This window comes from Coregonus clupeaformis, chromosome 17 (genome assembly GCF_020615455.1).
Source record: "Coregonus clupeaformis isolate EN_2021a chromosome 17, ASM2061545v1, whole genome shotgun sequence".
NCBI classification, from domain to species: domain Eukaryota; kingdom Metazoa; phylum Chordata; class Actinopteri; order Salmoniformes; family Salmonidae; genus Coregonus; species Coregonus clupeaformis.
Window position 1 is genome coordinate 22,702,699 of NC_059208.1, and position 70,107 is coordinate 22,772,805.

General features: G+C 44.2%; 6 protein-coding genes and 1 non-coding gene across 10 annotated transcripts in view; 3 read left to right on the forward strand and 4 right to left on the reverse strand.

Moving 5' to 3' along the window:
• Positions 1–9,131: 9,131 nt before the first annotated feature.
• LOC121562367 (mediator of RNA polymerase II transcription subunit 18) lies at positions 9,132–11,117 on the reverse strand. The gene is made up of 3 exons (XM_041874669.2): positions 10,851–11,117; positions 10,464–10,560; positions 9,132–10,090 (listed from the first exon to the last, which is right to left on the reverse strand). Exons 2-3 carry the CDS (start codon positions 10,534–10,536, stop codon positions 9,537–9,539), a joined length of 627 nt encoding a protein of 208 aa, XP_041730603.1. The 5' UTR covers positions 10,537–10,560; positions 10,851–11,117; the 3' UTR covers positions 9,132–9,536.
• Positions 11,118–16,649: 5,532 nt separating this feature from the next.
• LOC121562361 (cytochrome P450 4B1-like) lies at positions 16,650–27,230 on the forward strand. Of its 2 annotated transcripts, none has more exons than XM_041874657.2 (12): positions 16,650–16,934; positions 17,078–17,222; positions 17,343–17,387; positions 17,675–17,802; positions 19,680–19,816; positions 20,223–20,377; positions 20,748–20,854; positions 21,269–21,459; positions 22,400–22,539; positions 25,232–25,296; positions 25,790–25,872; positions 26,478–27,230. In XM_041874657.2, the coding sequence occupies exons 1-12, from the start codon at positions 16,752–16,754 to the stop codon at positions 26,653–26,655; spliced, it is 1,557 nt and encodes a 518-aa protein (XP_041730591.1). In that variant the 5' UTR covers positions 16,650–16,751; the 3' UTR covers positions 26,656–27,230. The 2 variants fall into 2 exon arrangements, with proteins under 2 accessions (XP_041730591.1, XP_041730593.1); XM_041874659.2 differs by having other exon boundaries at positions 16,651–16,934; positions 22,400–22,533.
• Positions 27,231–29,003: 1,773 nt separating this feature from the next.
• Positions 29,004–33,847, reverse strand: LOC121562364 (nuclear inhibitor of protein phosphatase 1). Its single transcript, XM_041874664.2, has 7 exons — positions 33,762–33,847; positions 33,505–33,565; positions 32,575–32,728; positions 32,157–32,383; positions 31,735–31,879; positions 31,337–31,401; positions 29,004–31,004 (listed from the first exon to the last, which is right to left on the reverse strand). The coding sequence occupies exons 1-7, from the start codon at positions 33,812–33,814 to the stop codon at positions 30,651–30,653; spliced, it is 1,059 nt and encodes a 352-aa protein (XP_041730598.1). The 5' UTR covers positions 33,815–33,847; the 3' UTR covers positions 29,004–30,650.
• Positions 32,972–33,131, reverse strand: LOC121562369. Its single transcript, XR_005999489.2, has one exon. It is a non-coding gene; the product is annotated as a small Cajal body-specific RNA 1 (non-coding RNA).
• Positions 33,848–35,569: 1,722 nt separating the features above from the next.
• Positions 35,570–45,805, forward strand: LOC121562362 (protein THEMIS2). Of its 2 annotated transcripts, none has more exons than XM_041874660.2 (6): positions 35,570–35,720; positions 40,452–40,592; positions 40,830–41,258; positions 43,320–44,500; positions 44,849–44,966; positions 45,193–45,805. In XM_041874660.2, exons 1-6 carry the CDS (start codon positions 35,615–35,617, stop codon positions 45,294–45,296), a joined length of 2,079 nt encoding a protein of 692 aa, XP_041730594.2. In that variant the 5' UTR covers positions 35,570–35,614; the 3' UTR covers positions 45,297–45,805. The 2 variants fall into 2 exon arrangements, with proteins under 2 accessions (XP_041730594.2, XP_041730595.2); XM_041874661.2 differs by having other exon boundaries at positions 45,196–45,805.
• Positions 45,806–45,897: 92 nt separating this feature from the next.
• On the reverse strand, positions 45,898–52,960 carry LOC121562363 (replication protein A 32 kDa subunit). The gene is made up of 9 exons (XM_041874662.2): positions 52,815–52,960; positions 52,222–52,319; positions 51,880–51,981; positions 51,586–51,699; positions 51,312–51,386; positions 49,199–49,318; positions 47,979–48,110; positions 46,815–46,909; positions 45,898–46,484 (listed from the first exon to the last, which is right to left on the reverse strand). The coding sequence occupies exons 1-9, from the start codon at positions 52,825–52,827 to the stop codon at positions 46,397–46,399; spliced, it is 837 nt and encodes a 278-aa protein (XP_041730596.1). The 5' UTR covers positions 52,828–52,960; the 3' UTR covers positions 45,898–46,396.
• Positions 52,961–68,369: 15,409 nt separating this feature from the next.
• The window catches only part of LOC121562365 (acid sphingomyelinase-like phosphodiesterase 3b), a 6,065-nt gene continuing 4,327 nt past the window's right edge, over positions 68,370–70,107 (forward strand). Inside the window, exons 1-4 of one of the 2 annotated variants that reach the window (XM_041874665.2) lie at positions 68,370–68,459; positions 68,624–68,837; positions 69,030–69,127; positions 69,259–69,396. In XM_041874665.2, the coding sequence (XP_041730599.2) occupies positions 68,390–68,459; positions 68,624–68,837; positions 69,030–69,127; positions 69,259–69,396 (520 nt within the window). In that variant the 5' untranslated portion in view covers positions 68,370–68,389. Of the gene's footprint in view, positions 68,460–68,623; positions 68,838–69,029; positions 69,128–69,258; positions 69,397–69,780; positions 69,949–70,107 lie in introns of those variants that run through there. The other variant, XM_041874666.2, reaches the window with a different exon arrangement.

Below are 70,107 nucleotides of genomic sequence, written 5' to 3' on the forward strand. Positions count from 1 at the left end.
GCCTGGACATGTGCTGGCTTGAGCAGGGGGACCTTGCGTGCGCTGCAAGATTTTAATCCATGTCGGCGTAGTGTGTTACTAATGGTTTGCTTTGAGACTGTGGTCCCAGCTCTCTTCAGGTCATTGACCAGGTCCTGCCGTGTAGTTCTGGCCTGATCCCTCACCTTCCTCATGATCATTGATGCCCCACGAGGTGAGATCTTGCATGGAGCCACAGACCGAGGGTGATTGACCGTCATCTTGAACTTCTTCCATTTTCTAATAATTGCGCCAACAGTTGTTGCCTTCTCACCAAGCTGCTTGCCTATTGTCCTGTAGCCCATCCCAGCCTTGTGCAGGTCTACAATTTTATCCCTGATGTCCTTACACAGCTCTCTGGTCTTGGCCATTGTGGAGAGGTTGGAGTCTGTTTGATTGAGTGTGTGGACAGGTGTCTTTTATACAGGTAACGAGTTCAAACAGGTGCAGTTAATACAGGTAATGAGTGGAGAACAGGAGGGCTTCTTAAAGAAAAACTAACAGGTCTGTGAGAGCCGGAATTCTTACTGGTTGGTAGGTGATCAAATACTCATGTCATGCAATAAAATGCAAATTAATTACTTTAAAATCATACAATGTGATTTTCTGGATTTTTGTTTTAGATTCCGTCTCTCACAGTTGAAGTGTACCTATGATACAAATTACAGACCTCTACATGCTTTGTAAGTAGGAAAACCTGCAAAATCGGCAGTGTATCAAATACTTGTTCTCCCCACTGTAAGTACATTATCTGCAAGTACATTATCCTGACAATCCTCAATTAATACGATTAATATTTCTTAAAGGGGTAGTCTATAACTTCTGCTGGGCCTAGATCACTATACGCTTCACTACTGACTGCACATGATGAACATTACTATTGACTGTGTGCAACCCAAGAGGTCATGCTACTGCATTTATCTCATTTTCTAATCAGATTTTTAGGAGGCACTCCAATATCTACTTTCTAAGAAGCTGAGAGGCACCATCGCTTGGCCGATGCCTCCAGCAGTGAGTTAAATCACTCACTCGCACAAGAAGAAGCCATTGGTTGACTAGATCCACAATGGCTGAGAGTGCCCGATGCCAAGCAGCTGATTAGCCTGGCTGGGCTCTCCAGGCAGCGCGAAGGGGGGGGCTCATCATGACCAAAGATCAGGCTACTAAACACAAGTTTAAGTGGAATAAAGCCAGCAGAATGTTGTGTATGATGGGCTGGACATAAACAGCCCTGGGCAAGAGGCATCTGCTTCTTTAATATATAATTCACTTTACAGGCAACAAGAAACATCAGACTTCAGTCCTTAGGGCCATGAGTCTGGTTTTGGTTGTTGGTCAAAGCGGTAAGATGGGCTATGTCTCTATCTTGTACTTTCATTGATAAATCAGCCACTATGGAATACTGTGCACAGAAAAGGGCTGTATTTGAACAATTACAAACAGACAAAATGGAAGTGCAGGCCGGAAGTGAGGGCAGGTGAGCCCATATTGAAATAAAGTAGTCCTCTCTTTACCAATGAGCTCGGCCTCGCCAACCGCAGCTCTGCAGAGTGATCACTTGCTGGCACAACCACAAAGTTATAAAATCAGATTTGAAACCTAACCTTAACCACACTGCTAGTAACCCTAATGCCTAACCCTAACCTTAAATTAAGATAATTTTGTTTTTGTTTTCATGAATTTTTACAATAGACAATTTAGACTTTGCAGCTGGCCCATCTAGCCGAAATCACTCAGTTCTGATTCATGACAATCAATGTCAAACTGCTCACCAACCCTGATATGCCAATAAATCAAGGAGTAGAGACAGCCACCTGCTTCCCAGCCCCTCCTTTCAGACAGTCACCTCTTAACACACAGGGTCACTTGACATTGAACTGCCTGCTCAGTCAAAGCAGGGATACTGCGAGATTTCGCAATTCAGGGCATTATTCTACTTACCTACTTTTCCATTATCTGTCTCAATGGTACTGCCCGTGCGCTCACAGATGCCATAATGAGACAGATACAACTTTGCAATCTCTATATGACAACGGAGACTGAATAAGGAAGTGGATAGAATCTCATTTCTTATGATCAGTAAAAGTAACACATTTATAAAATATCGATGACTACAGTATGTTTGCTTTGTAAGATTATACATGACCCACCACCCAGCTTTGGAGTAGTTAGAATGTCTATTTCCCTGCTTTTGAGTGGAACTGGCTACTGTACCGGGAGAATTCCAGCAATTGCGCTAAGCTAATGATATGCAAACTGCAGTTCGTCTGACTATGGGTAAGTACAAAAACAACTTAAATCTCAAAATCTCGCAGTATCCCTTTAAGCATTGGGCAGGATGTGCACTTGCAGCTACAGTGCATTTGGAAAGTATTCATAACCCTTGACTTTTTCCACATTTTATTACATTACAGCCTTATTCTAAAATTGATTAAATTGGGGGGGTCCCTCATCAATCTACACACAATACCCCATAATGACAAAGCAAAAATAGGTTTTTACAAATGTATAAACATTTAAATGGAAATATCACATTTAGATAAGTATTCAGACCCTTTAATCAGTACTTTGTTGAAGCACCTTTGGCAGCGGTTACAGCCTCAAGTCTTCTTGGGTATGACGCTACAACCTTGGCACACCTGTATTTGGGGAGTTTCTCCCATTCTTCTCTGCAGATCCTCTCAAGCTCTGTCAGGTTGGATGGGGAGTGTCGCTGCACAGCTATTTTCAGGTCTCTCCAGAGATGTTTGGTCAGATTCAAGTCAAGGCTCTGGCTGGGCAACTCAAGGACATTCAGAGACCTGTCCCAAAGCCACTCCTGCGTTGTCTTGGCTGTGTGCTTAGGGTCATTGTCCTGTTGGAAGGTGAACCTTTGCCCCAGTCTGAGGTCCTGAGTGCTCTGGAGCAGGTTTTCATCAATGATCTCTCTGTACTTCACTCCGTTCATCTTTCCCTCGATTCTGACTAGTCTCTCAGTCCCTGCCACTGAAAAACATCCCCACAGGATAATGCTGCCACCACCATGCTTCACCGAAGGGATGGTGCCAGGTTTCCTCCAGACGTGACGCTTGGCATTCAGGCCAAAGAGCTCAATCTTGGCTTCATCAGACCAGAGAATCTTGTTTCTCATGGTCTGAGAGTCCAAGCGGGCTGTCATGTGCCTTTTACTAAGGAGTGGCTTCCGTCTGGCCACTCTACCATAAAGGCCTGATTGGTGGAGTGCTGCAGAGATGGTTGTCCTTCTGGAAGGTACTCCCATCTCTACAGAGGAACTCTGGAGCTCTGTCAGAGTGACCATCGGGTTCTTGGTCACCTCCCTGACCAAGGACCTTCTCCCCCAAATGCACAGTTTGGCCAGCTCTAGGAACAGTTTTGGTGGTTCCAAACTTCTTCCATTTAAGAATGGAGGAGGCCACTGTGTTCTTGGGGACCTTCAATGCTGCAGAAATGTTTTGGTACCCTTTCCCAGATCTGTGCCTCGACACAATCCGGTCTCGGAGCTCTACGGACAATTCCTTCGACCTCATGGCTGGGACCTTATATAGACAGGTGTGTGCCTTTCCAAATCATGTCCAATCAATTGAATTTCCCACAGGTGGACTCTAATCAAGTTGTAGAAACATCTCAAGGATGATAAATGGAAACAGGATGGACCGGAGCTCAATTTCAAGTCTCATAGCAAAGGGTCTGAAAACGTATGTAAACAAGGTATTTCTGTTTTTTATAAATTTGCGCTCTCATTATGGGGTATTGTGTGTACATTGATGAGGACATTTTTTTATTTAATCAATTTTAGAATAAGGCTGTAACGTAACAAAATGTGTAAAAAGTGAAGGGGTCTGAATACTTTCCGAATGCACTGTATATGGGAGGGCATCAGAGGAAAACTGATCTCTAGCCAAGAATGGACATGATGACACAATGGAGACAAGACCATTTTGACTGTAGATTAAACAACCTGAGGCCTCAAGTCTTATATATATATATATATACATATACATATACAAGAGCCTCCCTCCGCTCAGGTTGCCATAGAGGTACTAATGGGTTAAGAGAAATGAGAGGGGAAGGGAAATCAATGCTTTTGTGAGAGGAAGAAAGGGAAAGCTTTCACAGGTATATGTATAATTAAGCAATTCAAAAAGCTAATTAGAGTTGGGGGATGAGATGTGCAGATCTCGTGGCTAATTATTACCATGGCAACCACGGCTTATGTGTAGATGATCCGAGGTGCAGATATAACTGGCTCTAAATAGAAAGGCCGGGTTTTTACAAATAGAGTAGGAGAGCTCCCTAGTGGTAAACAATGGAAATGGCACCTGTCAACAGTGTCACATTTAGAAGACAAACATTGGGGAATGTTGCAGATAGAAATGTTATTACTAGAGCGTGACCCTGGGCAACACCCTGTCGTTCTCTGCTAACATCAAAGCGGTGACCCGATCCTGTAGGTTCATGCTCTACAACAGGGGTGTCAAACGTCCGGCCCGCGGGCCGTATCAGGCCCGCAAACGGGTTTAATCCGGCCCGCGAGATGATTTTGTAAAGTATAAAAATGAGCTGCAATTTTTCAATAAAAGAAACTGCTGTTCCAATTGTGTCCACTGGATAGCGCAATAGCAATTGTGTTAAGCAAGCAAACTGTTTATACCGGGGCAGAGCAAATAGGTCAAGCAAGTGCAGCCAGTCCGGATGAGCTACTTTGTTTTGCCCGCGATATTTATTATGGCTTCTACTTTTAACATTATGTGCTTTGGCACCCTCATTGCCCCAATATGTCTCTGTCAAAAAAGAGAAAAGTGGACGCAGAGAGCAGAGTGTTCCAAGAAAAATTGTCATCCTTCTATTTATTCACGGAATTGAATGGGAAAGCTGTATGTTTGGTGTGTTCACAGCATGTTGCAGTGCTGAAAGAATATAACCTTCGTCGCCACTATGTGAGTCTTCATGCCGACAAATATGACAACTTTCAAGGACAGCGGAGAAGAGAGAAGGTGAATGAACTGTTGGTGGGTCTGAAGAAACAGCAGTCTGTGTTTACTCACAGCCGAGACATCAGTGACGCTGCAGTGAAAGCTAGCTACCTCATTGCTAATGAAATCGCAGTGGCTTCAAAACCATTTAGTGAGGGTGAATTTGTAAAAACATGCATGATGAAGGCAGCAGAGATTGTGTGCCCTGAAAAGCACCAGGCTTTTGCAAATATCAGTCTGACAAGAAACACAGTTGCAGACAGGATTTCCGATCTTTCAGTGGATTTGGACAGCCAGTTGAAGCAAAAAGTAAAGTCATTTATTGCGTTTTCGGTTGCAATTGATGAAAGCACGGACATTACAGATGTTGCACAACTGGCCATTTTTTCATCCGCGGAGTTGATGACACATTGACCGTCACCGAGGCGTTCGTGCCGATGACAGATACAACGACAGCAGCTGATATTTTCACTACACTCGTCGGCGCGCTGGACAGGGTCGGAGTGGACTGGTCCCGCGCTGTCAGCCTGGCTACAGATGGTGCGCCTCAATTATCGGGAAAAAAGCAGGCGTTGTGACAAAGTTCAGAGAGAAAGTGTAATCTGCAAATGGAGGACGTGATTTTTGGACTTTTCACTGTATTTTGCACCAGGAGGCTTTGTGTTGCAAGTCATTAAAGATGGATAACGTCATGAATAAAACAAAGCTGCGCTCAAGGCTCACGCACAAGCACTTGAATCACATCCTGAAGTTGGCTGCCACTCAGGATGTGACGCCTGATATTGATGCGCTGGTGAAAGCTAAAAGATGCCAGGTATCAGGAGTCAAATAAACTATGCAACCCCACTTCAAGTGCTGCATGAGACACCCTGATATAGTTCTGTGATCTGTGATATACTTCTGTGAATCACTGAGGCATTGTGTGTTTGTGTGTTGTTTGTCCTCAGAATTTCAAATAACTTGAGGTGTTTTATGATTAATAGTGATGTTGTGCTTTTGGACACACTGTCCTCAGGCTCCAGCTTTATGTTTATATGTTTTTATGTTGATGTGCTATTGTTTTTAATTGATTTTATTTTATTTGTATATTTAACCTATTCTTGACTCTGTGGTTCTTGCACTTGTTTGGGGAACAGGATTTCATTATTTGTATCTACATTTCTGCCTGAGAAATGACACCCTGATATAGTTCTGTGATCTGTGAAACAGTTATGTGAATCACTGAGGCATTGTGTGTTTGTGTGTTCTTTTTCTTTAGAATTTTCAAATAAACTTCAGGTGTTTTATGATTAATAGTGATGTTGTGCTTGTACTATTTTGGACACACTGTCCTCAGGCTCCAGCTTTATGTTGATAGTATTAAAACAAAGAAAACAATCTGAAGTTGTTGTTTTTAAGTTATATATACACCATGATTTTACCGGTCCGGCCCACTTGGGAATAGATTTTCCTCCATGTGGCCCCTGAGCTAAAATGAGTTTGACACCCCTGCTCTACAACATTCGCAGAGTACGACCCTACCTTACACAGGAAGCGGCACAGGTCCTAATCCAGGCACTTGTCATCTCCCGTCAGGATTACTGCAACTCGCTGTTGGCTGGGCTCCCTGCCTGTGCCATTAAACCCCTACAACTCATCCAGAACGCTGCAGCCCGTCTGGTGTTCAACCTTCCAAAGTTCTCTCACGTCACCCCGCTCCTCCGCACACTCCACTGGCTTCCAGTTGAAGCTCGCATCTGCTACAAGACCATGGTGCTTGCCTACGGAGCAGTGAGGGGAACGGCACCTCCTTACCTTCAGGCTCTGATCAGTCCCTACACCCAAACGAGGGCATTGCGTTCTTCCACCTCTGGCCTGCTGGTCCCCCTACCTCTGCGGAAGTCAAAACTGTTCGCTGCTCTGGCACCCCAATGGTGGAACAAGCTCCCTCACGACGCCAGGACAGCGGAGTCACTGACCACCTTCCGGAGACACTTGAAACCCTACTTCTTTAAGGAATACCTGGGATAGTATAAAAGTAATCATCCTTCTACCCCCCCCCAAAAAAAAGGTGTAATTAAATAAACAAACAAAAAAATATATATATACAATGGGGAGAACAAGTATTTGATACACTGCCGATTTTGCAGGTTTTCCTACTTACAAAGCATGTAGAGGTCTGTAATAATCATAGGTACACTTCAACTGTGAGAGACGGAATCTAAAACAAAAATACAGAAAATCACATTGTATGATTTTTAAGTAATTAATTAGCATTTTATTGCATGACATAAGTATTTGATACATCAGAAAAGCAGAACTTAATATTTGGTACAGAAACCTTTGTTTGCAATTACAGAGATCATACGTTTCCTGTAGGTCTTGACCAGGTTTGCACACACTGCAGCAGGGATTTTGGCCCACTCCTCCATACAGACCTTCTCCAGATCCTTCAGGTTTCGGGGCTGTCGCTGGGCAATACGGACTTTCAGCTTCCTCCAAAGATTTTCTATTGGGTTCAGGTCTGGAGACTGGCTAGGCCACTCCAGGACCTTGAGATGCTTCTTACGGAGCCACTCCTTAGTTGCCCTGGCTGTGTGTTTCGGGTCGTTGTCATGCTGGAAGACCCAGGCACGACCCATCTTCAATGCTCTTACTGAGGGAAGGAGGTTGTTGGCCAAGATCTCGCGATACATGGCCCCATCCATCCTCCCCTCAATACAGTGCAGTCGTCCTGTCCCCTTTGCAGAAAAGCATCCCCAAAGAATGATGTTTCCACCTCCATGCTTCACGGTTGGGATGGTGTTCTTGGGGTTGTACTCATCCTTCTTCTTCCTCCAAACATGGCGAGGGGAGTTTAGACCAAAAAGCTCTATTTTTGTCTCATCAGACCACATGACCTTCTCCCATTCCTCCTCTGGATCATCCAGATCGTCATTGGCAAACTTCAGACGGGCCTGGACATGCGCTGGATGGAGCAGGGGGACCTTGCGTGCGCTGCAGGATTTTAATCCATGACGGCATAGTGTGTTACTAATGGTTTTCTTTGAGACTGTGGTCCCAGCTCTCTTCAGGTCATTGACCAGGTCCTGCCGTGTAGTTCTGGGCTGATCCCTCACCTTCCTCATGATCATTGATGCCCCACGAGGTGAGATCTTGCATGGAGCCCCAGACCGAGGGTGATTGACCGTCATCTTGAACTTCTTCCATTTTCTAATAATTGCACCAACAGTTGTTGCCTTCTCACCAAGCTGCTTGCCTATTGTCCTGTAGCCCATCCCAGCCTTGTGCAGGTCTACAATTTTATCCCTGATGTCCTTACACAGCTCTCTGGTCTTGGCCATTGTGGAGAGGTTGGAGTCTGTTTGATTGAGTGTGTGGACAGGTGTCTTTTATACAGGTAACGAGTACAAACAGGTTCTTAAAGAAAAACTAACAGGTCTGTGAGAGCTGGAATTCTTACTGGTTGGAAGGTGATCAAAAACATATGTCATGCAATAAAATGCAAATGAATTACTTAAAAATCATACAATGTGATTTTCTGGATTTTTGTTTTAGATTGTCTCTCACAGTTGAAGTGTACCTATGATAAAAATTACAGACCTCTACATGCTTTGTAAGTAGGAAAACCTGCAAAATCAGCAGTGTATCAAATACTTGTTCTCCCCACTGTGTGTGTATATATAAAACAAATGAAAATTAATAACTCTAAAAATTTACAACTTAGAAAAATATATATAAAAAAATAAATGTGTAAAGTGGTTGTCCCACTTGCTATCATAAGGTGAATGCACCAATTTGTAAGTCGCTCTGGATAAGAGCGTCTGCTAAATGACGTAAATGTAAATGTAGAGCTGGAATGACAGGGCGGCAGGTATGGGCGTTGTGCCAGTAACCGAAAGGTCACTGGTTTGATTCCCCGTGCCAGTGGAAAATCTGTCGATGTGTCCTTAAGCAAGGCATACCCAATTGCTCCTGTAAGTCGCTCTGGATAAGAGCGTCTGCTAAGTGACTTAAATGTAATGATTCATTATTCTACATGTCAGAATATGTTGTGAATATGTAGATTAGAACAAACTGGCCTGTCTGAACACTCCACAATGTTGTGTCCTGCTGCACGTGCACCTGTTGAGTGCTGAAAACCAAGAGGACACATTTGAGTTGAGAAAAATCATGTTTAATAAACACTATAGCTCTGAGCATTTATTGAAACATCAGCATCATACGAAACCAATGTTTTAAGAGTTCAGCACTGTGAATAGAAACATTGTTATTTATTGACTCATTCAAAGCCTCATTTGTCACATCATCAATGTGTCAATCTTCCTGTGAAGTCCTTTTCAAACACCACTAACATCCTAATGACAGATGGTCCTTCTCCAAATGTACGAGATACACATCAAGATTGTGAGATCTAGAGTTCATTCACAGAGACAAAGGACTGTGGGAAAGCTCTTTCTTACAGGAATCATACAAAAATAAGTAAATATGTAAAAAAAAATGTTTTAATAAAAACTCCACTTTGTCCATGACAGCCAATAGAGGCTCATCATAACACACCCCTTCTTACATGTGTCTCTTGGGGTCAATCTTCTCCAGGTGAACCAGGGGCTTGAGCTGCTCAGCGAAGCTGCGCATGTCCTCCGACATGGTATCCTGGCCCGCGGGGGCCAACACACTGAGCTCCACCAGGTAGGAGAGTGACAGCGGCTCAGTGTTCTCTGTATTCCCGGGGACCAGGATGCGTGACAATTTACTCACTACCACTTTGAGCACGCCTCTGCGGAAAATGTGGCCCTTGGCTACGAACTCGTGGTCCATGCGGAAGCCCATCTCATTGAGGAAGTCGGGCAGGCTGTGCGAGGCGGCCACATCCACACAGTTGCGAACCAGCGCGTGGCGGGACTTGTCGCCCACCTCCGGCTGGCCCAGGTAGCGCAGGTGCCAGGGCACCGTGGGGTGGGAGAGGGAGCGGCGGGCACGCAGCAGGAACGGGTTGCCCTGCTGGCCCTTCAGGAGGTAGACCAGCTCATGGTCGGCGAACGTCTCAGGTTCCATGTTGTCACAAAGGCCCCGGAGGCGGTGCAATAGGCTTTCGAGGGCCTGGTCCAAGACGCTGCCTGAGTGGCGACATGACAGAACGGTGTCAGCACTATTACATTTACAAGCGTAGCTTGAAATCAGGGTAACTTGCCATTTTGACTTTTTACAGTGAATTGAAATGCCAATTCAAAAATGTAAAAGGCCTCCATGAAAATAGACAGCACTTTTCAATTACTATATCGCAACTAACTGACACTGACTTGACTAAGCCACAGCACAGGGGCTGGTATAGGGTCTTCAGCTGAACATACTTACATTGAATATGATCAGGATATATTTTCAAGACCCCTACAAGATACCCAACCACACTTCAAACACCCAAATACAGAATACCAAATTGGTACGCCTGCCCTACTGGAGACGCTAGCATCTCGACCGAGGCAGACTCACCTTGCAGCAGGTACTCCATCATGTTGATTGTGCCCCCCGTGATGGGCAGCACTGAGACTGGTGGGGCCTCCATCACTCGTCAGTGTGAGACAGGTAGCTAGAGCAATGGGAAAAATTAAAATACCTCAATCAATTCGTGTTACATAGACTAACGTTATGACTATAAACAGAATTTCTTCATGAATGCATCTCTAACCTACCCAATTTTCCTGACTGGCTAAGCTAACAGGCTAGTTAGATCTAGTTTAAACAGACAGTGACGTTAGCTGATTTCATTCAAACAAATAGCTAGCTAGCCAGTTAGCAAAATAAGCTACAGAAAAAGGGCAACAACTCATCGATAAGAAAAGGTTACTGAGAAATAATGAAAAAATGCACTAAACTTACCTTATGTATGGCGGCTTGGACTGCCGCGTATCTGCTTCTTCCTTCCCAAACTGCCACTGCAGCAAGCTAACTTGTAATCATAGCGAAATAAGGTTAAATTGAAGCTAGGTTGCGAGGCAGCTACAAATAAACGTTTTCAACTTTCAAAAACAACAGCTACACACATGCCACTTATCAGCAGTGAGAGAATGGCTAGAGTTGAGCCCGTAGGATGGGGGAGGAATAGCTCGCTAGCTATCTAGCTTTTCCCCCTGATCCGCGCATGCGCATTGCGCAACGGTTTGGAGCATGGGGCATTCAAGAACGGAAACGTTGTAGAGTGTTCTGAAAGTAACTCAGTGGATCGATTTTGAGTTCAAAATGTCACATTTCAGCAACTTGTTTACAAGTATGTCACAAATGACATGTATAGACATCTAAATACACAGGCTTTATGCTTTTTGAGATAAAAACCAGGCTTTCTTCCTTTTCTTTTTACAGTGATTTAAAGGTTAAAAGTACAGAAGTGCTTGACACAGTGCAATACCAATTTGAAATACAAACAAAAGGTTATGCCATAATGTGATTATATTACTTTTTGACATAGAATATAAAACCAACCAATTCAAAGCCTACAAATAATTCCCAACAACAACAGTAGGCCTTTTTGGCATTATGTGTGCCTGAGCAAAATGGATTTTTTTTATTTAGGCTATTACTCCTCTCATCAGTGTCATTCTTAGTTCCTAGACCCTGATATGACTATACACACACTCATTGTCATTTCTGATGTCATCTCTCTGTTGGTGTCTCCTGATAACCAAGGATGAATAAACAAGTGTAGTTTCTTCCTCCTGTTGAAAGGAGATGCATAGATTTATGTACATAATACTATACTGCTGTGCAACTAATCATCATCATCATCATCATTATCATCGTTTTAACAAGAATAATAGTAGTACTGTAGGCTAGATAAGATAACTTACAAAGCTGGTCCCCTGGCCACCAAAGAGAAGTTGATTGGCAGAAGCTTAAACATTTGAACAAACAGACATACATTATTTTAAAAAGTATTCCCATTAAAACAGATAGGGCCTCAAACTGCATACCATCTCCAAACAATTGTATTAATCTTGTGATCTCCCCATCTTCAAAGATAACAATACGGAATATTTCTCCAACCTGCTAGTATTCTCCATTTGAAATGGCGTAATATAAACAGTGCCAGTGCAACAAGGAAAAGGCACACAGCTGCAGAGACTCCAGCTACTGTTGATGCCAGACATTGAGTTTCTTGGTTATCTGGAGGAGTAGGCTCATTGTCTGTAAAAGAGGCAACAGTGTTGTGTAGTGTTACTACAGAAAACGCTGGTAGTGAAGTATCTCACAATCCTGTTGATGTTAGAGAACATGTGGAAAGTCAGTGAGAACTACTCAACACTTTTGGGTCTCACCTATGCTTTTGTTGGTGGTGTTGTTCAGAGCGGAGTCAAGTGCGTAATATGTGCTGGTATTCACATTTTTAGTTACTTCATGCATAAAACCACTGCCTGCCACAGTCGTTATTACTGGCATGTGAGATTCTAAATAAAGAGATAGATGGTTAGGGTGAGCTGTAAACTAATTTTAGTGTAGACGATCAATCTACTTGCAAATTATCTCCAATTATAATAGGCTGACTAACCTTTTTCAAGAACCACTGAAGTGGACAATCCATATGTCGTCTTGTCATTTGTATACAATTCACATGAGTATATTCCTTGATCCTTCTCTGTAAAAGGGCTGATTACCAGTGAACGATTCCTTAAAACACTCTTTCTATGCCATAAATCTTGGGAAAGCATATGTAGGCCACTTTTATCCTCATGAAAAATCTGGGTGCGGCGCTGACCAGCATTGTTTGTACTGTAAAACCAGCTAAAAGAGTCTGGATGATTTTCATTACTCATGCAGGGTATCAACAATTTTCTCCCAAGTGGTATGCGAAGAGGACTTGAAGATTCTACAACAGATTGATAAAAACAATAAGAAAGTACAATAGCATTACATGAAAGTATTGTTTATAAAGTGTTTATAAAAGGTTAATATGTAAGGAATGGATGAATAAATTATGGATTGATGATTGAAATAGTAATCAATTTATCGTATACCTATAGAAAACAATAACAACATAATGTTAATTCAGCTTCATCAATAGCCTAAACAAATCACACAATGCATGTCCTATTTGATTAAACTGATTAGCAGGTTTTCAACGTCCAGAGAGAAGTTTGAATATTGAAATGTAATCCAATCAATGAGTAATCGAAAACATATCTTTGTACGTTTCTGTGGTACATCTGTATACTAATTGTTTGGCTGTATAACAGTGTACAATAAGGTTAAACACTGTATAGCCTTATGAATTTTCAATAAAGGCCAATACATATGTGAGAATTTTAACCCCCAGGTAGTTTCACTCAGCTAATTATTGAGCGATATTAATGTTTTTGTAAATTACAGACACTTACCTGATGTTGGAAATGAGGCCCAAACCATAAATACAATAATTATGGCAGAGGTAGTGATCATGATTACAATAAACACTGTTGAGGCAGAGATTAGTCCCTACTTTAGCATTGTATTTAAAACAGCCACAAGTAATCCGCTCTAAAATGTGTAGGCTACAGGCCTAAGCCGAAACTGCCACTTAATGTTTGTAATTTAAAGCTGTAGGAAATTAAGCAGAAGTTACCAATCACAAATCTAACAGTTGACTCAGTATGAAACAGAAATAAGAAATAATGCTTTACATAAACATTTATCAACACCTCCCACACAGATGTTTCCTCTGAACCAATGGAATAGACTGTGGTGTAGGTGTCAGTGACACAAAATGGGGTCCTTGACTAATGTGGTCTGTAGCTCCATTTTCCATCAGCGAGTTTGCATGCAGCTTCTTGCAAGGCATTAACACCAAAGGTGAAAGCTGATGTGTTAATTGAGAGCATGTCATTAGTCACTAGGCTTATCAGCCTTCATTGGAAATGTTGGTTCCCTTGCGTTGCAATTGCTGTTAGATACAGTACCGGTATGTTTCGGCCTAGATCAGGGGTGTCAAACTCATTTTAGCTCAGGGGCCACATGGAGGAAAATCTATTCCCATGTGGGCCGGACCGGAAAAAACAACAACTTCAGATTGTTTTCTTTGTTTTAATACGATCAACATACAACATAAAGCTGGAGCCTGAGGACAGTCTGTCCAAAATAGTACAACATCACTATTAATCATAAAACACCTCAAGTTATTTGAATGTTCTGAGGACAAAGAACACACAAACACACAATGCCTCAGTGATTCACAGAAGTATATCACAGATCACAGAACTATATCAGGGTGTCATTTCTCAGGCAGAAATGTAGATAAAAATAATGAAATCCTGTTCCCCAAACAAGTGCAAGAACCACAGAGTCAAGAATAGGTTAAATAGCACATCAACATAAAAACATATAAACATAAATCTGAAAGCGTTGCTCAAACTCCCGTAACAGTCCAGTTATTTTATCTTTGAACCGCTTCATGTCTGCCACATGTTGGGTCGCGCACACATTTCTCAGACAGGGGAAGTGAGCTGCATCACCACCGGCAAGTTGCGTCTCCCACAATGACAGCTTCAACTTGAAAGAACGTATGCTGTCATAATACTGCGTGACAACTTTGTTGCGCCCTTGCAGCTGTTTGTTCAAGTTATTCAGGTGCTCTGTAACATCCACCATAAATGCAAGGTCCGGCATCCATTCTGCGGAATGAAATTCTAACACTGGTTTGCCCTTTTCTTCCATGAACTGTTCAATTTCTTCTCGTAAATCAAAGAAACACCTCAGCACAGCACCTCGGCTTAACCATCTTACCTCAGTGTGGTATGGCAGGCCATAGATGTGGTCTTTCTCTCTGAGAAGGCTGTCAAACTGATGGTGATTCAGGCTTCTGGATCGGATGAAATTAACAGTTTGGATGACCACCTTCATGACGTTATCCATCTTTAATGACTTGCAACACAAAGCCTCCTGGTGCAAAATACAGTGAAAAGTCAAAAAATCACGTCCTCCATTTGCAGATTGCACTTTCTCTCTGAACTTTGTCACAACGCCTGCTTTTTTCCTGATCATTGAGGGCGCACCATCTGTAGCCAGGCTGACAGCGCGGGACCAGTCCACTCCGACCCTGTCCAGCGCGCTGACGAGTGCGGTAAAAATATCAGCTGCTGTCGTTGTATCTGTCATCGGCACCAACTCCACGAACTCCTCGGTGACGGTCAATGTGTCATCATCTCCGCGGATGAAAAAATGGCCAGTTGTGCAACATCTGTAACGTCCGTGCTTTCATCAATTGCAACCGAAAACGCAATAAATGACTTTACTTTTTGCTTCAACTGGCTGTCCAAATCCACTGAAAGATCGGAAATCCTGTCTGCAACTGTGTTTCTTGTCAGGCTGATATTTGCAAAAGCCTGCCGCTTTTCAGGGCACACAATCTCCGCTGCCTTCATCATGCATGTTTTTACAAATTCATCCTCACTAAATGGTTTTGAAGCCACTGCGATTTCATTAGCAATGAGGTAGCTAGCTTTCACTGCAGCGTCACTGATGTCTCGGCTGTGAGTAAACACAGACTGCTGTTTCTTCAGACCCGCCAACAGTTCATTCACCTTCTCTCATCTCCGCTGTCCTTGAAAGTTGTCATATTTGTCGGCATGAAGACTCACATAGTGGCGACGAAGGTTATATTCTTTCAGCACTGCAACATGCTCTGAACACACCAAACATACAGCTTTCCCATTCAATTCCGTGATTAAATAGGATGACCATTTTTCTTGGAACACTCTGCACTCTGCGTCCACTTTTCTCTTTTTTGACAGAGACATATTGGGGCAATGAGGGTGCCAAAGCACATAATGTTAAAAGTTGAAGCCGTAATAAATATCGCGGGCAAAACAAAGTAGCTCATTGGCTGCACGTGCTTGACCTACTTGCTCTGCCCCGGTATAAACAGTTTGCTTGCTTAACACAATTGCTATTGCGCCATCCAGTGGACGCAATTGGAACAGCAGTATATTTTATTGAAAAATTGCAGCGCATTTTTATACTTCCAAAAAAAAAAAAAAAAAAAAAAACTTTTTTTTTTCAAAATCATCTCGAGGGCCGGATTAAACCCGTTTGCGGGCCTGATCCGGCCCGCGGGCCGTACGTTTGACACCCCTGGCCTAGATCTTTGCCATTATGTTGTTATTCAGAGAGGGATAGCCAATCAAAGGGTTAACAGGAAGTCAACATGTGCTACCTGACTACAGTATATCATCTATAGTTAGGGCGGCAGGTAGCTTAGTGGTTAAGAGCGGTGTGCCAGTAACCGAAAGGTCGCTGGTTCAAATCCCTGAGCTGACTAGGTGAAAAATCTGTCGATGTGCCCTTGAGCAAGGCACTTAACCCTAATTGCTCCTGTAAGTCGCTCTGGATAAGAGTGTCTGCTAAATGACCATTTATTATATTATAGTAGAGGTTGATGGCCAATGACCAACATTTGGTTGTATTTTCTCTTGGGGTTCCCCAAGGTTGTGTGTTCTCCTGATAATATAGAGCTATAATCAGTCATAATGACTGTCAGGGGGAAAAACATGATTCGGATATTTGCAGAGCTGAATATTTGAAGATATCAAGGATTTAAGAATAAACATTAATTAGATACATCAAGGTAAAGAATTGGTAGGCAGTGCTGTGTCTGCTCTTGTAGGCGGGACTCCGCCCCTCACAATTTCTCCCCAAATGACCTCAAACCACCCACCCTACTCTCTTCTGGTTCTCGCAGTTATGTCACTCACCAGACCTTAACCTTTTGTTGTAAAAGTTGTCAACGGTAGCCTCGGCAGTTAGACGTCCATTGCAATGGAGTTATTTGAAACGTTGACGCTGGATTCCTATCGCATTCATCACTTGGTTGCAATATTTAGCTTGGTCTATGTTATTCTTAAAATCGCAAAACTTATTGTCAAAAGGAATGAATGGATTCGGGCGCTCGAGAAATTCCCAGGACCACCAAAACACTGGCTTTTCGGGCATGTCCAAGAGGTAGGTTAAAATAAGAATTTCTTGAACGTGCACATTGAGTGACTGCAACATTGTAGCATCAGCTTCAGAGGAAAGTTTCGGCGTTATACATGTGCATTTGCTGCTGTATAATATAATTGCATGTTTTCTATGTTGTCTTGCAGTTTAAACAAGATGGGACCGATATGGATAAGGTTGTCCAATGGGGAGAATCGTACCCCCTTGCATTTCCAATGTGGTTTGGTCCATTTGTTTCCTTCCTCAATATTCACCACCCAGATTATGTCAAAACCATCCTGGCATCAACAGGTTGGTCTCTTTGAAACGATAAGACTCATATCATTATTTAAACTAGTTGCATCTATTTAATGTCTATCTATGGAATCTCACTACATGTGATATAATACCTGTTTCACTCTTTCTTAATAGAGCCCAAAGATGACCTTTCATATAGATTTCTTATTCCATGGATAGGTAAGGTTGCATTGTCTTTGCCATAATCACATATGCTACAAATATTGAACCAACAAAATTAGATTCTATATATTTAACTGCAGATATTTTAAGAATATACATTTTCTAATATTCATCCTTTTGGATATGATGGGTGCAGTTCCGGTTTTCAATAACATTATGACCCATGCCACTTAGGCAATTATACAGTTATGGTTATAATGTATATTCTTTAGTTCTATTCTTTTGCATGAACCTACAACATATGCGTTTCTCAGGATGTGCTCTCTGTCTCTTTCTCTCTCTAGGGGATGGTTTACTGGTGTCTAAAGGTCAGAAATGGTTCCGCCACAGAAGACTCCTGACACCTGGCTTCCATTACGATGTTTTAAAGCCCTATGTCAAACTGATGGCTGATTCTGCCAAAACTATGCTGGTGCGTTTTGTTAGCTCTACCAGAATTACTGTATAGGTTGACAATCATAGCCTATTTGGGGGGAATTTCTGGATACAAAAAAGCTAATTGCATAAGAGTTAACGTTACATACAGTGGGGAAAAAAAGTATTTAGTCAGCCACCAATTGTACAAGTTCTCCCACTTAAAAAGATGAGAGAGGCCTGTAATTTTCATCATAGGTACACGTCAACTATGACAGACAAAATGAGAGAAAAAAAATCCAGAAAATCACATTGTAGGATTTTTAATGAATTTATTTGCAAATTATGGTGGAAAATAAGTATTTGGTCAATAACAAAAGTTTCTCAATACTTTGTTATATACCCTTTGTTGGCAATGACACAGGTCAAACGTTTTCTGTAAGTCTTCACAAGGTTTTCACACACTGTTGCTGGTATTTTGGCCCATTCCTCCATGCAGATCTCCTCTAGAGCAGTGATGTTTTGGGGCTGTCGCTGGGCAACACAGACTTTCAACTCCCTCCAAAGATTTTCTATGGGGTTGAGATCTGGAGACTGGCTAGGCCACTCCAGGACCTTGAAATGCTTCTTACGAAGCCACTCCTTCGTTGCCCTGGCGGTGTGTTTGGGATCATTGTCATGCTGAAAGACCCAGCCACGTTTCATCTTCAATGCCCTTGCTGATGGAAGGAGGTTTTCACTCAAAATCTCACGATACATGGCCCCATTCATTCTTTCCTTTACACGGATCAGTCGTCCTGGTCCCTTTGCAGAAAAACAACCCCAAAGCATGATGTTTCCACCCCCATGCTTCACAGTAGGTATGGTGTTCTTTGGATGCAACTCAGCATTCTTTGTCCTCCAAACACGACGAGTTGAGTTTTTACCAAAAAGTTCTATTTTGGTTTCATCTGACCATATGACATTCTCCCAATCCTCTTCTGGATCATCCAAATGCACTCTAGCAAACTTCAGACGGGCCTGGACATGTACTGGCTTAAGCAGGGGGACACGTCTGGCACTGCAGGATTTGAGTCCCTGGCGGCGTAGTGTGTTACTGATGGTAGGCTTTGTTACCCAGCTCTCTGCAGGTCATTCACTAGGTCCCCCCGTGTGGTTCTGGGATTTTTGCTCACCGTTCTTGTGATCATTTTGACCCCACGGGGTGAGATCTTGTGTGGAGCCCCAGATCGAGGGAGATTATCAGTGGTCTTGATTGTCTTCCATTTCCTAATAATTGCTCCCACAGTTGATTTCTTCAAACCAAGCTGCTTACCTATTGCAGATTCAGTCTTCCCAGCCTGGTGCAGGTCTACAATTTTGTTTCTGGTGTCCTTTGACAGCTCTTTGGTCTTGGCCATAGTGGAGTTTGGAGTGTGACTGTTTGAGGTTGTGGACAGGTGTCTTTTATACTGATAACAAGTTCAAACAGGTGCCATTAATACAGGTAACGAGTGGAGGACAGAGGAGCCTCTTAAAGAAGAAGTTACAGGTCTGTAAGAGCCAGAAATCTTGCTTGTTTGTAGGTGACCAAATACTTATTTTCCACCATAATTTGCTAATAAATTCATTAAAAATCCTACAATGTGATTTTCTGGATTTTTTTTTCTCAATTTTTTGTCTGTCATAGTTGACGTGTACCTATGATGAAAATTACAGGCCTCTCTCATCTTTTTAAGTGGGAGAACTTGCACAATTGGTGGCTGACTAAATACTTTTTTCCCCCACTGTATTCTGCCAACTGTATTAGAATGCTGTATAGGTTGCCAACTGTATTTGGAGGGAAATTCTGCATGAACAAGCTAAATGGGTAATTTAATAAGGGAGTAATGTACTATGAGTATGTCACTGTCCATCTTGTGCAAATTGACTATGTCTGTCCTCTTTCTGTTCCAGGACAAATGGGAGACTCACTCAAAATCCGACGAGTCATTTGAGTTATTTGAGCATGTGAGCCTCATGACACTGGACAGCATTATGAAGTGTGCCTTCAGCTCCAACACTAACTGCCAGACAGTGCGAGGGGGAGAGAGGTCAGTCAGTTAAAGGTTTTTAACCACTGCATCATCTGTTATTTACATCTGCCCATGTTGAATATCCTGTCTTGTCAGTGTAAATGATATATAAATTGTAAGCCCCAACCCAATACTACCGCTTTTCTTTCTTGTCCTTTAAATAGGGCCCAGGGCCCGTATTCACAAAGAGTTTCAGAGTACGACTGCTGATATTGGATCAGATTTTCCTTTTAGATCCCAATTAATATGATTATATATAGAGGGAACCTGATCCTAGATCAGCACTCCTACTCAGAGACTCTTTGTGAATATGGGCCCAGAGGTTTCCGGGCCAGATGACATGATCAGGAAAAACTCAGGGCCCTGCGAATAAGCAATGATTGAGAGTAACTTATACTTTTCTGTTGTTTTTCTCTCGTGTCAGTGGAACCAACTCGTACATCAAGGCTGTGTACGAGCTCAGTGATCTGGTGAATGTCCGCTTCCGGACCTTTCCCTACCACAGCGAGTGGATTTTCCAACTTAGCCCACATGGGTACAAATACAGGAAAGCATGCAATGTTGCACACAGTCATACAGGTGCGTTCTGTGAATGAAGGTTGACATTATTATCTTAATCCCCTTATTATCAATCAGCTCTGAAAACATTTACATGTATGAATTTGACAAAGCAAATATACCCTGAAAAAGCAGCATGTATGCATTCGCCTTGTGGAGTATGCATGTATGCATTTCCCATTGATTATACATATTGTATTCATGTACAGCTATAGGATTAACCATGTTATAACCATGTCATGAGAATGACCTATGCTGCTGCTGCTATGTCAGATGCTCTCCCATGATGTGTTTCTAGGGAGTTTTTCCTAGCCACCGTGCTTCTGCTGATGTAAAAAGAGCTTTATAAATACATTTGATTGAACATTTGATTGATGACCTCTGTTTGTAGAGGAAATCATACGAAAGCGAAAAGAAGCCTTGAAGGACGAAAAGGAACTGGGCAGGATACAGGCTAAGAGAAACCTGGACTTTCTGGATATACTGCTCTGCGCGCGAGTATGTCACACCTCCACACTATTATCCACTATTATGCCATTTATGCAATCATCTAACCAGGTCATTAGTTAAAACGGCTACATTGGCGATGATATATTATGTCATTGAATGAAGCCAAATCGAAAAGAAACTCGTATAATTTATTTTCTATTCAGTATATTCTCTCTCCATGCAACTGCTAACACTATAGCCTGAGTGCCAGTTTGTTTGTGCTATCCAAATCCTTGTCAGTCATTGTTATGCCAAACACATGGCTTGGCTTGACAATGAGCAATGGAGTTGGCAGGAGCACAAACAGATATGGGACCAGGCTAGTAACACTATAGGTGTGTAAGTTATACCTTTTCCATAAAATGAAGCCAAACAAGGAACAACATACAAGGATATGATTGTTCCTTATGGTTTTCAATCCAGGACGAGGACCAGCAGGGGCTGTCGGATGAGGCTATCCGAGCGGAGGTGGACACCTTCATGTTCGAGGGCCACGACACTACTGCCAGTGGGATCTCCTGGACCCTGTACAGCCTGGCCTGCAACCCGGAGCACCAGCAGATCTGCAGGGACGAGGTCATCAGCGCCCTGGAGGGGAGGAACACCATGGAATGGTAGGTTCTACTGTCCAGGGCCCGTATATATAAAGCGCCTCAGAGTAGGAATGCTGATCTAGGATCAGCCCCCTCCTCCTCCCCTTCTTATTCATGAGGATTTAAAAGGCAAAACTGATCCTAGATCAGCACTCCTACTCTAAGATGCTTTATTAATACGAGCCCTGATTTACTGTCCCGAACATGTTGTATGTTAGATATGCATTCATTTGGCTAGAGGAGAGTGACATGGAGTGGAAGGCTGCACTGTCCAAATGTATTGTTCAGCGATCATGCTGTGGGGTGTATGTTAGATATGCATTTAAGTTTCAAGTTTTTATTTGGTTGTTTTACGGTCCGCAGTTTACCTGGTATTCAGCTATTACATGGTAATAATAGTTATATGTAAATTACTATTTTGTTACTTTGGGGATCATTTAACCTTTTACTGCAGTGGGCTAAATCAGGGTCACCCAGAATGATTATTGGTAGTCTTAAACAAATCTACTTTGAAACAAAAGTATACACCTCACACACATGGTTATGGGTTTAAGGAAAATAAGACACCTGTACCATGTCATATACAGAATTGAAATGTTTTCAATTTTGAGTTTACATCTCAATATTACACTTTATATACGTCACAGAAGACTGAAATATAACAAAATAGTTTGACATAGAAACACCAGATTTTCGTCATAAAAAAAAAAGTATTAATAGCATTCCACCCATGAGGCCAAAGAGGGCGCTTTTGGTCATTGATTGCAGCTAAGGGTTACACAACCACCAATAGGCTCCATGTTTGGAACTAGTTAACAAAGCCGTTCCTTTATTTTAGATATAGTTAGAGTAAATGAGGGGAAATCAGCCTGTATTTGCTCTTAGATTGGAGCCACACAATACATTGCAACGTGTTTACTAAAAGAGAATTGATATAAAGAAAATGTTCTGTATTCTTTAGGGAAGATCTCAGTCAAATACCGTACACAACCATGTGTATAAAGGAATCCCTCCGCCTCTACCCTCCCGTACCCGGGATGTCCAGGAAGATAACCAAACCCATGACGTTCTTCGATGGGAGGACTGTGCCTGAAGGTAAAGGTACAGTGGGGAAAAAATGTATTTAGTCAGCCACCAATTGTGCAAGTTCTCCCACTTAAAAAGATGAGAGAGGCCTGTAATTTTCATCATAGGTACACGTCAACTATGACAGACAAATTAAGGGGGAAAAATCCAGAAAATCACATTGTAGGATTTTTTATGATTTTATTTGCAAATTATGGTGGAAAATAAGTATTTGGTCACCTACAAACAAGCAAGATTTCTGGCTCTCACAGACCTGTAACTTCTTCTTTAAGAGGCTCCTCTGTCCTCCACTCGTTACCTGTATTAATGGCACCTGTTTGAACTTGTTATCAGTATAAAAGACACCTGTCCACAACCTCAAACAGTCACACTCCAAACTCCACTATGGCCAAGACCAAAGAGCTGTCAAAGGACACCAGAAACAAAATTGTAGACCTGCACCAGGCTGGGAAGACTGAATCTGCAATAGGTAAGCAGCTTGGTTTGAAGAAATCAACTGTGGGAGCAATTATTAGGAAATGGAAGACATACAAGACCACTGATAATCTCCCTCGATCTGGGGCTCCACGCAAGATCTCACCCTGTGGGGTCAAAATGATCACAAGAACGGTGAGCAAAAATCCCAGAACCACACGGGGGGACCTAGTGAATGACCTGCAGAGAGCTGGGACCAAAGTAACAAAGCCTACCATCAGTAACACACTATGCCGCCAGGGACTCAAATCCTGCAGTGCCAGACGTGTCCCCCTGCTTAAGCCAGTACATGTCCAGGCCCGTCTGAAGTTTGCTAGAGTGCATTTGGATGATCCAGAAGAGGATTGGGAGAATGTCATATGGTCAGATGAAACCAAAATATAACTTTTTGGTAAAAACTCAACTCGTCGTGTTTGGAGGACAAAGAATGCTGAGTTGCATCCAAAGAACACCATACCTACTGTGAAGCATGGGGGTGGAAACATCATGCTTTGGGGCTGTTTTTCTGCAAAGGGACCAGGACGACTGATCCGTGTAAAGGAAAGAATGAATGGGGCCATGTATCGTGAGATTTTGAGTGAAAACCTCCTTCCATCAGCAAGGGCATTGAAGATGAAACGTGGCTGGGTCTTTCAGCATGACAATGATCCCAAACACACCGCCCGGGCAACGAAGGAGTGCCTTCGTAAGATGCATTTCAAGGTCCTGGAGTGGCCTAGCCAGTCTCCAGATCTCAACCCCATAGAAAATCTTTGGAGGGAGTTGAAAGTCCGTGTTGCCCAGCGACAGCCCCAAAACATCACTGCTCTAGAGGAGATCTGCATGGAGGAATGGGCCAAAATACCAGCAACACTGTGTGAAAACCTTGTGAAGACTTACAGAAAACGTTTGACCTGTGTCATTGCCAACAAAGGGTATATAACAAAGTATTGAGAAACTTTTGTTAATGACCAAATACTTATTTTCCACCATAATTTGCAAATAAATTCATAGAAAATCCTACAATGTGATTTTCTGGATTTTCTTTTCTCATTTTGTCTGTCATAGTTGACGTGTACCTATGATGAAAATTACAGGCCTCTCTCATCTTTTTAAGTGGGAGAACTTGCACAATTGGTGTCTGACTAAATACTTTTTTTCCCCACTGTATACATTTAAAAAATGTTGCGTTGTGATGTACTGAAGGGGTAGTGGGTCAGAATCAAACCCGACACTGATAGGTATATTTGCTGTAGGCAGTGGAACTAATGCAACAGATAGGCAGAGTTAGCTAGCATCCCTGCACTGTGGTTCACACTGTTGTTTAATTACTTATTTATTGGGTAACACTTTACTTGACACCCCCCCCCTATCTCGGACTCTACTGATAGCTACATTATTGAGGATTTTTTAAAAACTTTCTGTGCCTGTGATGTGGTTGTCCCACCTAGCTATCTTAAGATGAATGCACTAACTGCAAGTTGCTCTGGATAAGAGCGTCTGCTAAATGATAAAAATTAAATTAAATTAGAATAAAACAATTAATTAATCAAAATTAAACATTAATTAATTACAATTAAACTAACCACTACACCAACCACTCCAGGCCATGCGGGGGACTTTTTTATTAATATTTTTAAAGGCACAATGGCATCTCTGTGCCTTAAGATGAGGGCGTAACGGGTTGCAATGGAGTCCTCCGTAACCTTTGCCTCAGTCACCGGCTATACCAAATTAAATATTAACTCATGTTTGTTTGTCTCCAGAGCCAGTTCTCCTTATTACATTGTGATCATGTCATCAACTAGCTAGTATGTCGAGACTAACTGGAACTTCTTATAATCAATCAGTGTGTTTATTCATCTTTTTCATAAACAATGACATATTTTCTAGTGCCAGTTTCTTGGACACACATTAAGCCTAGGTAAAGTAAAATGTTCATTGGAGGTCCTCCATTTAAAGTGCTTTTTAGTCCAGGACTAGGCTTAATCTGTGTCCTGGAAACTGGCCACTAGTATTATTTATATCAAATGAATTGGTGCTGTTGGAGCATTCTCACCATGTTCTTCTCATCGTGTTTATTACTGCCAAAAACAAACAAAAGTCTGTCCAGATAGTGTCTCTTTCTGCCTCAACAGATGGATCCTTTTGCAGCATGGACAATATTAGCACTGTCCATAGGGAAAAAACAGATGTCAAGCACTAACACTGTGTAACACTGTGGAAATATAATTGATCAATTTTCCCCCTCTAGGTTGTCTTGTTGGAACCAGCATTTTTGGCATTCATAGGAACGCAACCGTTTGGGAGAACCCTAACGTAAGCACACCATCTTTATAAACACAATTTTCTCATGAACATTTCACTGGGTTAATATAATTCATGATTAGTAGTAGAAGAAATGCTAGCTTGAACAGCTGAACATGCGTCATAAAATCATGTGTTTGTGATCACAGAGGACAAGGGCTGGAGGAAACAACAAGAGGCTGTTGCTGACTTAGTTTGTAATGAAATCCTTGTGACCTAGCAGTAAGCCCATGGGTCTGATTTTGACTATTCTATCGCTATATGATTCAGGGTATACACAATAGGGAACTGAAACCAGTTTCAAGGACCCTTTATACAAGCCTGGTGGCAGTTTGTCTCACCAGCCGGGTTTGTTTGTGCTGTCTTACCAACTCATATGGTCATGTTTGCAGTGACAATGAACAAGACAACACAAACAGATTTGGGACCAGCTGTCTACCTATATACAGTCTTTTCCACTGTTTCTATTTACTATTTGTCTCTCTTCTGTTTTGTATTCTCGTAGGCATTCGACCCACTCCGATTTCTGCCTGAGAACTCTGCAAAAAGATCACCCCATGCCTTTGTCCCCTTCTCTGCTGGCCCGAGGTTCGTTACCACTCCAGCACCATGTAACTCAGACACTATTTAAGAGAGCAGCATTGGCAGCAGGGTTTGGTTCTCACATTACTAGTCTGGGACTAGGATGGAAGCATAGAGCTATTCATTTACCTGACTGGATTTTGGAGCCCTTGATGCCTGTGACCTAGATCCAACCTAACTATAATAACTCCCATTGTTGTGTCAGAGGGGGGTTGGACCTAGCATGGTCCCAGATCTGTTTGCGCTGTCTTGTTTGGCTTGACAATGACAGTAGGAGTTGGCAAAATAGCACAAACAAATCTGGGATCAGGCTAGATCCCATCCCCCTCTGACACAACAGTAGTTATTATAGGTCTGTAGAAAAGGCACAGGCTGAACTCACTTCAAAGAGCTGTAGGTTGTCTGTCTGATGATATGGTAATGTTTTATTATGTAAAAGAGCTATAAACCTTTAATCATCTAACTGCATAACTTATTTATTACACAGGGTGAATGTATAGTAGTTCTACAACTAAATGTATAGCCTACTGTGCAGGACTGGCATTGGTGATATGTACAAATAACACTTCATTTATTCATTATGTCGTCCATGTCCTCTTCTCCCTCTATAGAAACTGCATTGGGCAGAACTTTGCCATGAATGAGATGAAGGTGGTGGTGGCACAGACACTGAGGCGATATCAGCTGACCGAGGACCCAATGAAGAAACCAAAAATGATTCCAAGACTGGTGCTCCGCTCACTCAATGGGATCCATCTGAAAATCAAACCTGTCGATCTTGAACCATAAGGAATGTTATAGTTGCAATTTTATTATCAGACATAGGCTACTGTTTACGGATTGTTCATATAAATGTGTTTTTAACATGCTAATACGCCAGGAAATGGGAAATTTACATTTTACATTTTAGCAGACGCTCTTATCCAGAGCGACTTACAGTTAGTGAGTGCATACATTTTCATACTGGCCCCCCGTGGGAAATGAACCCACAACCCTGGCGTTGCAAGCGCCATGCTCTACCAACTGAGCTACAGGGGACTAATGTTAGATTTAAGGAATATTTTTCAAATATTAACTTATCTCAAAGCTGTATTCAGAATTTTAATTTAAATATCCATGTAAAGGGAATTTTATAGAATGTCGTATACAAAGATGAATTTAACACTAATTTGTAAAATACACTATGTTACTAATATTTTGCCAGTAACTAACTTCCTAAATGTTGTTAGTTTGTCCTTTTGACATATAGCCTATGGTAAGTCAATGTCCCTTGTCAGTGATGTGACATTTTGAAAAGGAATAGACATAGGATTGAATTTTTAATGTTATTCTCAGTATTTCAAATAAACGTGGCTTGCAAATCACTCAGGAAATTGTTGGTGTAATCCATTCATTTGCGTTCTCTCAAATCAGTGTATTTTCAAGACAGGTCGGTTGAGAGTGTACCTCTGTACCTGTAAGAATAATAAGAGGCCTTATAACATGATTTCTCTTTGTTGGCATATTTGTTACCCATAACATATCCAAGCCTATATGGTTTACCTAGCAACAGTTTGTATTTTGTATGGTGTTTCCAGCACGCTACCCCACGTAACTTAAAACACTTCTTCCCTTGCTGCCACTTGACTCTACATAGCACTTAAAGGGATAGTTCACCCAGATTACAAAATTAAATATTTGTTTCCTTACCCTGTAAGCAGTCTATGGACAAGGTATGACAGCAATCCATGCTCTGGATTAGTTTCCCTGGCACTGTTTCCACACGCTATCCCATTCAAGTCATGGGACCGATATTAGCATGTTTCACACATCATGTTTAAATCATCTATAAGTGAGCTTGAGCTTCACAATCAATTTGAGATACTTTTGGACGACTTGGACATGATGCACAAGGAATACTAATATCAGTCCCATGACTTGAATGGGATTTGTGCCACAAATGCTAATACTGTGCCAGGGAAACTCAACCAAAGCATGAATTGATGTCATACCTTGTCCATAGACTGCTTACAGGGTAAGGAAACCAATGTGTCATTTTGTAATTTGAGTAAACTATCCCTTTTACAATGCTTATCATTTTGTATGGTAAATCCTACCATATGGTGATGTGAATATATTATTTCCTTGTTGTGGTGATTTGGGGAACAAACTTAACAAAAATACAGAAAAATAGATGGTCGGAAACCCTCTGAGAAAGCAGTGGACAAGCAAAATGATTCAAATGTCCACGCCCATCCACAAAACCAGTGCTTTAATACTACAGGGAGTTTGCTATGTGATGGACAGGTCACTGACCTTAACTATATTGTTGTTAAATTATTCTAAGCTTGACTTGTTGGACTGGTATTCATAATGACTAGAAAGGCAGCCATCCTGAACATGAGCAATGCATGGTGCCACATCAAGGGCATGTGCAGGAGGATGTAACGTTGCAGAACGTTCAGATAGAAATGTGTTGCGTAGAACAGAAATTGTCTGTTGTGTCAGCTCAATTCAGTCTATTTCTATCTGCAATAATAACGTGTTCCAATCCCTGAATACACCCCAGATGCTATGGTACAGGGTTGGGGTCAATTTCAGTCAATTCAGGATGTACACTGAAATTCCAATTCTCTTCAATGCGGAACATTTGGAATTGGAATTTGGTTTACTTTCTGAATTGACTGGATTTTAAAGGGAATTGACCCCAACCCTGCTATGGTGTCAAATGAGCATGTAAATAAGTCTAAACATTTACCACCCAACAGTTAGCATCCATGCCACTGAGTGAAGGGTCACACTTGATGGGCATCTTCCAGCTGATGGATTGAGAAACAGTAAGTGATGTTTCAGATGGCCTTCACCACATAACTGACAGACTGGCATGCTCTGACCAACATTGATGACCTTGTTCAAAGTCCTCACAAATGAGTCTGCCTGGTCAATGTTTGTCTATGGAATATTCTGTACCAGGCCAAACACCTGGCATTCATTCATGCAACGTGCTGGTAGATACTGGTATTTGATACTGAGATGGCTACTATCCTTGGAATGAAAAAAATAACTGACAAAATCCCAATTGAATCACGGTGTTTGAAGATATAGGGCTCCTACCATGTAAAAATGACACTACACTGTAAACCGCACATAAAGACATGTTTGTGACAAAATTCCATTTTTATTTACAGTGTATTATGTGAATAGAAAAAGCCAATATCATCCGAAAGAGGGACAAAAAGTCTGGGCACACGGGTCTGTCGATCAGTACAAAGTTGATACAAATAGCATGGCTTTTGCAAGTTCACTCAAATATCACATAAATGTTTCATTAACCAGTAAAGGGGGCAACCTAAGAATTAATTATCCTGGTGTGAAAACTAACGCAGTTCTATGAACATCAAGAAGCTCAATTGAGTCATTTTATGGGTGCTTTGATGCAAGACCATGTTGTGTACCATAAATGAAATTGAATCATTTCAAAAGGCCTGTAAAACAATACTCAATCAACATCAAATTGCACCAACTGAGAACCTTAGTCTTAACTCATGTGACCAATTCATTTTATCAGTGACTCAGATCAGGCCAATTTACATTGTACATATTGCCATCTAGAGGACTACAGGACTCACTAACATTCAGGCAGAGTTGCAACTCACAGGTCATACTGGTATCTTTTTGATAATGGGCTAACAGTATTTAAAAATACTCTGCGCAGTCTATTAACTGTTTTTTAATTACTGAGCTTGATTGTGAATGTAAACTGATTAAACATTAAAGTCTCTCCTCCTCGCGGCACTCATCTTGATAGCACTGTAAAAATATAAACCTATAGTCCTATTCCGTCTTTAGAAAAATGGACATATCTTTTGTCAATTCCTATAATAATCCATCTTGTATAAAACAGTTTTTTTCACATTTCAAGTTTAACAAATAGATATTCAAAAAGAAATGTATATGCATGTTTACATTGAGCAAAAATACTACGTCCAAAGATTGACTTCAAACAAACATCGAGACCTTATAGAAGGAAGTGGAGATAGTAATATGGAACTCACAGTGACCAACCATATAACAATTAGGCTGTGATGATACCAGTATCGTAATATTTTTCCCATGGCAAAAATGATAACACGAACCAGGTCCTTTAAAAACCTGCTGTAATATTGTGCGCTGCAGCTTGGAAAATAAATACATGTGAATCTGGATGACAACGATGTTTGTTTCCAACATTAGGGCTGTTTTCCTAAGTTACATCCGCTTCGTGTTTGCTTCCCTGCACGATGCCCGACTATCAATTAGAGGTAATATATCACGGCCATGGGACACCGATTTATGCCACAAGTTACTCTTACCTGACCAACTGACTTGGTCTGCCAAGAACTGTCTTTTTTTATATGACTTCATTTGTAAAACGTATCAAACATTCAGCTCCCGAAGGAGTGGTGTTTCTGTCTTCATGGAATGTGCTACTGAAGTCTTTAGGAGAATGAAGAAGTAACGTAGAAAACATTGACAAAACTATAAAATCCCAAAACAGTCTTAGAAGTAAAATCGATCCGCCTCCAACGGGTCATGGTCCCTGATGTCTCCGCCCATACCCTGAGAGTCAGCCCAGCCTACACCACATTGGCTCTTTCCCAATTCGTCTTTCCTGGATTCCTTGTGTCCTCTCTCCTCGCCTCAGACTTAAAATACATTGGAGAAGGTCCAAGAGGAGAGATCTTCGATATTCTCCAATGCATGAGAGATGATGCAAGGAATAGACGAAAGACGAATTGAGAAAGAGCCATAGTGTAGGGAGAAGGTTAGATTAGTAGGGAGGGGGTGGGCTTCTTGCCTGGCCATGCCTCTTTGGCGTACTTTTTCTTGCGGGGCTCGTTGAGGGCCTCGGAAGGATAGGGGCCTGAGATGGGGACAGGGTTGAGGGTGACAGGTGGCTGGGGGGCGTCAGGGGCTAGGTTCACCTCTGGGGCCGGGTTGGGGAAGGGCAGCGGGAGACCCCCCAGGATAGTGGCGCCGCTCGGGGTCCCGGCAGGGTGGCCCTCGTGGCTGGTGGGTGGCAGGTCCCCGTAAAGGCCGCCGCCGAAGGTGTAGTTGTGGATGCGCCTTGTCACAACATCGTCCATACTAAGTGAGCCGTGCCTCTCCATTTTCTGTTTCTAGAGTGGAAATGACAAAAGACTGATTAGCAACTCATCTGTAGGCTATGTATAGTGTATGTTTCTGGGATATCATTGCAATTTTCTTAAATATAGGCTTCCTTAAATCGCAGCGTGATTGTACAAAACGATCTCGACAATCTAGACTGCAAATTGTAGAAAGTTGCAGTGTCACATTTCATGCAATAGATGGCTTACATGCTGACCACACTGCCCACGCGAGCGTTGCAAAATACATTTACACATTACGCGTCTGGTGTGGGTGGACAAAATCAACATACGCACGCGAGCGGTGTGGTCAGCATGTAACTATGGATATAACCCAGGCTTACCTTTATAGGGACGACAGCAGTCTGCACCATGTTCCTGAAGCGCCCAACTGAGGGGTCAATGTCCTCTGTAATGTTTCAAGAAGCACTGAGTTACCGCATGCATTATATGAGTGAAGCAACAGGTTTAGATTGGGTGAAAATAAGGACGTGTGCCAACCTCAGTTTATGTAATTACTTAAATCAGGGCCCATGTTCACAAAGAATCTCAGAGTAAGAGTGTTAATCTGGGATCCGTTTTTTATTTTAAATCATAAAATAGAAAACTGTCTCTTAGACACTTTGTGAAATATGAAGACAGGCACAGAAACACTTTTTCCTCAACTACAGATAAAGAACCAATACTTCAACAGCACTAGGTACTGGGGTGCTAGGCCAATGGGGTTGAAGAGAGAGCTTACCTGGGTTGATGACCTCATCGTCCTCGTTAAAGGTGACTCGGGAGTTCCGCCTCTTCCTCTTGGGTCTCTGGATCTCTAGGTTGCCCTCCTCGATGGTCAGGGTGGAGATGCGCTTGTTGTGGGCCGTGTTGAACTCTGTCAGGTTCTGTCACAGCCCAGAGAGGGGATGGATGAATGGTTGGGAAAGGAGAAGTGAAACAAAGTTAATACACTCGTGGTCTTAAGAGGAATAGCCTAGTCTAAATACACGAAATTGGAAAAAGCTACAGCTAAAAAATACCAAAGACACTGACAGAACAAAAGATAACGGAGTATGTCCTGCTTCACATAGAGTATCTATAGCTACTGTGGTAATAGTACACACCCTCCTTACCAGCATGTCCAGACAAATGCCCAACTACTGAAGACACACAGACACACACCTCTAGCTCGGTCTCCTCCTCTGGTAATCCTAAAAGACCCTTAGACCCCTCCTCATCCTCCCCGGCCTTGCTGTCCCCCGTGGCGGCATTGGTTCCTTGCTGGCTCTGAGGTTTCTCCCGGATGGTGTAGGCTCGTGTGGATGCCCCAAACGACATGGTGGAGTCTATGGGGACCTGCTGAGGCTTGTGGGGCTCCAGGCGGATGTGTCCCAGGAAGGTACCATGCGCTGAGGATGTAATGTACAACCTTCAAGTCCACATACCATGTACGGATGTCATTTATAAAAAGTAAGTGAAGTAAAGAGTCAACAAAACGTTATAGTTGCACGGCCTTTATTGTACAGTGCACTCCTCTAAGGCGATGCAACTGTTACATTTTGAGTACTTTTTACTAGCTGCAGTAAGACAATTCACTTACTGCTGTTGTTGTCAATAAGGAACACCCTCTTCAGATGCTTGTGGTAGACCAGGGCAGCATGCACGCGTGAACATGACTGGTGGTCGATGGTGAAGTCACACATGTCCGGATTCCTCCCGAATAAGTAGTACTTCTTCTCGTCGATGATCAGTTTCTACAAGGATTCACCATCATAACAACAGATAGGGCAATAAGTGTATTTTCTCATGTCACAACGCCATAGCCTGGTCCCGGATCTAATTCTGCTCTCTTGCCAACTCCTCATCACTCATTCTCATGCCAAGCTGTTTTAGCATGACAATTCCATAAGGAGTTGGCTAGAGATCAGAAACAGACACCAAGCTAACACTGATAACATTGAATGAAAACCTTGCCAGCTGTAAGAAACAGTTTAAAGCACTGTGCCTCTGAGCCATAACTCAAGAGTGCACCTTTACACTCATGAGCTTAAATATCAGGGCTGATGTTTCTGTGGCACCTTTCTTAAAACCCAACAGTCAGGGAACTCAGACACCACTGTGCACTGGGCTGAGCAGTCGGGTCCGTATCTAGTGCATGCATGCATAATCGATTTGTTTATTTAGTTAAGTACACAATGACATCTAGCTACCTATATTGAAGTATAAAGACTGAAGTAGACTATATTGTATATTGTGTTTACTATATTAAAGTAGACAGTCTAGACTATAGACATCTATAGGTAAACTACATCACGTAGGACCACATCATATGGTTATCTAGCATAGCTTTTGATAGAGCTGGTACAGTTAGTACAGAAAGTAAGTAAACCAGTCAGTTCTGTAATGGCAGATATATTATCAAGATATTAGCCATATTCTAAGCAACCATACAAATCATCTAGCCTTTTTAAAGTGCTGCTAATACAGATAGGCAGTTCAAATTTTCGTCCCAGAAGCCCCAAGCTCTTACCTCGACCATTTTGTCACCTTTCATCACGTCCAAATGGAGTCCTGGAGGGGGCTTGCCTGCCCTGAAAACAACAAGGACCAAAAGCTAAGCACACCAGTCAGTGAAATGTATCAGCTAGCTAGCATGTTAGCTAACAAGACGTGGCTAAAATACATACGTTTCTAGCTACAAAATAAAAAATGTAATAATGTTTTGTTATTTTGCATGCACTTGGCGTCTTGTACAACGTAAATATCCCGGTAAATGCATTTTCTCACCATGTTGGACAATCAAAAGATGGTAAGTTTGTAGCAGTTGCATTAGTCGCCATCTTGCAGCATTCTCCATTCACAATCCCATTGAATGCTGGGTAAAATGCTCCCTTGTTTTGGGACTTGTAGTTTTGTGGGGTTTACCCCTTGACAGCCAAATATCTCTGCCTCTGCCCAAATGGATGAAAATAAAGTAATACATTCCATTATCTACAATGATTTGATTCGACTCTAGAAAAAAACAGTGAACACACACACACACACGCACTAAAGCATACAGTTATTATGCCTAGCTTTCATTATCGCTCATTCACTTCAAATCAAATAAAATAAAATTTTATTTGCCACATGCGCCGAATACAACAGGTGTAGACATTACAGTGAAATGCTTACTTACAAGCCCTTAACCAACAATGCAGTTTGAAAAAAAAGTTAAATAAAAAAAAGTGTTAATTAAAGAAAAATTTAAAATTAAAGCAAATAACTAAAGAGCAGCAGTAAAATAAAATAACAGTAGGGAGGCTATATACAGGGGGGTACCGGGACAGAGTCAATGTGCGGTGGCACCGGCTAGTCGAGGTAATTGTGGTCATATGTACATGTGGGTAGAGTTAAAGTGACTATGCATAAATAGTAAACAGAGTAGCAGCAGCATAAAAGAGGGCGATGGGGTGGGGTGGGGGGGGGGGGCAGTGCAAATAGTCCGGGTAGCCATGATTAGCTGTTCAGGAGTCTTATGGCTTGGGGGTCGAAGTTGTTGAGAAGCCTTTTGGACCTAGACTTGGCGCTCCGGTACCGCTTGCCGTGCGGTAGCAGAGAGAACAGTCTATGACTACGGTGGCTTGAGTCTTTGACAATTTTTAGGGCCTTCCTCTGACACCGCCTGGTATAGAGGTCCTGGATGGCAGGAAGCTTGGCCCCAGTGATGTACTGGGCCATACGCACTACCCTCTGTAGTGCCTTGCGGTCGGAGGCCGAGCAGTTGCAAATCAGATTGAATAGCAGTTAGAACAGTCAAATGGACAGTTTTTTATTGAAAATCCACTGGACAGAAGAACATAGACTACTAGAGCAACATCCTCCTTGTTTCATATTCCATTCATAGACCGTAAATTGTAGGAAGTTGCAGTGTCACATTTCAATTTGGTGCATGTTCATGTAGCTTCCTATTTATCACCGACCATATCTGATTTTACCTTGATAGAGTATCATCAAAATACACTTTTGCAGAATGTATTTTAATTTGACCTTTGGACTGCTATGGAGTAGATTAGAGAATGTTTATTATTCCTGAGGGGCAGTTTGCTTTACAGCTGATAGTGAGAAATCTATCAAAAATATATTCACATACAGCAAACAACATGAATAGTATAAAAAAATCCACAATGTAGCACCGTGTAGCTCAGTTGGTAGAGCATGGCGCTTGCAACGGCAGGGTTGTGGGTTCGATTCCCACGGGGGGCCAGTGTGATTTAAAAAAAATTATGCACTCACTAACTGTAAGTCGCTCTGGATAAGAGCGTCTGCTAAATGACTAAAATGTAATACTGTACTGCTAGGAACCATCACTTTTCCATAAGAAACATGGTGAGTTGTAAGCGTTCTTTTTTGATTGTAGGCAAATAATAAAATGTTCATGGCTGCATAAAATAAGCAAACAATAAAGAAGTAAAAGCCAGGTTCACATATCTTTATTGACGTCACAAGCTAGTATCACAGCACAGGGGTTAACTTTACTTGAAAATATCCGGTTGCCAACTTCCTCATAAAATTGTTGCTTTCGACTGTTAGATCAGTGGCACCTCTCTTAGAACCACAGTTGAGCCTTGACAGCACAACATCGGATCAGCACTGCAGTGATGGCAGGCACTGAAACAGTTATGTCCCTCCAAGAATTAATTGCATCCTTGGATCAAACTTGTCTGCCACGGATTCTACAGGTTTGCTCTGGGGTATACTTTCAAGGTAGGACTTTTTCATACTTTCTTTCATGAACTCCATGAACTCCTGATTAACAGTCAGTGGCAGTTTTCTATAGTCAATTCTGACATATACAAACAGAAATAGAACAAAAGTCTCATAATTAGTATAGCTATTACACTCCCCAGTTCCATTATTTCCATCATTTCTATACCATGTGTGATCAAAGGTGTGATCATTTAAGACATATTTTACAGTAATAATCATTGATGCAAAAAGTAAATGTATTGTTCAGATATAATTACCACATAGGTGTACTGTAATCAAATGAAACCAATTAAATAAATGAATTAACAATAACGTTTAGCAGGCACTCATTTGCATCAAGCTTGTCTTGAGCATTTGGCCATAGGTTCTCATCAACATTGCAGTAAATGCCCTCATTGTTCATGTACCTGTGGAAACATCTTTAGGTATTGCGAATCCAAGCTTGACATAAATCTAGACTGATTTGAAAAGAAGTGGAGAACGCTTAACCAACGTGAGTTGAGGTGCAACCAAAAAATGATCATCGTAGAAAGGAAAAGGTGCAACGCTCGCTCACCATTAAAAATGCAATGTTTTATTTTAGCAAAGTTAAAAGATAACATTTTGGCCTACAATGGCCTTCTTCCAAACACATCTTCCAACTTTGCTAAAATAAAACATTGAGTTTTTACAGTTATTTTCAATCGCTTTGTTGCTATTTTCACAAGTATGTGGTGAATTTTCAAAACTCTTAGTACAAAACTCCAAACTGGTAACATTTGTAACGCAGCCAGTCTTACATTCAAAACCTTTCATTGTGCATTCATTTTGTTTGGAAACATCTTTCACCACACAACCATTCATCCAAAATATAAGTTTACTGTGAAATATAATGAAAACATTGGTTTAATCACCAAAATACAACATAATGATATATTCTCAATTTAGTAGTTTTAACAACCAGTTGATACAATAGCAAAAGATGCAAGATAAACTATGTATACAAATGTATGTGGACACCCCTTCAAATTAGTGGATTCGGCTATTTCAGCCACACCCGTTGCTAACAGGTGTATAAAATTGAGCACACAGCCATGCAATCTCCATAGACAAACTTTGGCAGAAGAATGGCCTTACTGAAGAGCTCCGTGACATTCAACGTGGCACCGTCATCGGATGCCACCTTTCCAACAAGTCAGTTAGTCAAATTTCTGCCCTGCTAGAGCTGCCCCGGTCAACTGTAAGTGCTGTCACTGTGAAGTGGAAACGTCTAGGAGAAACAACAGCTCAGCTGCGAAGTGGTAGGCCACACAAGCTCACAGAACGGGACCACCCAGTGCTGAAGCGTGTAGCGTCTGTCCTCTGACCATTCTTGATAAACACGGGAAACTGTTGAGCATGAAAAACCCAGCAGCATTGCAGTTCTTGTCACAAACCGGTGTGCCTGGCACCTACTACCATACCCCGTTCAAAGGCACTTAAATATTTTGTCTTGCCCATTCACCCTCTGAATGGCACACATACACAATCCATGTCTCAATTGTCTCAAGGCTTAAAAATCATTGTTTAACCTGTCTCCTCCCCTACACCTACACTGACTGAAGTGGATTTAACAAGTGACATCAATAAGGGATCACAGCTTTTACTTGGATTCACCTGGTCAGTCTTTGTCATGTAAAGAGCAGGTGTCCTTAATGTTTTGTACACTCAGTGTATATCATACTTTATATGTTTATATTTTACAAACAAATATTTTTATTCTGTAGTTATCGAAATCTGTATATAGTAGACAAACCAGTTTAAAATCTATAGGTTTACCAAAAGGATAAGTGATTATCTATTAAGAGCAGTTGGATTAAGTAATAGTGAAAGGTATTTTTTTTTTTCAATTTAAAGTTTTATTAAGTTTTCAATCAACCAACCAAACACATTCCACATTCACAGATGTGAATTAAAAAAATTAAAAAAATAATAATAATAAAAAATTGTTTTATATATGTATATATATATACATACATATATATACATACATACATACATACATACATACATACATACATACATACATACACACACAAATAATAATTATAACAAAATTTAAATTATAGAACTTGCAGCAGCACTATCAAGGTTCTTATTAGCTATTTCCAGCCTTAGCTGAGATGACGAGCCAATAATTAGTTTTTACGTTTTTACAGCACCTTACACAACACGCATCTGCCCATCTCCCTGATTCCCCATTCACTCTGTCCAATTTGAAATATAGTTGAGTAGTGGAGACCAGAGTCTATCAAACTTGGGCTGTCTCTTGTGGAGGTCATAAGTGAGCTTTTCAAGAGGGAGAAAGTCAACAATCTGGTCAATCCACATTTTAAATGTAGGAGAAGTATTAGAGGCCCACAATAGAAGAATACATTTCTTAGCAAAGTATGTAATGGTCATGAGCAAATTTTCTCTGTCAGGATCAAGAACAAAGTCCTGCTGGGCATTAAGAAGATAGAGACACGGGGTCATATCAAACTGTACATCTAGTATTTTCTGTGCAGCAGTATGTATAGATTGCCAAAATCTGGCAATCTCTCTGCAGCTCCAAAATACATGCATATAGGTTCCACTTTCAGAGGTACATCTATTACAATTAGGAGAAATGTCTGTTTTCATTTTATGGAGTCTCAGGGGAGTGTAATAAAATTTGTACAAAAATTTGTAATTAGATTCTTTCATTTTTACATTAGTAGAGGAGCAGTATACCCTGTCGCAAACCTCCGCCCATAACTCATCACTGATAGTCAGACCAAGGTCCTTTTCCCATATTATTTTCAAAGGAGTAAAGGAGGATCCTCCTTTCTCAGAAAGGAGTCTATAGATATAGGATATTTTGCCTTTAATGGATTGTGCTGTGACAAGAAGGGTTTCAACTTCATTCAACTGAGTTCTAAACCTCCTCTTGGAAGTAAATGAGGAGATGACATGTCTAATTTGTAGATATTTTAAAAAATGGGATCTTGGCACATTGAATTCATTGCAGAGCTCTTGAAAGGATTTCAGTGTAGTGGTCTTCTGATGAAAGGTATTTTAACAAATGAGAAGACTATCATATCAAAAGTAATGTGAGTATTGCATTGTGAAAGGCAAGTACCTTATACAAACATGTATTGCAATGTGAAACATGTATTTCTAAATGAAACACTGATTGTATTTTAGTGAAAAAGTGACTGTATGATTTTGTGTGTTGTAATCAGTCATTTGGAGCTGTTCTTAGAGTTTTGAAACAACTGCCTTTTTGATAGTCTGTTTTGAGTTTTGTTCTAAGCGTTGTGAAAATGTACCACATATTTGTGAAAATTGCACCAAAGCGATTGAAAAATACTGTAACAACCTGCTCATCCCATTGTAAATCCTTCTGTACCATTAACCCTAGAATCTTCACACTATTAGACACTTTGATAGTTGTGGTGTCAGGGATATAGGCCGTAGCTGGTTGGCTGTCGGGGGGTGGGTGTTGGGGATGAGCACGACCGTGGCTTCTTTCCACTGGGAGGGGAATTCACCTCGTTGGAATGATGAGAGGGGGTCAAATACTTATTTCCCTCATTAAAATGCAAATCAATTTATAACATTTTTGACATGCGTTTTCCTGGATTTTTTTGTTGTTATTCTGTCTCTCACTGTTCAAATAAACCTACCATTAAAATTATAGACTGATCATTTCTTTGTCAGTGGGCAAACGTACAAAATCAGCAGGGGATCAAATATTTTTTTCCCTCACTGTATTTATATTCCGGACTCTGAAATTGCTTGTTTTGATGTCTTCATTCCTTGTTATTTTTTTACAACTTTTGGATTATGTGCGTATTGTTATTGTATTGCTAGATATTGCTGCACTGTTGGAGCTAGAAACATAAGCATTTCGCTGCACCTGCAATAACATATGCAAAACTGTGTAGGCGACCAATAAACTTTGATTTGACTTCTATTGGACACAACATAATCCGAAACACAACCAAAACAAACGGCAAATGCATTCAACAAGTTTGTAGTCACAAGCTAGGAATATGTGAGCAACATTTTAAAAAATTGACTACTTTAATACACATATAAGTGAATTTGTCCAAATACTTATGACACCTTGAAATGGGAGGACTAGATATATAAAGTGCTTTCATTTCTAAACAGTCAAACAGATATGTATGAAAATAACCTCAAATAAAAGGTGACATTCTGTACTGTCACCTCATGAAACATTTGATCTCAAATCCAAAATGCTGGAGTATAGAGCCAAATGAAATGTTTTTGCTTCACTGTCAAAATAAATACGTAGAGGAGTGTATGTAATATCACATGTTCAAAGGTTTATAGATAATAATATGCTTGGTTATATGGATGGATGGTCAGTCAATAGACTACCTTGAATTGTTGACGCATACTGCTGACTACAACCAGGATGATATTGAGACAATATATCAAATAAATTACCTGCACCCCACAAGAAAAGGCAATTTAATGCCAAATAAGGAAATGGGGAAAGTCTCATGAGTGATGTTCCTGGATCAGAGAAGTTAATACTGTGTACTGTATATAAAATATATATTTCCATCAGTTCAGGCATGCTTTGTAATGGGACATTATTATTGAGTAATTACCTCTGATAAATAAAAAAAATACAATCAACAAGTACAGTATGTGCATGTTGCTGCAAATATTGCAGTGTCATCAGAGCTGAAATTGTGGTGTGTTGATGCTTTATAGGGTCTGTTTATGAGCTGTCGGGAAGCGAGGTGTGCCTGTCCACGGGGGACCTGGTGAAGGTCATCAACATCGAGCTCCTTTCTGTCAGCTGTGAGGACATCAGCAACAATGAGAATTTTGAGCTGCCCCTCAACCATGCAGGTGAGGCTTATGGTTTTCAACAAATGCACTTAGCCAGGGCTAGAAATAGAAAAAGAAATGCCTCCGGTCCACCTAGCACAGATCATTGACTGGACCAAGAATGGCAGTTCTAGTAATTATATGTATGTGAGCCCCCCAATTCTTTATTAACCATGGTAATATCTTTAATCAATTCTAATAAAGTCCCTTAATCAATGCTGTGTTATTCATGGCCTCATTGCGGACTCTCCTTCTCAGATCTGTTCAAGCTGGTTCCAGAGGAGATGCCATACAGCACAGTAGAGGAGATGGTGAGCCTGAGGCCTGTAGGCCTGGACACCTGTCTTCCCTTCACCTTCACCAGCCGATGTGAGCTGACCTTTGAGAATTTCACCCTCGGGGCCGGGAGGGCCGTGACCATGCTGTCCATCGAGCAACAGGACGGGGGTGAGGAGAGCCGCGTCCGCTGTCAACTCCGAGGCCAGCAGGGGGCGTCGGCTGAAGTGCTAGTCCCCTTCTCCTGCCGTGGGGAGTTCTATGAGTGTGAGAGTGACCAGACCTACACCCTCCAGGAGATCATGTCCTCACCCCACCTCTGTAGCCGGCACTTTTGCTTCAGCAAGAAGACCAAGTACGGGGGATCGCTAGTCTTCAGCCCCATATACCAGGTTCAGGCCATCATGCACTGTGAGTAGAACCTGGTTCTGAGTCAACCAACGGCATACTTCCTTAGCCAATGAAAAAACACTGAGATATCATGTTAGAATATAGACGTGAGAGAAGTGTTGCCTGAGGAGCACATCATCAAAGCTATTGGCCTGCATTTCTTTTTCACAAATCATTACACTACAAGATTGTACATTTTGAACATACAGTGGGGAAAAAAAAGTATTTAGTCAGCCACCAATTGTGCAAGTTCTCCCACTTAAAAAGATGAGAGAGGCCTGTAATTTTCATCATAGGTACACGTCAACTATGACAGAAAAATTGAGAAAAAATAATCCAGAAAATCACATTGTAGGATTTTTTATGAATTTATTTGCAAATTATGGTGGAAAATAAGTATTTGGTCACCTACAAACAAGCAAGATTTCTGGCTCTCACAGACCTGTAACTTCTTCTTTAAGAGGCTCCTCTGTCCTCCACTCGTTACCTGTATTAATGGCACCTGTTTGAACTTGTTATCAGTATAAAAGACACCTGTCCACAACCTCAAACAGTCACACTCCAAACTCCACTATGGCCAAGACCAAAGAGCTGTCAAAGGACACCAGAAACAAAATTGTAGACCTGCACCAGGCTGGGAAGACTGAATCTGCAATAGGTAAGCAGCTTGGTTTGAAGAAATCAACTGTGGGAGCAATTATTAGGAAATGGCAGGTAGCTTAGTGGGTAAGAGCGTTGTGCCAGTAACCGAAAGGTCGCTGGTTCTAATCCCCGAGCCGACTAGGTGAAAAATCTGTCGAATTGCCCTTGAGCAAGGCACTTAACCCTAATTGCTCCTGTAAGTCGCTCTGGATAAGAGCGTCTGCTAAATGACTAAAATGTAAATGTAAATGTACAAGACCACTGATAATCTCCCTCGATCTGGGGCTCCACGCAAGATCTCACCCCGTGGGGTCAAAATGATCACAAGAACGGTGAGCAAAAATCCCAGAACCACACGGGGGGACCTAGTGAATGACCTGCAGAGAGCTGGGACCAAAGTAACAAAGCCTACCATCAGTAACACACTACGCCGCCAGGGACTCAAATCCTGCAGTGCCAGACGTGTCCCCCTGCTTAAGCCAGTACATGTCCAGGCCCGTCTGAAGTTTGCTAGAGTGCATTTGGATGATCCAGAAGAGGATTGGGAGAATGTCATATGGTCAGATGAAACCAAAATATAACTTTTTGGTAAAAACTCAACTCGTCGTGTTTGGAGGACAAAGAATGCTGAGTTGCATCCAAAGAACACCATACGTACTGTGAAGCATGGGGGTGGAAACATCATGCTTTGGGGCTGTTTTTCTGCAAAGGGACCAGGACGACTGATCCGTGTAAAGGAAAGAATGAATGGGGCCATGTATCGTAAGATTTTGAGTGAAAACCTCCTTCCATCAGCAAGGGCATTGAAGATGAAACGTGGCTGGGTCTTTCAGCATGACAATGATCCCAAACACACCGCCCGGGCAACGAAGGAGTGGCTTCGTAAAAAGCATTTCAAGGTCCCGGAGTGGCCTAGCCAGTCTCCAGATCTCAACCCCATAGAAAATCTTTGGAGGGAGTTGAAAGTCCGTGTTGCCCAGCGACAGCCCCAAAACATCACTGCTCTAGAGGAGATCTGCATGGAGGAATGGGCCAAAATACCAGCAACAGTGTGTGAAAACCTTGTGAAGACTTACAGAAAACGTTTGACCTGTGTCATTGCCAATAAAGGGTATATAACAAAGTATTGAGAAACTTTTGTTATTGACCAAATACTTATTTTCCACCATAATTTGCAAATAAATTCATTAAAAATCCTACAATGTGATTTTCTGGATTTTCTTTTCTCATTTTGTCTGTCATAGTTGACGTGTACCTATGATGAAAATTACAGGCCTCTCTCATCTTTTTAAGTGGGAGAACTTGCACAATTGGTGGCTGACTAAATACTTTTTCCCCCCACTGTACAGCTTAGTTTTTCTGTTCTGCTCAACATCAAGCTTAGTACTTTACTGTGTGGGTCTTCACCCTTTCAACATAACTTCTCTAATTTTCTCACAGTGAGGAAGAACATAGTCAAGTTCCCCTCCAGCTTGGAGGTGGATGTGGTCGACGTGACGACCCAATCCCAAGACTTGACATTTGTGACTCCGCTCACTCTGCCCGAGGTCTTTGCCCAGCCAGACGAGGCCTTCCCCACCATGGCTGAAATACTGGAGCACCATGAGGGCCAGCCTCTGTTCCACTGTACCTGGCTGGCTGAACTACACAAGGGCCATCCTCTCGTCCTTCACAAGCGTGGTTCCTCAGCCATGGTTCTGGTTTCGGGTCTCAAGGGGCGCAAGGCCCGCCAGTACTTCCTAGTGTCTCAGAGCTACGGGGGGCGGCTGCGACGGAGGCCGCGGGAGTTTGACTCGGTGTACGAGCTGTACACCGCCTCAACCCGGGCTCCGTTTCTCACGGTCAGGGTGACGCGGCACAGTGAGGAGCTGGAGGAGGAGGGGCTTCCGGCGCTCAGTGTGGGTGAGCAGCTGGAGGTGCTGCGCTGCGAGAAGGTGAAGCTGCCTGGTGGAAGAACCAGCCAGGGGGAGAAGAACCAGACTGTGGAGGTCGTTGTATGTAGACGTCTCCAAGAAGTGGACGATGATGAGGAGGATGAAGAAGAGGAGGAGGAGAGCGAGGAGGTCCACTTGCCCATGTATATGCAGGGCCACTTTGTGGAGAAGCTCACGGACAATAAGAAGTACAGCCTGAAGGACTTGGGCAAGGGCTTCGCTCTGCCGTTGGACGTTAAGGTGGTGAGCCGTGACGCAGAGCTGGAGACAGATCCTCTGGTGGGGTTCTCATCCCTGAGGCTGGAGGAGTCTACTATACAGCCCATGATACAGGCCAGCCTTCCAGGAAAGCCAGAGAGGTGCTTTGAGATACCCACTCACTGGCTTAACATGTCTTTGTCCTTTACTAACGACCCCTTGCCTTTGGCCCAAGAATATCACCTGGAGACAGTTACAGAGGTGACGGACTCATTCTATTACGAATTTAGAAAGCTCACCACATCAGATGAGCCCCCACCACCACGTCCACCAAAGCCGTCATCAAGATCAAAGCCTTCCAAGGCAACCCCTTCACCCTCACAACCATACGCCCCCTGCCCTCCACCCAAAAGCGGCACCCTTTCCCTGTTGAGTGATCTAAGTCTTCATAGCAAAAAGACTCAAAGGCCCCCTGCTCCTCTGCCTCCGGTAAGCTCTTCCTTTCAGACCTTATGTACTTTCTAGGCAGGATATAGCACCGCTCGTCTCCTGTTGTCACTCCTGCCTTGCTGGACTTCCTAAAGTTTACTATCCATGTATTGCTATGTTACTTTGCCTTGCAACCCCCCCCCCTCATATAATAGGCTATTGGGTAGCTCTTCTCTACATGTTACAACACACCCCACATATCTCTGTTACTATTTTGTCTCATCACTTCACATGTGAAAATGTTATTTGCTGATGCAGACACCTCATGCAAATGTAGTTCCTGTTTTTTCAACATAGCATGTACACTTCCTAGAATAACAGTAGTTTCATTTTCCTGTTGTCGTGAAGGCTATCACGGATGATGCCCCTCCCCTGAATCCAAGAAAGCCTATGACCGGAGTCAAATCAGGCAAGGCTCAGCCAAACACTTACGTCAAGTCTATAGGTCACAAGCCCAACAATAAAGGTACAGTATGTCCTACATAGTAAATGGCTTGTGAGCTATGACATCAGGGAAGTCAAAGTCAAAAAGTACCCTATTCATCGTTCTGCATTTGGTGTACCTTGTTAATAGAACATTTTACTGTTATCTGTAGTTTTATTATTTGTTTAGGTAAATGTTTTTGCACTGGATGACCATTCTACACAAAACCTAAATTGTATGGTAAGCCAAAAATTTACTTGTCTTTCAGCAGCGGCGAAATATGAAGTGCAAGCAGACATGGACAGCAACCATGACTATGAGGAAATGGACGACATGGTGAAAAGAGCACAGGACAGTGTTTTATTTTACTGAACTAGCCACCGCAACAGGAAGAACTATTAAAGGGTTAACTTTTCAAGCAGCCTAGTCTCGTTGCATAAATTAGACTACACTATGGGGTGCAAGACAACTGAATGTCAGAACTATGCAGACTGATAGCCAGCCACTGTAAATGTGGATACTTTGAGATGGGACTGTGCAAAAAAGGGGCACGTCTTATTGGACCCACCTTTTGTTACTTGGTTTTCATTTTCTCTAATGTTGCTGCAGTCACAAGCAACACTTGCCAATCGATTACCCCAAATGCTTATCATAATAAAAACCCATTGGTGTTTAAGGTCCAGTTATATTTCATAATTTAGCAGTGTATTTTGAAACTAACTTTTTCTCCCTATTTTAAAACTCAATGATGCTAGTCTGGCAGTGTCAGTGACCTTACTGAGGTCAATATAAGAAAGCCAGAGTGATAACAGTGGGGAACTTCATTCTCAACAGAAAGCTTTACTGGTGCATATGTATAATTGCTTTGGGTATCAATACTGTATGATATACTTCTGCATTCTAAGGTTTCACACATTGCAAGAGAGATACTTCCCCAATTGACTATATAAAATAGTAATATCTGGAGAACAAATGACATTTTTCTGAAAATATATGTTTACTAGAGACAAAAACAAAACATACAGAACATCTGAATAGAATAGCAAAGTTTTGCATTCTGTTCACCATTTTTTAAATGACAACTACCAAGACCGATGATTCAGAGAACTGGTCAGTCACTCTTAGATTGCATTCACCGTGAGAAAAACCATTGGACTGTGATGCACCCACTCTTACTGTGGTATCATTAACAGAAGTTGAAACAGGATGTGTGAACACTGGCATCCACGTCAGTCTAACCAAGAAGGCCTCATTTCACAGAAACCCTTAGGATTATATAGACACATCCCTTTATGTTCCTCAGTATGAATCACTGTTCCATGAATGACTACAGGTTCTATTGTCTTAAAATTCTGAGAGGATTTTGTGTGTTATTCTTATATACAACCGTCCGCTCATAGTGCACAGTGTGTTGAGAATGGTCCCAAGACTATGATCATGTTCTTAGTGCTAACAGGGAATGGAGAGATGCTTTAGTCGTCATTGTCCGTAGACTTGAAGTGATCCTCGTCGATGGTGGAGAAGATGTGTCCTTCGTTGCTGAGGAACTCCACTGCTTGCCTATGATTAGACAAAGGACAGTGAGACTGGTGCCATTGCAGCATGCTTAATTATGCAGTCTACTCTGTTATGCCTTACACATGAGAGTGCACTGGGTCACGTTAAGTAGGCAAATGTTGAACGTTGCAGAGAGAAATGCAATGAATAGAGCCGATATTACTTATTCTACATCTGAGAATGCATGTTTGTTCTATAAAATATTTTTATCTGAACGCTGGCCAATGTTGTGCCCTGCAGAACATGACCACTATTGTGGTCAAACAGGACATATTCAAGCATATCAAGAACTTCAGAGCCTGATTTGAGGACGAAGGGAAGGGAATGTCTTACTTGATGACAGCCAAGCTCATGCCGCTGAGTCTCTGCTTCAAATCCTGTATGCTGATACCCTGTGCGTCTGGACAGCTCCTTATCAAGCTCAGCACCTTATGAGAGGACATGAGCATAACATAATCATTCATATAGAATATTGTGCCAATCATATGTAGAACAACTCTTGAAGACTTCCCAATTGTTCTGTCAGTCCTACAGATGACAGTTTGGTAAGGCATTTTTTTTATAAAAAAGACAAACTGATATTGAATAAGACCCAATAAATGTTGGAATCAACTATACCACCAGTGCGCAGGATTTTTTAAAATAAAGTACACTTTTTTTCTCCATTCACTTGGTAACAGGTAAGGTGTGCAGTTGTACTTTCTAATTGCTATGGTCGGTGCGTTTAGGCTACCTATTGTTTAATCTACCAACTGAAGAGCACTTTTTGCCAGTCCTGTCTGGTCCAGCGACGGGTGGTTTGTGCCCACAGGCGACGTTGTTGCCGGTAATGTCTGGTGAGGACCTGCCTTACAACAGGCCTACAAGCCCTCAGTCCAGCCACTCTCAGCCTATTGCGGACAGTCTGAGCACTGATGGAGGGATTGTGCGTTCCTGGTGTAACTCGGGCAGCTGTTGCCATCCTGTACCTGTCCCGCAGGTGTGATGTTCGGATGTTCCGATCCTGTGCAGGTGTTGTTACACGTGGTCTGCCACTGCGAGGACGATCAGCTGTCCATCCTGTCTCCCTGTAGCGCGGTCTTAGGCGTCTCACAGTACAGACATTGCAATTTATTTCCCTGGCCACATCTGCAGTCATCATGCCTCCTTGCAGCATGCCTATGGCACATTCAAGCAGATGAGCAGGGACCCTGGGCATCTTTCTTTTGGTGTTTTTCAGTCAGTAGAAAGGCCTCTTTAGTGTCCTAAGTTTTCATAACTGTGACCTTAATTGCCTACCATCTGTAAGCTGTTAGTGTCTTAACGACCGTTCCACAGGTGCATGTTCATTAATTGTTTATGGTTCATTAAACAAGCATGGGAAACAGTTTTTAACCCCTTTACAATGAAGATCTGTGAAGTTATTTGGATTTTTACGAATTATCTTTGGAAGACCGGGTCCTGAAAAAAGTGTATTTAATGTTACCAGCGCTTTTCTTTAGTCCATTGCAGACTCACCTGGTTCTGGCTCGGGCTCAGGCCGTTAGCGGACATGTCGTTGGCACCCGAGTATCCACTTCCCATGTTGCTACCCATTCCCGGCCGTGACATGGGCACCATGCTAGTGTTCATTCCCCCTCCTCCGCCCATCTAAAAAGGGAACCAAAACTGTGTGTGAGTGGTGTCACGCAGGAAAAGACTCAAAACAATACTTCTAGTCATGAAAAGCACAAGCAGCTGATTGTGGCATTACTGAGGTTGAATGGCCTTATTGAAAGCTAAGTTTAATGATTCATTCATCTCCATTTAAATACGTGGCAGATGGGCCAAGGCCAACTTGTATAACAGTAGTCACAGAGCAGACAGGTGGGAAATAGTCAAATATTCAGGCATAGTGGTGCTCTTCAGGGCCTAAAATGTACTTTTTGATTTAAAATCTACCAGACACTAAATGTTTTACCAGCCAAAATATTTCACCCCCCTAAAATTACATGCGCATGCTTTTAATGTTTCTAAAACAATACATGTATTACTAGTAAGAACTAATGTGGTATATTGTTTAATTTCATAGCATTTTTTGTGACCCGAGTGTTAACCAAAATATCACAGATGTTCACCTGCCACTTTAAGGGCGGGAGTTTACCGTGGTAACGCGACTATGAGTCATGTGCCTGAGATTCAGAGTCTGACTAATAGCCGTGTTATCTTCTCTTCCCTAGCAGTTGAAACTCAAACATTGAAAAACAACCTAGCTTGCGAACAAAACAATGTAAATTGCCAAGAAACACAAGGACAAAGTCTCACATCAGCAGACTTCCGATTCAAGTAAATTAGACCAACTTTTATGCCTGTGCACAGCGCTTCTAAAAAAAACAATCTTTCACTCAGCTCTTCATGGACGCACAGCCCCTTGACAGACAGTGTTGCAGCTCAAGGTGGGATAGGCTATAGGATTCGTAGTTCTTTGACTTTGTGCGATTAAGTTACCAGCTATGAAACAAAATGGCAGAAATACTTTGAAAACAGCTACTGCAGCATTTATTTTGCTATAAATGTGATCATACTTGACTTTTTATTAACAAATGCGAGTGAAATGCTCAAAGTGTGGAGCCCTGACCACCCGCCAATGTGGCTGGTGAAATAGGCATCTTACCCGCCAATGCTCAAATCTACCCGCATTTGGCAGGTGTTAATTTTAGGCCCTGGTGCTCTTTGTCATGTGTGAAGGAGGTTCTCACCATAATAGTCTGTGGTTTGCTGAACAGTACGTGTGCCTGCACCACCTCCAGCATGTGGGAGGTGATCTCGTTCATGTCCTCTAGGGGCCGGACGCTGAACGCCACCACAGACCTGTGGTTCTATTGAAGACAGGAAGTTACACACAAACACCCACAGTCAGTGCATCAGACACAGAGAGAGAGAGAGACACACGACTGAATGGGCAATGCACAATTTCAGGTGACCTGAATGCATTTGCATGGGTCAGTGGAGGCTCCTCAGAGAAGGGAGCACCATCCCACTCAGTGAATTTAATAAAAATAAAAAACTGTGAAACATTTGAAAAAGTTATCCATTTGAGATAAAACTATACTAAATATATTCACATCACCAAATAACAGATGAAAACACACTGTTTTGCAATGAAGGTTTACAGTAGCCTCAACAGCACACTCTAGGGTAGGACCATGGTGTAGCCGGAGGACAGCTATTTTCCGTCCTCCTCTGGGTACATTGACTTCAATACAAAACCTAGGAGGGTCATGGTTCTCACACCCTTCCATAGACTTACAAAGTAATTATGAAAACTTCCGGAGGACATCCTCCAACCTATCAAAGCTCTTGCAGCATAAACTGACATGTTGTGCATCTAATCAAAGGAGCAAAGAATAAATCTAGTACTGAAACCATATGCTACAGCTAGCTAGCACTGCAGTTCATTAAGTGTGATGAATAGTTGACTCAAAGATCGAGAAAGAAAATAGTTGAACAGTTTGAACAAATTAAATTATTCAAAAATTAAGGAGAAGCAGCAGAAGTAGAGAGAGAGGGGGCTAGCTATACAATGAGTGTACAAAACATGAAGAACACCTTAATATTGAGTTGCACCACCACTTTTGCCCTCAGTACAGCCTCAATTCAGTTCTTGACACAAACCGGTGCTTCTGGCACCTACTACCATACCCCATTCAAAGGCACTTAAATATTTTGTCTTGCCCATTCACCCTCTGAATGGCACAAATACACAATCCATATCTCAATGGTCTCAAAAATCCTTCTTTAACCTGTCACCTACCCTTCATCTACACTGATTGAAGTGGATTTAACAAGTGACATCAATAAGGGATCATAGCTTTCACCTGGATTCACCTGGTCAGTCTATGTCATGGAAAGAGCAGGTGTTCATAATGAGCCTTCTGTTTAATTTATTGCCACCGGGTCCCGCCGGTGTAACTGCTAAACTGATTGCTGTACACTGTACTGCGTGACTGTACACAGGGATTGGATTGTGGATTTACTAGTTCTAGTTTGTTGACTATGACGTTAGCTAATATGGTGACGACGATGTAGGCTGTGTAGCGGTTATGAAGGTTTGGCTTGGGGTGATTTCGGCGCCTGGTCATCAGTGATGATGCTGTATGTGGCTGCTATGAAAGTGAACCGTGTGTGCGAGTGATCAGTGGTGTATTCACTCCGCCAAGTCTGTTGCAAAACGTTTCTTAAACGGAAGCAAGCGGAACTAAACAGGGATTGTCCTATCCAAATTTGTCCAATAGAAACTCTTGTTTTAGTTGCAAAACTGAACTTTTGTAACTTTCTGGACAAATGATTACACCCCAGATCACCTAGATGCAGAGAAGAGTGTGCAATGCAGTATTTAATGTGTCACTGTCTCACCTTGATTACTCCAAATTGTCTCTTGACCTGTGTACCTACGTTATAAACGTTCATTTGTAGGCTACATTGTAGCAACCTCATGATGGGTATAGGGCAAATGTGCATATCATGTAGTAGCCTAAACCTATTGATGATACATTGAGCTGGGTGAATGGAATATTAATTAAAGTCATCCAATATTCTGTAATAGAAATAAGGCCATGCTCATAAAAAAATGAATCGTCCTCAATCTTAAAACGGCACCGACCGCCACTGGCATGGGTGTAGTTTACATTTGTGAATCAAAATGCCAGAGGCAACTCCCTGCCCTAGATGCATATAAAATCTCAGGTTACACATATAAGTTCTCCATTGTTTGAAAACATATTTTTAAAACGATGTGTAGAATGATGTGGTCAAGGCTGTGATATGACCAATAGATAAAGGTATGTCGTTTTGTGGGAATGATGACCTCACCTGGAAGGAACGCAAATTGCCAGAGACCTTGACGTAAGTGCCTGGCGGGATGACAGTGCTGTCCACACTGGGATCCTATGAGTGAGGAGAGACAGCAGGACAGAACAATAGGTGAGCTGAGTTAGCAGTTGGACTCCTATTTGAGTGTAGCCTGATGTCACAAAATATCTGTTAATTGAACATTATTTGGAAATTATACTGCAAGTGTTGACTGTACTGTATATCCTTGCTGATCCTAGTACTTAGCGGCCTTAGTTGCCCTGATGAGACTCACCTCCGTATCTACCCACTGCTTCACGTCCATAGGGGCCCCTGTCATGTCATCGACTTTGTACTGGATGTTGGTCATGGATTTGTCAGTGGTTCTGATGATGCCCACAATGGTAACCTAGCACACAAAAAGAGAATACTGTCATGGGATACCAAGGCACTCCTCACACGTTTCAATTGTACATAGAAGATTAAAATCCTAATCAGTCTTTATGAGTCACTGTATCGCAATGCACCACAAACCCCAACCCAACACAATGACCACCATCCTCATATTTACAGATGTAATTTGGGTTACCTGGGCAACCTCTACCTCTCCCACTCTGAAGACATCCTCTGCTTGGGCAGCAGACATGAGCTGGGACACTGTGCAGGGGACAATCTGTTGGGCACGTTGTCTCTGTAAATATACATACACAGGTCAGTCTGAGTCATTCACATTAAGCCAACTTCATCCTACAAAAATAAATAAAACACAATGGCAGACAAAATAGTGCGTGGGGATGGGTATGTTTACCGTCTGTCTAGCTATTAACTGTTGCCCATGGGCTAAGCTACTAATATTATGAAGACAGACCTTTCCACTAACTGTTCCCTAACTGTGTAATATATGGAGTTGGTGAAAGTGACAAATACAGACCCCTTTCTTCTCTCCTCCCTGGGAGGCAGCAGGTGATGCGAATCCTCCCGGGGACTGAGTGTATCCACCAACCATGTTTGATTCACCGTATGATCCCCCTACATGAAATGACAGACAATGAGACAACTGCAGCAGCAATCCACTGTCTGGCTAAAACCATGGTACCAAGCTTGCATTACTAGCTAGGTAACGTTAGCTCATTGATGGAGACTCCACACAACGTTAACTAGTGAGCCAAATAGCTAGCTGACAAAAGCATTAGCTAGTAGTTAATTAGCTAGCTAGCTAGTTACCTAGTTAACGTTAGTTACTGTTGTTTCTTGTTGCCATATAGCTACCTAACTACAGTAGTTACTGTACGAATAAAAGGTCGGTGCCTTTTAGTTTACAGAAGAAATACGGCCAAGTCAGCTACTGTAACTAGCTAGGCGCCCAAACTTTGCACAACAAAACAGGACAATACATAACTGGCCACAGTAACTGGCTAACTTGCTAGCAAGCTAACGTTAGCTAACGTAATTTACAACAACTAGGCAGAGCTTTTGTGCTATTCTTGACAGCCATAGAAAACATTGCTACAAAGACAAACTCACCTTGGTTCCACATGGTGCCGTTACCTTAGGTTTTAGGATAAAATAATGTTTAAACAGTTGGCAAGACAATAAAACGTGTAAAAAGTATTCACTGCGATTCCACTCCTTGTACAATTCCGCGCGCTGGAAAGTTGTCAGTGAAGAACGCATGCGCCCTACAGAGCTCCCGCGAAATCCATTGTCCAATGAGATTCTGACTACATTTGGTAGCTAAACCAATGAACATGCGAGATTGTTAGATGCACTAGCTTGCCCAGAGATACACTGCATGACCAGATGTATGTGGACACCTGCTCGTCGAAAATCTCATTCCAAAATCATGGGCATTACTCTTTGGAACTAAACTTGTCGCCTGCCTTCACGCCTTTGGAACAACATCTCCCATTGTTTAGAGCGGAGACATGAGCATCTCCTCTTATACAGATGGGATGGTGTATCGCTGCAGAATGCTGTGGTAGCCATGCTGGTTAAGTGTGCCTTGAATTCTAACTAAATCACAGACAGTGTCACCAGCAAAGCACCATCACACCTCCTCCATGCTTTACGGTGGGAACCACCCATGTGGAGATCATCCGTTCACCAACTCTGCGTCTCATGGCGGTTGGAACCAAAAATCTCAAATTTGGACTCATCAGACCAAAGAAAATTTTTTCACCGGTCAAATGTCCATTGCTCGTGTTTCTTGACCCAAGCAAGTCTCTTCTTATTGGTGTAATGAGAGATGTATTATTCTCCTAATTGATGGGATGACTAACTTAGAAAGAATGCATTCTAGACTGGGCTAATGTAGGTTGTGTCACCTGGCAAGCTGTGATTGATGTGAAGAGCTGTTTTAGGGGGTAAAGTGAGATAAGGATTTGTGTCTCCAAATACTAGACAATACTGGTTCTTTGTGATCTGTGAACCATCCTTGGACGTAGGAATGGTGCCTAATGGAGCTGGCTCTTCTCACTATGACAGGTTGTTATGATGAACGTATGCCTGGAAACAGGGATGCGCTAAGAGGCGTGGGACTAGCCTGTGCGCCAACGGATAGGCTGAGTAAGTCTAAACCACGCTCAAGTCTCTACTCTGATTGGCCAGCAGAGAGGTGGGAAACTGTCTCTGTAAGAGTATTTGAAGAACAATCTGAAACAATGGATTTAGTTCTCTGAAGTACCCTGCGAGGTATTTCAAAGAGCCCGTATATACGAAACATCATATTTACCATTGAAGGTTTTTGCATTAATTAAAATAACTAGTATATCTTAGAAGTCGTGTTGACCTCTTTTGTTCCTAATGCCAGATGTGAATTGACGCAACTTTGACAGTGTCCTTTAGTATTGGTTTCTTTACAGCAATTTGACCATGAAGACCTGATTCACACAGTCTCCTCTGAACAGTTGATGTTGAGATGTGTCTGTTACTTGAACTCTGTGAAGCATTTATTTGGGCTGCAATTTCTGAGGCTGGTAACTCTAATTAACTTATCCTCTGTAGCAGAGGTAACTTTGGGTCTTCCTTTCCTGTGGCGGTCCTCATGAGTCAGTTTCATGATAGCGCTTGATAGTTTTTGCGACTGCACTTAAAGAAACTTTCAAAGTTCTTGAAATTTTCCGGATTGACTGACCTTCATGTCTTAAAGTAATGATTGACTGTTGTTTCTCTTTGCTTAATTGAGCTGTTCTTGCCATAATATGGACTTGGTCTTTTACCAAATAGGGCTATGTTCTGTATCTCACCCCTACCTTGTCACAACACAACTGATTGGCTCAAACACATTAAGAAGGAAATAAATTCCACAAATTAACCTTTAACAAGGCACACCTGTTAACTGAAATGCATTCCAGGTGAATACCTCATGAAGCTGGTTGAGAGAATGCCAAGAGTGTGCAAAGCTGTCCTCAAGGCAAATGGTGGCTACTTTGAAGAATCTCAAATATAAAATATATTTTGATTTGTTTAACACTTTTTTGGTTCCTTCATGATTCCAAATGTGTTATTTCATAGTTTTGGTGTCTTCACTATTATTCTACAATGTAGAAAATAGTAAAAATAAAGAAAAACCCTTGAATGAGTAGGTGTGTCAAAACTTTTGACTGGTACTGTATATCATAAGGATGTAGTACTGGTGATGTTAAACATTTCTCAAATCGTTGTTTAGATCTGATATTCAACGTCAAATCCCTTCAGTCTAAATTCCAGCTAAACTTGGAGGACAGTTAACGTCTTACAAAAAGCGTGCTTCTGACGAAGAGCTACAAAAGTAAATAACCGTATTTGACAGAAGACATATGGTGAATTCGTCAAACTTGAGGCTCTCCATTCTCATTAGTTGCTCATTCAACATATTTGCTGTCACTTCACTCAATTCGGTTTCCAAAGTCTCCCTTCCTAACTGTTGTACATTCCCTGAGACCAAACAGAAATGTGTCCTTGGCCAAGCATTCAAAGATTTTCATAAAACAGCCACACATTTGGTATCTCGTTTCTGCATGACCAAATGTTGAGCGGAGTGTTGCCAACTCCTCAGTAAGGAAAGTAGCTATTGGCTGTCCTAAAAGTCGCTAAATGACGTAATAACCTAATTTGCATAATTGGCCATGTGCATGTATTTTTTTATTTAACCTTTATTTAACCAGGTAAGCCAGTTGAGAGCAAGTTCTCATTTACAACTGCAACCTGGCCAAGATAAAGCAAAGCAGTGCGATAAAAACAACAACAACACAGAGTTACATATGGAATAAACAAAACGTACAGTCAATAACACAATAGAAAATCTATATACAGTGTGTGCAAATGTAGTAAGTTATGGAGGTAAGACTAAAAATAGGCCATAGTGCAAAATAATTACAATTTAGTATTAACACTGGAGTGATAGATGTGCAGAAGATGATGTGCAAATAGAGATACTGGGGTGCAAATGAGCAAAATAAATAACAATGTAAATAACAATATGGGGATGAGGTAGTTGGGTGGGCTAATTACAGATGGGCTGTGTACAGGTGCAGTGATGGTAAACTGCTCTGACAACTGATGCTCAAAGTTAGTGAGGGAGCTAGTGTCTCCAGCTTCATAGATTTTTGCAGTTCGTTCCAATCATTTGCAGCAGAGAACTGGAAGGAATGGCCGCCAAAGGAGGTGTTGGCGTTGGGGATGACCAGTGAGATATACCTGCTGGAACGCATACTACGGGTGGGTGTTGCTGTGGTGACCAATGATCTAAGATAAGGCGGGGATTTGCCTAGAAGTGATTTATAGATGGCCTGGAGCCAGTGGGTTTGGCGACGAATATGTAGTGAGGGCCAGCCAATGAGAGCATACAGGTCACAATGGTGGATAGTATATGGGGCTTTGGTGACAAAACGGATGGCACTGTGATAGACTACTACATCCAATTTGCTGAGTAGAGTGTTGGAAGCTATTTTGTAAATGACATGGCCGAAGTCAAGGATCGGTAGGATAGTCAGCATGTTTAGCAGCATGAGTGAAGGAGGCTTTGTTGCGAAATATGAGTCTGGAAGGAGAGTTTACGGTCAAACCAGACACCTAGGTATTTGTAGTTGTCCACATATTCTAAGTCAGACCCGCTGAGAGTAGTGATTCTAGTCGGGCGGGCAGGTGCAAGCAGCGCAAAAATGCAGGGGGATCTTTCCCTTTAATTGGTTAACTATCACATTTACAGCTACACCAGTAACCACTCCTCTCAATGGCGCCCTTTCATTGAGAGCAAAACAATTTGCATCTCTTGTCCCCATTCGTTTAACACGGAGCGCCTGCTCCCTCTGACCAGCAGAAACACAAACAATTATCACAAGACCACTTCTGGTTACCTTCACCGATTCCACAGCAACCAACTCTGTTTTCACCCTCCCTGAAACCACAAATGGATCAGCCAAAAGGCAAGGGTCCACTTTTCCCAAAAGTCACTCCTACTGTCACAGACTCATCTTTATCCTGACCATCGGTGCAAGCCTTGGTATTCGGTAACTTCACCACAACTACCACCTCCGATACTTTGCCCTCATTCACTTCCATTTATCCTACTGGCTTCAATCTGGCGTACAGCTCACTCTGTTTACACTTTCTACCGTTCTTCTTTAACAAATCATCTCCCCTTTTCCCGCCATTTTTAACCGACTCAAACTCACCCTCTTCCTCCCTCTCTCTCTTCAACCTCCTATACCTGTCTTTTCCCCTCCATTCTTTCTCCGTATTCCAAGGATACGTCTCCTTATGATAATAATGTACTTCTCCTGACATACATCTTGTTTTTGCTCTATCAAGGGACGCCATTTAACCGGCTGTCACAATATCCGTACAATCAGCACGAACCTCTCGCTGTCCTAACCTGCTACCAAAGTCACTTTTTATCGAAGTGGCGTGTTCATGTTCTGGGTCATCAAACTCTCAATTTTATTGGAACCAAATTGCAAAATAATACATTACATCTAGTTGTTGATTAGTGTTAGAAATAGTATTTGCTACAGGTCACTATAAATTAATGTTTATAGCCTATTTTGACAAATATTTTGAACCATGTGCCTCAGTCTATTAGTAGGCCTAATATAATGTAACGACCCTGTATTGTGTTCTGTGTTCATGGATGTGTTATCGTTCTCATGGGTACTAGCAGGGGTTAAATATGCCAGGACAGATGGAAAGGTTGGGGGGTATGATGGGTAATCCCGCGGGATTTTGGAAATGATTAAATAGGGGTTACGGTCTCATCTCTCTCTTCTGTTCGGGACCCTTGATTTGACATGTTCTATTTGTGTATGTTTGAGGTTTAGCGGCGTGGGTTGTGGCCTGAACAATAGCCCATTTAGGAATAAACCTGTGTTCTGCCTGTACACCTGGTGCCCGTCTCTCTTTTACTTTATGAACCAGCTGGGTCATTACATTGGTGTCAGAAGTGCTTTCGAACGACGGGATAGATCGAGATTAGGCGAGTTAGCTGTTTCAGTATAGGCCGTGGTTAGCTTTAGCGTGACTCGCATCTACGGTCAGGATGATCGGGCGAGGCGGAAAGTTAAGGAAGAGTCGGACAAAGTGGCCGTTGTGGGCTCGGGTGTACCCGGTCGGGAGGGTCAGGCGATGACGGCTGTAGAAGAGCTGGAGAGCCACATGGCGGGAGTTAAATTGTCAGTCAGCAAGATGGCAGAACGGGCGGGTTTTCCTTCAAACCGCTCGACCAGAACAGACGTCACGGCGACGGAGATATCGACGTCACCGCGTGCGGAAATGGCTGGACCTCCTTATGTAAACAGAGATGGCAGCGCCCTATTGCCATTAGCCACGGTAGCGGCTAAACTCCCAAAGTTCAATGGACAAGGTAAATGGGAAGTTTTTTTCACTCAATTCGAGTTGTTGGCTAGAGCCGGGAGGTGGTCTGACGAGACGAAAGGGTTACAGCTTGCCCTGAGCCTGTCAGAGGAGGCGTCGGAATGCCTGCTAACGCTAGCCCCGGACGAGAGGGGCGACTACGGTGCGCTAGTGGAGGCATTGGGGGGGCCGTTTCGGCAGCGATGCACAGCCCAACATGCTGCGGATTGAACTGAATAACAAAAAGAGACTTCAGGGGGAATCATTAAAAGGCGTTGGCAAGTGATATTCTGAGCCTGACCAGGCGGGCTTATGCAAATATGTCGATTGGGGTGCAAGACGAGCTGGCACGGGACAGTTTCATTAGAGCGCTCTCCCCACCGAACTGGGTAAGCATGTGCAGATGTCGGACCCAGCATCTCTGCGGGCTGCAGTGGAGATAGCCAGGAAGAGGGAGCTGATCTGGGGTGAGGGAGTGAGAGTGGAGGTTGCCAGTCAACCAGAGGTGAGAGCAGCGGCGGCCGGGGTGCTGGGGGTCACCAAACCAGAGTGGGTCGACGAGTTGGGAGGGTTAGTCAAGACCGCTTCGCTTGTCATTGAGAAGGGCTCCAGACAACATCGCAGTGTCAGCTCAACTTCCATTGTCTGCTGGGGTTGTGGCCAGACTGGCCACATTCAGCGGGAGTGTGGCAGATTCTCCAGTCAACAGGGAAACGACAGCGGGTTCTCGCGCAGGGGGCAGCGCGGGCCCATTCCTCCGCCCCCGAACCCACAGTAAGCAGAAGATGTACCCAGCAGTGCAGGCAAGAGGGTGGGGACCTGCTTCCCCAGGGTGTAGCGGCCACCGTGTTTCCTAGTCCGGTAGTTGTGGTGGGACGTACCACCATTGGGGACTTCTGCAATGTCATCGTCAAGGTAGAGGGGGTGGAATGTTTGGCCCTGGTCGACACGGGCTCTACAGTAACCCTGGTGAGACCAGACATACTACCTGTTGGGGTGCGGGTGGAGCCGACCTTTGTCCAGCTACGGACTGTCACGGGGGAGCTAGCCCCCATGTTAGGGAAGTGTCGGGTGTCTGTGACTGTGGGGGGGAGAACTGTGGGGTGTCCGGTGTGGGTAGCAGCGGTACAGGACCCCCTGTATACTGGGAATGGACTTTTTGAAAAACTGTGGGGCTCAGTTGGACTTAGCTTCGGGCACTTTGAGGCTGTCGGGGGGCCCACAGTGGGAATGTCGCCTACGGGAGGGCCAGCAGGGGGCAGGGCTGTCCCTCCGTCTTCCTCCAAGCTTGCCGAAACTCCACTGGTCGTCCCGGCTGCTCCCTTGGTCGTTGTTCCATCCCAGCAGCTGTCTCCGGCGGCAACGACCTTCACTCCCCATAATGGTGCAAGCACAGGCATCCCAGTAGCCCAAAACACACTGGCTCCTTCACCCCATCAGCCCGACGGGGGAAGGAGGAAGTTATCGACGCCGTTGAGGCTGTGTGGCTGAAAAACTGTCAAGGTCTGGACGAGGGACAACAGAGACAATTAAAGCAGCTGCTGTTTGACTTTAAAGATAGCTTCGCTTGGGGGAAGATGAGGTAGGGCAAACGCACCTGGTTCAGCACGACATCGACACTGGGGACAACCAACCCATTAAAATTCGGCCCCGTCGCATTCCCCTTGCCAAGAGGGAAGCAGCAGCCACAGCTATTGCTGACATGTTGCGGGCTGATTTCATTGAGCCATCAGATAGCCCGTGGTCCGCGCCGGTCGTCATGGTGCCTAAGAAAGGGGGTAAACTTAGGTTTTGTGCGGACTACAGGGGCCTAAATTCTGTCACCATTAAAGACTCTTACCCCATACCGAGGATCGATGAGTCGCTAGACCACGTCAGAGGGTCCTCGTGGTTCTCTTCCCTTGATCTGCGCAGCGGCTACTGGCAGGTGCCCCTCTCGCCTGGGGCACGTGAAAAACGGCCTTCTCCACGGATAGGGGCCATTGGCAGTTCAAGGTGCTGTGCTTCGGGCTTTGTAATGCTCCTGCCACCTTTGAGAGGCTCATGGACAGAGTGCTGGCGGGGGTTCCGAGAGACGAGTGTGTCGTGTACCTAGACGACATATTGGTACATGGCACGTCATTTGAGGGGGCACTGGGGGCACTTAGGCGAGTGCTGGAGAGGATCTCGGGGCGGGGCTAAAATTACACCCGGAAAAGTGCCATTTCATGCAAAGGGAGTTGGCGTTCCTGGGTCATCAGCTGGGTGGTGAGGGTATCAGCACGTTGCCAGACAAAGTGGAGGCTGTGTGTCACGGTTTCGGCCGAGGCTGCTCCTCTTCCTTGTTCGGGCGGACTTCGGCGGTCGTCGTCTCCGGAGTACTAGCTGCCACCGTTCTATGTTTCTTGTTTCGTTTGGTTTTGTCTGTGCATAACACCTGTCCCTTATTGGTGTCTTGATTGTTCTCCTATTTAGTTTCTTGGTTTGGGGCAGGTGTTATGCGTGATTGTTTAATGTCAGACTGCCTCTGTATCGTGTCTAGTTTCTCTCGTTGTTGGCTTGTGCCCGAGAGTTCAGACTGCGTGCGCTTTTCGTTGTTATTTGCGCACTGTGTTTGGTGCGTAATTGTTTTGCGCCACCCGGTTGGGTTGGTTATTATATTGTGTACGTGCTTGGTTACGTTACTAAAGACGGTTGAAGTCATCCTGGTGCCTGCGCTTGATTCCGACACTCATCCACACACACACCTGTCTGACAGAATCACGCATCTCGATGGAATCAGCAGGAGCGACCGCGCCACCAGCTGATTTGGCGGAACGTCTTCGAGGTCAGGAGGACCGGATGAACCAGGTCTGCCACGCTCTGGATAGGGTGATGACCACGCTGCACCGTTGGGAGACCAGCGGGGTTCCCACACCTCCACACACCGACCCAGATCCAGCGGTCAGCCCTCCAGTGTCCTCTTCGGAACCCAGTGGGATTCGGCTCTCGCTCCCGAGGGCGTACGACGGCTCCACCGCCGGGTGTCAAGGGTTCCTGCTGCAGGTGGAGCTCTACCTCGCCACCGTCCACCCGGCGCCCTCGGGACACGAGAGCGTCTCAGCCCTCATCTCCTGTCTCACCGGCAAGGCGTTGGAGTGGGCCAACGCCGAGTGGAGGAGAATGGACGCCGCAACGACGAACTACGCGGAGTTCTCCCGCCGCTTCCGTGCGGTATTCGACCATCCACCAGAAGGGAAGGCGGCGGGGGAACGTCTGTTCTACCTCCGACAGGGGATGAGGAGCGCCCAGGACTTTGCATTAGAGTTCCGGACCCTAGCGGCTGATGCAGGGTGGAATGAGCGGGCCCTGACTGACCATTTCCGCTGCAGCCTCCGAGAGGACGTCCAGCGAGAGTTGGCGTGCAGGGACACGTCGTTGACTTTCGACCAACTGGTCGACATGGCCATCCGGCTGGATACCCTGCTCGCCACCCGTGGGCGTCCCGGAGGGGGGTTCGCCCATTCCACTCTCCAGCGCCTCCGAGCCGAGTCCTATGGAGCTCGGGGTGCTGGCGCTAGGGAACGGAGGAGGAGGAGCCCACGGGGACCCGGCCCTTGCACCAACTGTGGTCGTGGAGGGCACACTGCGGCTAGGTGCTGGGGCGGGTCCTCCAGAGGAGGAGATGGCAGGTCAGGCATTGGGGGTCACCCCAGGTGAGTAGGCGCCCTGCTTACCCAGAGCTTTCTGTCGTGCACCTAACCTTGCCTGTTTGTTTCCCACAGGTTGCACCTCGTTCCCAGCATAAGGCGCTGGTAGATTCAGGCGCAGCTGGGAATTTTATAGATCGCCAGTTCTGTTTAGAGTTAGGGATTCCCCTCCTCCCAGTGGATAAGCCTTTCCCCGTCCATGCCCTAGATAGCCGTCCGTTAGGGTCTGGTTTGATTAGGGAAGTCACAGCACCACTTCAGATGATGGCGCAGGAGGGTCATGAGGAGAGAATTCAGCTTTATTTGATTGACTCTCCTGCGTATCCGGTGGTGTTGGGTCTTCCCTGGTTGATAACTCATGACCCTATTATTGGGTGGCGAGAGAAAGCTCTTAAAGGGTGGTCTGCTCAATGTGAGGGGCGATGTCTGGGTGTTTCCATAGGGGCGACCTCGGTGGAGAGTCCGAATCTAATGCCAGCATTGCAGATTCCCCCCGAGTATGAGGATTTGGCACTGGCGTTCAGTAAGACTAGGGCTGCTCAGCTGCCGCCTCATAGACGGGGGGATTGTGCGATAGATCTCCAGTCAGGCGCAGCTCTCCCGCGGAGCCATGTGTATCCCTTGTCTCAAGAGGAGAAAAGATCTATGGAGACATACATCTCTGAGTCTCTTAGACAGGGATACATACGGTCCTCCGTTTCACCCGTTTCCTCAAGTTTCTTTTTGTGAAGAAGAAGGATGGAGGTCTGCGGCCGTGTATTGATTACCGCGGTCTCAATCAGATCACAGTGAAGTACAGCTATCCACTTCCTCTGATTGCGACTATGACGGAGTCACTGCACGGTGCGCAGTTCTTTACAAAATTGGATCTTAGGAGCGCATATAACTTGGTGCGCATTCGTAAGGGCGATGAATGGAAGACAGCGTTTAGCACGACTTCTGGGCACTACGAGTATCTAGTCATGCCATATGGGTTGATGAATGCTCCCTCAGTCTTCCAATCCTTCGTTGATGAGATTTTCCGGGACATGCAGGGACAGGGAGTGGTTGTGTACATCGACGACATTCTGGTGTATAGCCCTACCCGTGCTGAGCATGTAGCCCTGGTGCGCCGAGTATTGAGGAGGCTGTTGGAGCATGACCTATATGTCAAGGCAGAGAAATGTCTGTTTTTTCAGAAGTCGGTCTCCTTTCTGGGTTACCAGTTATCTGCGTCAGGGGTGAAGATGGAGGTAGACCGGGTCTCGGCTGTGCGTAATTGGCAGACCCCAACCACTGTGAAGGAGGTGCAACGGTTCTTGGGTTTTGCGAATTACTACCGGAGGTTTATCCGGGGGTTTTGGACAGGTGGCAGCTCCCATCACGTCTCTGTTAAAGGGGGGTCCGGTGCGCTTGCGGTGGTCAGCTGAGGCGGACAGGGCATTTGGGAGACTGAAGGACCTGTTTACCTCGGCGCCGGTGTTGGCGCATCCGGATCCCTCCTTACCGTTCCAAGTAGAGGTGGACGCGTCAGAGGCCGGGATAGGGGCCGTTCTTTCCCAGCGTTCTGGCACTCCACCTAAACTCCGCCCCTGTGCGTTCTACTCAAAGAAGCTCAGTCCGGCGGAGCGGAATTATGACGTAGGAGACAGGGAGCTGTTAGCCGTAGTACAGGCCCTAAAGGTGTGGCGGCATTGGCTCGAGGGGGCTCAACACCCTTTCCTCATTCAAACTGACCATCGTAACCTGGAGTACATCCGGGCAGCTAGGAGACTGAATCCTCGCCAGGCTCGTTGGACTATGTTCCTGGCCCGGTTTGTGTTCAAGATCACATACATCCCTGGGTCCCAGAACGGGAAGGCAGATGCTCTGTCCCGGCGGTATGACGCAGAGGAGAGGTTAGTTGAGTCCACGCCCATACTACCGGAGTCTTGTCTGGTTGCTCCGGTGGTGTGGGAGGTTGATGGTGAGATCGAGCGGGCGTTACGCACCGACCCGAGTCCTCCTCAGTGTCCTGTGGGTCGGACGTACGTTCCGCTCGAGATACGCGATCGCCTCATTTGTTGGGCTCATACGTCCCCTCCTCTGGCCATCCGGGTATCGGCCGGACAGTGCACTGCCTTAGCACGAAGTACTGGTGGCCAACGTTAGCTAGGGATGTGAGGATTTATGTCTCCTCCTGTTCGGTGTGTGCCCAGTGTAAGGCACCCAGACATTTGCCCAGGGGGTAAGTTACAACCCCTGCCTATTCCACAGCGACCCTGGTCCCACCTCTCGGTGGATTTTGTTACCGACCTTCCACCCTCACAGGGGAATACGGCCATCCTGGTCGTTGTGGATAGGTTCTCGAAGGCCTGTCGTCTCCTTCCCATGCCGGGTCTACCCACTGCCCTACAGACCGCTGAGGCTCTGTTCACCCATGTCTTCCGGCATTACGGGTACCCGAGGATATAGTGTCTGACCGAGGCCCCCAGTTCACGTCCAGAGTGTGGAGAGCTTTTATGGAACGGTTGGGGGTTTCGGTAAGCCTTACCTCGGGTTATCACCCGGAGAGTAATGGGCAGGTTGAACGTGTCAACCAGGATGTGGGTAGGTTTCTGAGGTCATACTGTCAGGACCGGCCGGAGGAGTGGGCGAGATATGTGCCCTGGGCCGAGATGGCACAGAACTCTCTTCGCCACTCCTCCACCCAACTAACCCCTTTTCAGTGTGTGTTAGGGTACCAGCCGGTTCTGGCACCATGGCACGAGAGCCAGATCGAGGCCCCCGCTGTGGATGAGTGGGTGCGGCGCTCGGAGGAGACGTGGGACGCTGCACACGTCCATCTGCAGCGTGCCATACGTCGACAGAAGACGAGCGCCGACCTACACCGCAGTGAGGGGCCAGTGTACGCACCGGGAGATCGAGTCTGGCTCTCAACCAGAAACCTGCCCCTCCGCCTGCCCTGCCGGAAGCTGGGTCGGCGGTTTGTAGGGCCCCTTTAAAGTCCTGAGGAGATTGAACGAGGTGAGTTATAGGTTAGAATTACCTATTGACTACAAGAATATTAACCCCTCGTTCCATGTGTCTCTCCTCAGGCCGGTGGTAGCTGGTCCACTCCAGGACTTTGAGATTGAGGAGACTCCTCCGCCCCCGTTGGACATCGAGGGGGCTCCGGCGTCACACCGTGAGGTCCATCCTGGATTCTAGACGCCGGATGGGGGGTCTTCAATATCTCGTGGAGTGGGAGGGTGCAGTCCGGAGGAGCGGTGCTGGGTGCCCAGGAGGGACATATTGGACCAGTCCCTACTGACCGAGTTCCATCGGGGTCATCCTGCGCGCCCTGCTCCGCGTCGTCCGGGTCGTCCCGAGCTCCGGGTCGGCGCACGGCTGGAGCCGCGCGTCAGGGGGGTACTGTCACGGTTTCGGCCGAGGCTGCTCCTCTTCCTTGTTCGGGCGGACTTCGGCGGTCGTCGTCTCCGGAGTACTAGCTGCCACCGTTCTATGTTTCTTGTTTCGTTTGGTTTTGTCTGTGCATAACACCTGTCCCTTATTGGTGTCTTGATTGTTCTCCTATTTAGTTTCTTGGTTTGGGGCAGGTGTTATGCGTGATTGTTTAATGTCAGACTGCCTCTGTATCGTGTCTAGTTTCTCTCGTTGTTGGCTTGTGCCCGAGAGTTCGCACTGCGTGCGCTTTTCGTTGTTATTTGCGCACTGTGTTTGGTGCGTAATTGTTTTGCGCCACCCGGTTGGGTTGGTTATTATATTGTGTACGTGCTTGGTTACGTTACTAAAGACGGTTGAAGTCATCCTGGTGCCTGCGCTTGATTCCGACACTCATCCACACACACACCTGTCTGACACTGTGAGGGGGTGGCCAATTCCAAAGGAAAAAAAGGAGGTTAAGAGCTTCCTGGGTCTGGCATCCTACTATCGTAGGTTTGTGAAAGGGTTTGCGGGGATAGCAGCTCCTTTGAACCACCTTCTCAAGAAGGACACTGTCTTTCAGTGGACCGAAGAGCACCAGCGGGCGTTTGAGGCCCTCAAACGTGCCCTGGTGGAGGCCCCTGTCCTGTCCTCACCAGACCCAAACCGTCCGTTTATTCTGGACACCGATGCAAGCAATGAGGGCTTGGGGGCCGTGCTGGCTCAGCGTGGTTCTGACGGGGAGCACGTAGTAGCTTATTACAGCAGAACTTTTGATAAGGCTGAAAAACGCTACTGCGTGACAAGGAGGGAGCTTTTGGCTGTCGTGGCAGCAGTACGCCATTTCAAGTACTACCTGGGGGCCTGCCGTTTGTGGTGCGGACGGATCACTCCGCCCTGCAGTGGCTTCTCTCCTTCAAGGAGCCAGAGGGTCAGATCGCCCGCTGGTTGGAGGAGCTGCAACCCTACGACTTCCAGGTGGAGCACAGGGCCGGCCTTCGCCACAGCAATGCAGACGCCTTGTCCCGCCGCCCGTGTGCTGAGGACGGCTGTGGGTACTGCGCCAAACGGGTGGAGCGAGAGAGGGAACTGTGCATGGAGGAGGGAGTCACCGCCACGGTGAGTCAGCTGAGGGTGACAGAGTGCCGGGAGCTTGAGGCTGTGGACGTCGGGGAGTGGAGGCGTCGCCAGGAGGAGGACGCAGAGCTGCGTCCTGTGCTGGGGTGGGTGGAAGAGAGAAGACGACCGCCATGGGGGAAGTAGCCCCTCTATCACCAGTCACCAAAGGACTCTGGGCTAAATTCTCAGTCCTTAGAGTGGCTGAGGGAGTGCTCCAGAGGGGGTGGAAAAAGCCAGCTACTGGAGAAATGACGTGGCAGGTAGTGGTTCCCAAAAGGCTGCAAGGGAGCGTGTTACAGCAGCTTCACGGGGGAGTAGGCGCAGGGCATTTTGGGGTCTCCAAAACGTTAAAGCGCGTACGTAAAGGCTTCTATTGGGCCAGGCACAGGAGGGATGTGGAGGACTTTTGCAGGCAGTGCGATGAGTGTGCTGCTAAGAAAGGACCTCCAGGTCAGTCACACGCCCTCCTACAACAATTCCCAGTAGGGGAGCCCATGGAGAGACTGGGGGTAGACATAGTTGGACCGTTTCCAATCACAGACAGCGGTAACAGGTGGATTCTAACTGCTATGGACTACTTCACCAAGTGGCCAGAGGCTTACGCTCTCCCAGACCAGGAGGCAGAAACAGTAGCTGATGCATTGGTAGGGGGAATAATCAGTCGGTTCGGGGTGCCACAGTCTATACACAGCGACCAGGGGAGAAACTTTGAGTCACGGGTGTTCTCAGAGTTGTGTAGACGGTTAGGCGCGGAGAAGACAGCGCACTACTCCGCTTCATCCCCAGAGTGATGGGCTGGTGGAAAGATTTAACAGAACATTAGCACAACAGCTGGCTATCGTTACCTCAAAACACCAGAGAGATTGGGACACCCACTTACCGTTTATTCTCATGGCATGTAGGTCGGCTGTTCAGGAATCGACTGCGTGCTCCCCCAGCGCTACTAATGTTAGGTCGTGAGTTGCGCACCCCAGCCGAACTGACGTTTGGCCACCCTCCTGATAACGACGACGGGGTTTTGCCTGGCCCGAACTATGTTCGTCGACTGCAGAACCGGTTAGAGGCAGCTCACACCTTCGCAAGAGAGCAACTCGAGAACGCAGGAATGCGCCAAAAGCGCCACTATGACTCACGCGCTAGGGGAGGCACTTTGGAGCGGGAGAACGCGTGTGGCTTCACAACCCCACGCGCAAGAAGGGGCGGTGCCCAAAGCTGGACAGTGCCTGGGTGGGGCCGTGCCTGGTGATAGAGAGAGTGGGGAGGTGACGTACCGGGTGGAGGTTCCCCACGGGGCAGGAAGGTGGTGGTCCACCGGGACCGATTGGCGCCCTACAGAGGGAGGAAAACGGTAGGGAATGGAAGTGAGGACTCTGATGTGAGCACACGGGGACAGTCTAGCGAGGAGACTCTAATGCAAGCTGAGCCTGGGACGGGGCTGCCTCTTCGGGGGTGCTGGAAATGACATTGGGGCAGATGAGTGTTCTGGGGGTCCACCAGTGAGAGTCAAGGGAAGGCACAAGAGACTGATGCGACCTCCGGGTCGTTTTAAGGATTTTGTTTTGTAACCCTAGGGGCTAGGGTTTAGAAAGGAGGGGCTATGTAACGACCCTGTATTGTGTTCTGTGTTCATGGATGTGTTATCGTTCTCATGGGTACTAGCAGGGGTTAAATATGCCAGGACAGATGGAAAGGTTGGGGGGTATGATGGGTAATCCCGCGGGATTTTGGAAATGATTAAATAGGGGTTACGGTCTCATCTCTCTCTTCTGTTCGGGACCCTTGATTTGACATGTTCTATTTGTGTATGTTTGAGGTTTAGCGGCGTGGGTTGTGGCCTGAACAATAGCCCATTTAGGAATAAACCTGTGTTCTGCCTGTACACCTGGTGCCCGTCTCTCTTTTACTTTATGAACCAGCTGGGTCATTACAATAATATAGAAATACATTAGTATGAATTAGTATAACTTCAACCCAGCTGTTTCTTATCTTTCATTTTAGAGACTAGGCAATTCAACTAGGGACATGAGTCATGACTTCATTGATTACGGCGTGCACGTCTGTCCAGTGAGTCTACCTTCCCCTTGATAGTCAGAGCGCACTATGGCTGCGATGCGGACAATCCTCCTGTCCTGTCTTCTATTCACATGCGGGAAAGTTCTGGGGCTGTCAGGTGAGTGCATAAAATGGCCAAACAATATACATGCAACAATTTAAATAATGTATTTAATATAGCCTAATCAATAATAGAAAACAATGCAGCTATGTGTTGTTAGATAACCATTCGATAATGCTGTAGTCGATCTATCTGCGTGTCATCAGCACTTCTCTTTCCAGGCAACTTTTGGCACATCACGGATCTTCACTGGGACCCAACCTATAAACTCACCGACAATCCAGATCGTGTGTGTGCATCCAGTGGAAAACGGCCTGCGCACAGTGCTGGTAAATTTGGAGACTACCTCTGCGACGCGCCATGGGAACTTATTAACTCCACAGTGTATGCAATGAAAGACATTCTGCCAGATCCGGATTTCATCGTCTGGACAGGGTACAACAAACTCACATTTATTTTATGTAGCCCTTGTGTGTGTAAATTGAACTACTTGTACATTTACCTTCTTAAAATGTTCCATTGAAGAACATTGAGGATTGCTCCCATGTACTGTTTATAAAGCTCTACACCTGTGATTGACTTTCTCTAAAAGATGCCCATTAAAACAACCTGACATTTGCCCTACAGAGATGACACGCCGCATGTCCCGAACGAGGATCTGGGAGAAGAGGCGGTTCTCTCCATTATCAGCAACCTCACCCACATCATAAAGCTTGTTTTTCCAGGTGTGTCTAACCTCCAAAGCTTTTGAGGGGGAAGTCCCTCAGGGCCAAACTGAAAGATATTTCGTTTTCCTTTTGTTGTCTTTTTGGATATATTCATCAAAGCCATATGATCAGCTCATGTTACCTTTCAGGTACTAAAGTGTACTCAGCGCTGGGGAATCATGACTACCAGAGCCAGCTACCCCCAGCCCAGAACAACATCTATGAACAGACAGCACAGCTGTGGCAGGGCTGGTTGAAACCAGAGTCTCAAACAACCTTCCGTACAGGTAAACTACAACAGATCCTGCCTAGGCTTGGTCATGTAAAATCAAAAACATTTTTATTGGTCACATGCCCTGAATACAACAGGTGTAGACTTTACAGTGAAATGCTTACTTAGGAGCCCATTCCCAACAGTGCAGAGTTAAAAGATAAGACACATATTTGCTAAATAAAAAAAGGAAATAGTAACACAATAAAAACAATAAAAACAATATATATACAATATATATACAAGGAATACCAGTACTGAGTCAATGTGCAGGGGTACGAGGAAGTTGAAGTAATACAGTATGTGCATGTGGGTAGGGGTATACCACCTGTACACAGATTAAGCCTCCTGGACTAAAAAGCATGCTCAATTGACGTAATTCATTGAAATAACTTTTTAGTTCAGGACTAGGGTTAATCCGTGTCTGGGAAACCAGTCAATGGAGTCTGGAGTGGAATTAGTCAACTCCAGTCCAAAAGCATGATCCAGAAGCATCACCCTCTCATTATCGGACAGTTCTTCGGCCATCATCACACTGACAGCTTCCGCATGTTCTACAGCTCGGAAGGTACAGTGTCATTTAACGGATACACATACTACACTTTCATTCAATTTTGTCAAACTTTGTTCCACCACCTCAAGACATTCAACATTAGCCAGGGTCATAGTCTGTTTCTGATCTTTTGCCAACATAGCAATGGAGTTGGCAAGAGCACAAACAGATCTG

Excerpts from the sequence above, each read along its gene's own strand:
- LOC121562367 (XM_041874669.2), bottom strand. The coding sequence starts at position 10,536 with ATGGAGGCCCCACCAGTCTCAGTGCTGCCCATCACGGGGGGCACAATC. Across the intron at positions 10,091-10,463 it reads GATGGAGTACCTGCTGCAAG|GCAGCGTCTTGGACCAGGCC; the intron begins GTGAGTCTGCCT and ends GTCGCCACTCAG.
- LOC121562364 (XM_041874664.2), bottom strand. The coding sequence starts at position 33,814 with ATGGCGACTAATGCAACTGCTACAAACTTACCATCTTTTGATTGTCCA. Across the intron at positions 31,402-31,734 it reads CGATGAGGTCATCAACCCAG|AGGACATTGACCCCTCAGTT; the intron begins GTAAGCTCTCTC and ends GAAACATTACAG. Across the intron at positions 31,005-31,336 it reads CTGCTGTCGTCCCTATAAAG|AAACAGAAAATGGAGAGGCA; the intron begins GTAAGCCTGGGT and ends TTTCCACTCTAG.
- LOC121562363 (XM_041874662.2), bottom strand. Across the intron at positions 51,982-52,221 it reads AGGGAGGAGAGAAGAAAGGG|AGACAACGTGCCCAACAGAT; the intron begins GTCTGTATTTGT and ends GTATATTTACAG. Across the intron at positions 49,319-51,311 it reads GCAATTTGCGTTCCTTCCAG|AACCACAGGTCTGTGGTGGC; the intron begins GTGAGGTCATCA and ends TGTCTTCAATAG.
- LOC121562362 (XM_041874660.2), top strand. The coding sequence starts at position 35,615 with ATGGCAGGCACTGAAACAGTTATGTCCCTCCAAGAATTAATTGCATCC. Across the intron at positions 35,721-40,451 it reads CTCTGGGGTATACTTTCAAG|GGTCTGTTTATGAGCTGTCG; the intron begins GTAGGACTTTTT and ends GATGCTTTATAG. Across the intron at positions 44,967-45,192 it reads TCACAAGCCCAACAATAAAG|CAGCGGCGAAATATGAAGTG; the intron begins GTACAGTATGTC and ends CTTGTCTTTCAG.
- LOC121562361 (XM_041874657.2), top strand. The coding sequence starts at position 16,752 with ATGGAGTTATTTGAAACGTTGACGCTGGATTCCTATCGCATTCATCAC. Across the intron at positions 17,223-17,342 it reads AACCATCCTGGCATCAACAG|AGCCCAAAGATGACCTTTCA; the intron begins GTTGGTCTCTTT and ends CTTTCTTAATAG. Across the intron at positions 25,297-25,789 it reads CCGTTTGGGAGAACCCTAAC|GCATTCGACCCACTCCGATT; the intron begins GTAAGCACACCA and ends GTATTCTCGTAG.